Source organism: Carya illinoinensis, chromosome 11 (genome assembly GCF_018687715.1).
Source record: "Carya illinoinensis cultivar Pawnee chromosome 11, C.illinoinensisPawnee_v1, whole genome shotgun sequence".
Taxonomy (NCBI): Eukaryota; Viridiplantae; Streptophyta; class Magnoliopsida; order Fagales; family Juglandaceae; genus Carya; species Carya illinoinensis.
In genome coordinates this window covers 14,166,135-14,238,223 of record NC_056762.1, presented here as the reverse complement: position 1 = coordinate 14,238,223, position 72,089 = coordinate 14,166,135, and the positions used below count along the sequence as shown (strand labels likewise).

The 72,089-nt window shown below is 37.8% G+C and overlaps 4 protein-coding genes and 2 long non-coding RNA genes across 6 annotated transcripts; 3 read left to right on the top strand and 3 right to left on the bottom strand.

Annotated features, from left to right (window-relative positions):
• The first annotated feature begins 16,670 nt into the window (after positions 1 to 16,670).
• Positions 16,671 to 18,630, top strand: LOC122282102. Its single transcript, XR_006230387.1, has 2 exons — positions 16,671 to 17,595; positions 17,866 to 18,630. It is a non-coding gene; the product is annotated as an uncharacterized LOC122282102 (long non-coding RNA).
• Positions 18,631 to 28,533: 9,903 nt separating this feature from the next.
• LOC122282234 lies at positions 28,534 to 30,862 on the top strand. Its single transcript, XM_043094185.1, has 4 exons — positions 28,534 to 28,545; positions 29,081 to 29,173; positions 29,409 to 29,498; positions 30,674 to 30,862. Exons 1-4 carry the CDS (start codon positions 28,534 to 28,536, stop codon positions 30,860 to 30,862), a joined length of 384 nt encoding a protein of 127 aa, XP_042950119.1.
• A 5,102-nt stretch (positions 30,863 to 35,964) lies between these two features.
• LOC122282233 lies at positions 35,965 to 36,583 on the top strand. The gene is made up of 2 exons (XM_043094184.1): positions 35,965 to 36,290; positions 36,568 to 36,583. The coding sequence occupies exons 1-2, from the start codon at positions 35,965 to 35,967 to the stop codon at positions 36,581 to 36,583; spliced, it is 342 nt and encodes a 113-aa protein (XP_042950118.1).
• A 263-nt stretch (positions 36,584 to 36,846) lies between these two features.
• LOC122280754 lies at positions 36,847 to 39,537 on the bottom strand. The gene is made up of 2 exons (XR_006230020.1): positions 37,064 to 39,537; positions 36,847 to 36,972 (listed from the first exon to the last, which is right to left on the bottom strand). It is a non-coding gene; the product is annotated as an uncharacterized LOC122280754 (long non-coding RNA).
• A 6,725-nt stretch (positions 39,538 to 46,262) lies between these two features.
• Positions 46,263 to 46,805, bottom strand: LOC122282232. Its single transcript, XM_043094183.1, has one exon. The coding sequence runs from the start codon at positions 46,803 to 46,805 to the stop codon at positions 46,263 to 46,265; it is 543 nt and encodes a 180-aa protein (XP_042950117.1).
• Positions 46,806 to 47,760: 955 nt separating this feature from the next.
• Positions 47,761 to 48,213, bottom strand: LOC122282230. The gene has a single exon (XM_043094182.1). The coding sequence runs from the start codon at positions 48,211 to 48,213 to the stop codon at positions 47,761 to 47,763; it is 453 nt and encodes a 150-aa protein (XP_042950116.1).
• Positions 48,214 to 72,089: the final 23,876 nt, after the last annotated feature.

The following is a 72,089-nucleotide window of genomic DNA, read 5'->3' as shown; positions in this document are numbered from 1 at the left end:
CTATGCTGTCTACTACAAAACTGCACTCAAAACCCAGTCTGTTCCTCACTGTTTCGACCTTGGTTCTTCTACTCTTTGTTTCAGACAAAAATATCACCCTTGGGTCCTTCTCCTTCACCATGAGGCGAAGTTCTCGAACTGTGCGAGGGTTCCCAAGCCCTCGACAGTTCCATACTAAGAAGTTCATGGTGTTTGGCAGGGCTGCTTAGCAGCCTCTGCCTTTGGTTTTTGTTCTTGCTAAGAAGTAGTGGGTGGTTTAATATAACATGATCATCTACAAAAGCAAATGTCAGTTCAATGATTGCATATATAAAATTTATTTGTCTTGACGGACTGCAATTTTATAGCATATTGGTCTCCACCTACAACAAAAGTACTACCAATGGGCCAACGTAGAGGTGTAATTAAGAGAACTGAGTTGTATACATTCATTAAAACAAAGCGTTCTTTCATATGTCCGTTAGATTTTATGAGATCATGAAATAAGATATTTTCTATTAATATGAAAAAGAATATTTTCTTTTGTTAAGATTTAATTCCATCAATTTAGTTAGGAAAGGTATTGTTTGAAGTACCGAATACGAAATGTGATAACCAGTGCAGTAATTCAATTAAATCACTAGCCAACAAAGGGATAAATCTGCAAATATGAACGTGATTACTGCTTAAGTTTAGGATTCTTCATCTATCTCTAACATCTATATTTTCCAACCTACTTTATTTTTATCTCCTCTTCTAGTCGGAAGTATTCTATAATTATTCTTTAGAGGGGGAGGAGCATTTGCTTAGTTTGAAAGCATAGCATCAGGTGGGGTTGGATAGAGAAGCAACGATGTGGAAGCAAAAGTCCCATATTAGATGGTTGGAGGAGAGGGATGCAAATCCTTGGTTTTTTCATTCGAGTGTTATGAAAAAGAAGAGGCATACTATTTTATCTTCCTTAACTATGCAAGATGGAACTTCTTTTCAAACTCTGGAAGAAATTCATGATGGGGCAATTGTTTATTTTCAAAAACTTTTAGCTGCTGAGCCGGTGGCGAGGGATGCGGATTTTCTCTCTACTCTCCCAAATTTAGCTTCAGAGAGGGAGAATGAAGCTCTATGTCAACCTCCTTCTTTATTGGAGGTAAAAGTGGCACTTGATTCTATCTCTGAGGATAGTCATGCAGGTCTGCATGGGTTTACTGCTGAAGTTTTTCGTATGGCTTGGGATATTGTGCATATGGATGTTTGGCAGGTGGCAGTTGAATTTTTCAGAGGTGATAATTTGCCAACTTTCTATTGTGCTACAAATATGGCTCTTATCCCAAAGGTTGAGAATCCTGATAGCTTTTCTAAGTGTTGACCTATTACTTTATGTTGTGTGGTTTACAAGATATTCTCTAAGATTATGGTGCAAAGGATGACTCCGATCCTTGGGAAGTTGATTTCTCCAAATCAATAAGCTTTTTTAAGTAATCGCAACATTTTTGAAAATATATCTCTTGCTCAAGAGATGGTGTCTGGGCTTAATTTTCGAGTTCGAGGTGGTAATGTCATTTGCAAAATTGATATGGGGAAGGCATAGGATTGGGTTAATTGGAGTTTCTTACTTCAGGTGCTGAATAGGTTTGGTTTCTCAAATCAGTGGTGCGATCTTGTCCTTCATTGTATTTCCTCACCTTCCTTTTCGGTAATGTTAAATGGGATTCCAAAGGGTTTTTTTAAGGCTTCTCGTGGGCTACATCAAGACGATCCACTTTTGCCATATTTGTTCATTCTTTTTTAGGATATTCTGTCAAGGCTTTTGGTTTCCCAATTTCATTGCGGCAACATAAATTCTTTTTATTTAACTTCAACTTGCCCGAGTATTACTCATCTTTTGTACGTTGATGATTTGTTAATTTTTTTCAAGATGGGATAGGAGATTTATGAGAAGGTTGTTAGGGACTCTGAGGCTATATGAACCAATTTCGGGGCAGAAAATTAGTTCTCCGAAGTCAGTGATTCTTTGTTCAAATAAAATCGATTATTCTCAAAAGCTGAAGCTATTGCAAGCCACGGGTTTTAGTGAAGGGAAACTCCCTTGTTTGTATCTGGGTGTGCCATTGCATACAGGTAGACTTACTTCTTCAATGTTGAATCCAATTATTGATAAAAATAAGGAAGAAATTGTTGGGATGGAAACATAACCTTCTTTCCACAAGGAGGACGATTACTTTTATTGAGGCACGTGTTGAATAGTATTCTTTTACATGTTTTGTTTGTGCTTAGTGTTCCCTTGGGTGTTTTGAGAGAGATCCAACAGATTATGTCTGAATTTTTATAGGGTTCAATTGATGGAAGGAAGAAAATAGCTTGGATTTCATGGAGACGGGTTTGTCGTCCAGCGAAGGAAGGAGGTTTGGGCGTGCAGTTTTTGGAAGAAGTAAATGATTCTTTGCTTATGAAATTTGTCTGAAAAATTATTAATAGTGATTCTTTTTGGGCTTCTTTCTTTAAAAGTCGTTATTTGAGAAAGGTCAAATCTTTTTTAAACTGCTCTATCAACCAAGGGGTAAAATATTGGAGGAGTATTTTATCTCGAGTGCCTCTAATGTTTAAACATGGGGTTTGAAAAATTCAGAAATGTGAGGTAAGCTTTTGGTTTGAGCCGTGGCTGCCTTTGAGTGTCTTAGCGCAGTAGATGCCGATTATTGAATCTCCATTACTTCAGGTGCGTGCCTTGCTTTCACCTTTGGGTTAGAACATTTCACTTCTTAAGGAACTTGTGGGTGATGATATGTTTGAACAAATTGTTAATTCTGATATTAGATCTCGGCAAGGCCAAGATATTTTCATTTGGACTCGTAGTGCTGATGGTAAGTTCTCCACTAAAGGGGCGTGGAACTTGGTGAGGGTTCATTCCAATATGCAGTATTGGGCTAAGTGGACTTGGTGAACAAGTTTGCCAGAAAAATTTTCTTTTGTGGCTTGGAGGTTTTGGAATCGGGTTCCTCTATTGGATTTGGCAATGTAGAAGCTGGGAATTCATCTTGCATCTAAGTGCCATTGTTGTTCTGAAAATATTGATCATGTGGAGTCTTTTGATTGTATTTTCAGTAATGGATGGCTAGCTAGAAAAGTTTGACATTTTTTGTGATACCCTGTTTTTACGTGTATTTTCACTGAAAGAGTATTTTCATTTAATTAAAATATTAGTTTTTTTATTTTAGTTGTGATATTTGTTTGTAGAGCTTTCTTAATATTAATTATCGTTTTAAGTTTAAATTGTTGTGTAATTTATTTTAGTTTGTTTTTAGATTTAAAATTATGTTGTTGTTTTTACTAATTATTTATTATATTTTAGCTTGATGTAGTGTTTAAATTATTTTATTCGTTTTATAGCTTTTAAAGTCGTTTTCATCGGATCAGTTTCTAGACTCCAGAGGTGAGGATTGGATCTCATTTCTTTTCTCCATCTTTTCTTTTTCTCTTTTTCTTTTTCATCTTTTCTTTTTCTTTTTCTTCTCTTTTTCTTTCTTTTTTCTTTCTTTTTCCTTCTCAGTTTCTCCGTGCGCGCAACCCAGCCCCCCATTTCCGTCTGTTTCTTCCACCGCCCAGTTCTCCGCCGTGACCTGCACTGCCCCCACCGGTTGACTCCCCTCTGGCTGGCGCACCTCCCCACCGAATATCAGCCCCTCTCGTGCTGCCATTAGCCAACGAGAGCCCCACCATTCCGCATGGTTTTTCACCCTTTTCGCCGCCGTCATTCCACCTTCGGCCACCATCTCTTCACCACTTCATCACCTACCTCTTGCCTTCCTAAACCACCCATTTCCAACTCCGATCCATTGCCAGAGCAGCTCCCACGAGCTCATCTCCATTTTACTGTTTTTTCACTTCCACTGCCATTTCCACAACCACCCACGGCCAACTCTCACTTCCATTAGCTTTATAAACACCTCTAGGCCATTCCCTATCAATCCCAAGTCTTGGTTTGTCCACGTTCGAAAGTGGGTATTTTACAACCCACGACCACAGTGTATTTTACACTGTTACATTGTTTTTTCTCCGCTGTTTGCAGCTCCTTGATATTTCAAAAATTATTATATAGCACTGTAAGTATTTTCCAAACTTTCTTTTAGATTAAAATATATCTTTGCTTTAACGATAAATTGTGACTGGTTGGTTATTCCGGATTGAGTACGAGGAGTCAGGAGTCGGATGGATTTGAGGATGGAGTTGTTTGGATGTTGTTGATGTTGTGTTTTATTGGATAAATTGTGTCTTGAGGTGTGCATTGCATGGTGCATACATGTGCATGTGTTAAATTGAGAAAAACTGAGTTTTTGTGTAATTGCATGCATGTAAATGTGTTTGTAAAAAATGAAAAATGGGTTTTTAAGCGAGAAATGATTTTCAATATAAGTGAACAACTGGATTGACTTGTTTGAGTCAAAGGCATGTGTAGAGATGGTGGTGAGCAGGGACGGTGGTAGAGTCTCACCTGCGATTCTCGCCTATGGTGTACGCGGCGTAGGGATGTTGGTAAGCAGGGACGGTGGTAGAATCCGGCCTGTGATTCTTGCCTACGGTGTACTCATAGGGATGGTGGTGAGTAAGGATGGTGGTAGAGTCCCTTTTGCAATTCCCGCCTACAGTGCTCTGAAGTTTTGGTTTTTGGGCCATTATCTGGGATAATGGCGAGGTTATGTTTAAAGGAAATGTTTTGGACTAAAATGGGATTTTGGCGTGCGTGGAAAATGTAGACTTTTGGGATATATGCATATGGCATCATTTTCATGCATATTGTTGTGGCATGAATATATTTTCTATCTTGAGGTTTGCTTCGTTTATTACTTACCTGCAGTTCCATTTTAGAACCGTAGATTTTAATGCAGAGTTTGAGGAGGAGGAGGCTGAGCTCGAGGAGGCGGTTTCGCCAGAGTATTGACTTGGAGTCTTTATGTCAAAAAAATATCTTGACTAGTTTTTATGCCTTGTATTTTGGTTTTGAAACAGTATTTGAGACTTGTAATATTTTATTATGTGTAGTTTGAATGATTTAAACAAAAATTCTGGTACTTAGTTATAAGACTTTTATCATCTGCTGCGTGATTTTATTGTACACTTATTGCATGTACACACACTTGGCACTTGGCAATGGGATGTGTGACTCGTGTTGTCATCATCTCGATGCTTCGATTTCCACGTGTCCGTATGTGGGAATTGGGGGCGTCACAAGTGGTATCAGAGCGGTTTGGCTCTGGGTAAAACCACATGTCCCGTAAGTGCAGTACAAGAAAGTTTTTTTTTTAAGTTGTGATTTAAAATTTATTTTATTTAAAGTTGCTATTTGAATTTATTTGAGTTAGCTTGTTTGTATTTATTTATTTACTTGTGTTATTGCATGATATTTTATTTTCTTGTTATGTGGTTTTGGTTTTGGTTTTATATTTGTTTTATTCGATATTTAAATGGGGTCAAAGGTTGTGTGGTGATAGGAAGATGGTAAGACCAAGAAAGCCTACTCAAGAGTCTTAGGATGATTTGCCGAGAGACGATGCCATAGCTCAAGTGTTAAGACAAATGACAAAATTTCTGCAGCAAAATTTTAGGCTACAGCAAGGAGAGCCTAGTAGAGTGGTGCAAGCTGGATGCACCTATGAGCACTTTCTAGCGCATATAACCCCATCTTTCATGGGAGAAGAGGATCCACTTTGGGCTGAAAAGTGGATTAGAGATATAGAAAAGACATTTGAAGTATGTGATTGCACTAAGGCTCAACAAGTACTTTATGCCAGTTATTTATTGCAAGGTACTGCTTCTGAATGGTGGGAGACAAAAAGGGAAATATTAGTGTCAGAATTAGTGTCCTTTGCCGCTGTGTCCTGGCAGTGCTTCAAAAAGGAATTTAATAATTGTTTCTTTCCCGCTTCTGTGAGGCGACAAAAGGCAAGAGAATTTAGTAACTTGGTCCAAAGAAGTATGACCGTGGAACAGTATGCCCAGAGATTTATAGAACTTGGGCGATTTGCTACTCATCTCATCGCCATGGAAAAGATGCAAGCCGATCGTTTCCAAGAAGGTTTGCAACCAGATATACGCATAATGGTAGTTTGCCACCGGATTACAACTTTTCAGGAATTAGTTGATTTGGCCACTCTAGTAGAGCGTGAGATTAGTTTGAGTGTGGGCTCCCCTCTAGGTCAAAAGAGGCTGAACGTTGATGGTGAAGGAAGCAGTTCTAGATCACCACAAAAGTTTATGCAGAGGACAGGAATCCGATCGTTGGCAGCCCCCGGTATGCATATGGGAGGCTGAGTTCCAGTTTGTGGCAGAGGTAATAGAGCTCATGGAGGCGAGTGTCGTCTGGGTAGGAACCAATGTTTTGAATGCGGTCAGACGGGGCACTTTGCTCATGAGTGCCCTAGTCGAGTTCAAGGAAGCCATAGAGCTTGTCACGGTGGTAGAACTAATCAGAGGCAATTAGTTCAGGCTCGAATGTACGCAGTGACTCCTGGTACCGTTGGAGGCGAGGTTTCAGAGACTCAGGATGCAGGAGTCATGGCAGGTATGGGTCTAACCTAATCTTTCGTGATGAATGTCTTGGGTGGTTTGTTTTTGTTTTATCGAGGCTTGAAGGGAATGGCATGATCTGGGTGATCTCTTAGGGAAGTAGGATAATTAAGTTCTTTGGTTTTGGGGAGTTTATGAAATGGTCTATAACATAGTAGGTTGTAAGTTCAACAAATTTCAAGGGTTGTTTTTATGAAATTTCAGCAAAGTTTTAAGGTTTTGCAGATTTTAGGAAATGGTTGGTTATTATTTAAGATTTTAGATTTTGAAAGTTTCGGGAGTCGATTGTTTTATTATTAGATATAAGTTCATTGACCTAATAGATTATGGGGTAAGGAATTTTGCATAATTTAACGTTATAGGGTCGCAGATTTGAAGGACTGATTTTTAATGAGATTGAAGTTTTTAGTTTCGCAGGACTGGTGTGCTAGTATGAATTATTTTGGAGATTGATTAGGCTGTAACATTAAAATAGGGTTGAACATAGTGGGATGATGGATATAGGAATTTTCAAGGAGAATATTTATTTGAGGATTACAGGTAATGACCTAGTTTGTGTATTTTTAGGATTGATCCATACTAAGTTTGAGGAAATTAGATGGTGTTTAGAATTTAGGTGATGAGGTTTCGGGATTAGGTTGTCGAGTAGAAGTTTTTGTTTAGGCGCTCCTCGTGGTGGGTCAGGTTGGGTATGAGCCTTTAAAGTACTTATGCATGATGTTGCTTTAGAATGGACCCCTATCTGTCAAAATGCTTTTGATAAGCTGAAAATCATGCTTACCACTACCCTTATCATGCAGCCCCCTGTTTGGTCTATTCCCTTTGAGATAATGTGTGATTCTAGCAATGTAGCTATAGGAGCTGTACTTGGATAGCGTATAAATAACTTTCCACATGTCATTTCATATGCAAGTAGAGCTCTAAATGGAGCCCAAAAAAATTATTCTACCACAGAAAAAGAATTACTTGTTGTAGTTTTTGCATGAGACAAGTTTCAAACTTATATTCTTAGTTCTCCTGTGGTTTTTTTCACTAACCATGCAGCATTAAAGTACCTATTGTCGAAGAAGGATGCTAAGCCACAACTGATCCGATAGATCCTTCTTCTCAAAGAATTCGACCTTATAATCAAAGACAAAATGGGTGCTGAAAACGTAGTTGCCGACCACTTATGTCGGCTTACATTTGCTGAAAATGAGCACATTGTCCCTAGCCTTGACTCTTTTCATGATGAACAGTTAATGTTAGTTGAAGATTTGCCATGGTTTGCTGATATAGTTAATTTCTTGGTGACAGGACAAATCCCATCTCATTGGAGTGCTCAAGACTTACAAAAATTCATGCAAGAGATTTCAATGTTGGATGAGCTTAGATGAGATGCATATGTCAATTCCAAATCGCCCAAGGGGCACATGAAGATGTTACGTGACAAGCAAATCTAAAGAAAGAATTTTGAGCCCAATGAACAAGTTTTGCTCTACAATTCTCATCTCCATCTATTTTCAGGAAAATTAAGATCAAGGTGGAGTGGTCGTTATTAGTTAACATTGTGTTTGCACATGGAACTGTTGAGATTACTAATCCTCAAAATGGAAATACTTTCAAAGTAAATGGCCAACGACTTAAACATTTTTTTGTAAAACTTTCACCTAAGGATACTTCCATTCCTTTGCAAGATTTATTTTTGTTTTGCAGTGAGGACAATGCCCATTTTTAGTTGGGGGTAAGGAGAGTTTTCATCACTTAGTCTCTCAGGATATATAAGGGTGGGGTCTAATTAATTTTTTGCTGCCAAGTTATGGTTTTCACACTTCTCTACTTAAGATCAGATAGTTGCAGTCTTAGGCCACACTAACTCCCACTGGTATAGGTTTAAGTTCAACACAGGATCTTATGATAGTTTAGCAACTCAAACTTAGGCAATGTATTTCAAAGCTATTGATCGATGACCCTAATAGACACAAGCAGATACTTTTGTTGTTTGTTTGATGTCAATCAGTGGTTTTCATCTAAGCAACTAACAAGAACTACAATGAACCATATATTAATGGCCTAGGAAAAGTGAAAGAGATACTCCACCTTCAAAAAACAAAAACAAAACAAAAGAAAAAACAAAAACAAAAAAAGAGGAAAAACCCAAGTAAAAATACTTGAGAAAAGGGACAGGCCAGAGATCAAGGAATACAATTGGTGCAAGTACATTGGAAAAGGCTACCTATCACTGGGATTCCTTTTTTTAAAAAAAAAAAAAAAAAAAAAAAAAAAAAAAAAAAAAAAAGAGGTCTTTCAAAGTGTGATAGCATGAAAGCCACTAATATAATGGTTTTGAATTGGAGTAAAAACCTTTTGGTTTTTCTTAAAGCCACATTGACATCTGCATTCGACACCAGCCCAACAATGGTGGCAATGGACGAAACATCACCCGCAACAATGTCAACATCGGGAGAACTACGAAAAGATGTGCACTCATTTACAGGTCCCGAGTCCACTCTAAGATGGCCCGAGGCATCCTAGGACATAAAAGCCTCGACCAAGGATATAATTGTGGACAAGTTAGCATTTTTACCTACCGACTCAAATGATTTCTTAAATGTCCTAGCTAGGTATATCCTTCTTATATTTATTGCACATCCTTTGTTATGGATCCAAAGGCATCATTGGCTCTTTAACTCTATAAATCTCTTACATCTAAATATAAGTTCTAAATGATACATGTTATGTCTATACATGTGAACATAAACTTTGATATCTGTAAACACATATAACGCCATATTTGCAATCCTAATTATAATTTATTCGGTTTAACCACCCGGTTTTTTTTTTAATATCGGATCTATTTCCATTATTTTCTATTCCTGAATCACAACATGACATTAAATTAATGATTGAAACTAAACATACCTACAAGTTGATACAAATTTTCTGGTAGGAAATGTGTATTTTTAAACATAGCAATATATTCATTCAGATTTTAGTAAGTTAAAATGCCACCACCTAACATACTAAAATTTATGTGCATCTATTTTCTCTATGGAATATACAAACTCAGATTGAAGCTTTGGAGTTGAAGTCAAGGGAAGCTAAACAGAAAAGGTCAAAGGATGATGAGGTTTCCAAATGATAGCTAAACAGATGAGATAAAGTAGTCAAAGTTAGTTAGCATATGTGTCTATAAATAGAAATGATGTAAAGAAAGTAAATTCAATCAGTCTTCATTCACTTCAGATTAATGAGAAATTCACATGAGTTTCCTCTCAAACTTTTTCTTCCACGTTTCTAGTTCTCTATTATTGATTCTTCAAGTTATAGAATTTTACATGGTATCATCATCCATAAACATTCCACTGCCTTGTTGATTCTTTCTACAAAATTATTCTTTTTCTTTCTTCTGCTTCTATGGCAGAATCTTCTGATGATTCTTCTCCTCCTTTGGGGAATCCTTCTAATGATTGCTCAAGTCATTACTATCTGCATCTATCTAATAATCCTGGAGTTCTTCTTGTATCTAAGATTTTTTTTTTTTTGTGACAACTATGTGGCTTGGAGTCGATCCATCACAATTGCTCTCACAGTCAAGAACAAAGTTGTTTTCATCAATGGGAGTTTGCCTCAACCTAGCCCTGCTAATGTTCGACTTAAGACTACTTGGTTACGGGCAAACAATCTTAAACTTTCTTGGCTAATGAATTCCATTGCAAAGGAGATTCGAGGTAGTCTTCTTTATTTTCAACAATGCTACTGACATCTGGAATGAATTAAAGATTCATTACCTACGTAATGATGGTCTAAGAGTATTAGCCTTGGAAAAATCCTTAAGTTCTATTTCTTAGGGCTCAAATTCAATCACTAAGTATTTTAGTGTTTTTAAAGCACTATGGGATGAATATGTTAGTTATCGTCTCCTTCCCACTTGTAATTTTGGATTTATGGAAAAATGTACCTGTGTAGTGTTGAAGAACCTTGCTGATCAACAACAAGCTGACTATGTCATGAAATTCTTGATTGGTTTGCATGATTCTTTTCCAGCAATTCGAAGCCAACTATTGCTTCTTTCTCCATTACCATCAATGGGCAAGGTTTTCTCTTTATTGATACAAGAAGAAAGCCAACATTCCTTAACTAATGCAATACATATCCCTCATGATTCTCATGCTATGGCTACTGCACAACCATTCACACAAACTAATGCAGTACAAACTTCTTCAAATGCTGTTAAATTCAACAAAGTCAGAGGCAAATTAGATGCCATTTGTTCCCATTGTGGATTTTCTAGACATCTTGTAGATAAGTGTTTTCAACTTATAGGCTATCCACCAGGATGGAAAGGGCCTCGAGGAAAGAGAAGTAATTCTTCACGATTGCCTAATGCAAACAAACATTGCATCTTCTATGGAGCAAAACTTAAACAACCCAACTATGTTCTTTTCTCAAGAGCAAGTATAGAATTTGATTACTCTTGCTAATAGTCTATCCACTTCTCCCATCAATTCCAATCCTGGAGTTAATACTGCTTCTACATCAGGTAATAACCCCATTCTATGTTTAGCTAATGTCTCCTTAAATCATACTTCTCCTTGGATATTAGATATTGGAGCAATAGATCATATGATATGTTCTCCTCATTTGTTCACATCTATAAAACTCCCAACAAGACCTTCTTCAGTTTATTTACCAAATGGTCACTCAGTTCCTATCATTTTTACTGGTACTGTTAAAATCTCCACTGACTTAGTTTTACACAATGCTCTCTATGTTCCCTCTTTTCATGTCAATCTCATTTCTACTTCTAGATTGACTAAAGAAAATTATGTTGCTGTATTTTTCTTTCAATCTAAATGTGTATTGCAGGACCTCAGCAAATGGACGATGATTGGGCTTGCTAAAGTCAGAAATGGTCTAAACCACCTCATCAAATTTTTTGCTGCTACATAGAAGGAAATTCCTAATTCAAACAGCTCTTTTTTGGCTAACACATCTACCATTAGTCCTGACATATGGCATTTTCGGTTGGGACATTTATCTTCTACCAAACTAAAACTCATTAGTTCTATTGATTCTTCTGTAAAAATATCTCATAATCATGTTTGTGAGATTTGTCCCCTAGCTAGACAAAAGAAACTATCTTTTCCTGTATCACAAAACAATTCAAATAAAGTCTTTCAATTAGTACATTGTGATATTTGGGGTCTATTCCCCACTATCTCTCATTCTGACTATAAATTCTTTCTTACTATTGTGGATGATCATATACGATTTACTTTTCCTTTTCTTTTGAAAGCTAAATCAGAAACTCGAGCCTTACTTGCCAACTTCATTGCTTATGCTCAGACTCAGTTTAGTACTCAAATACAAACACTTAGAATAGACAATGGCCAAGAATTCAATATGCCTTTTATCAAGAAAATGGCGTAATACATCAGCTATCTTGTGTAGAAACTCTTGAGCAAAATGGGAGAGTTGAAAGAAAGATCAGCATTTGTTAAATGTTGCTAGAGCTCTCCTTTTTCAATCAAAATTTCCCTTAACATACTGGATTGAATGTGTATTGATAGCCACACATCTCATAAATCGAACCCCCTCATTTGTGCTAAATAATAAGACACCATATGATATCCTTTTTCACAAATCTCTTGCATATAACTATCTTAAAGCTTTTGGTTGTTTGTATTTTGCCAGCAAAATCAACACCAGTCGAGGTAAATTTCATCCAAGAGCCTCAAAATGCTTGTTTCTTGGTTATCTACCAAATATCAAAAGGATATAAAGTGCTTGATCTTCTTACTCTTAAAATTTTTGTTTTGCAGAAATGCCATATTTCATGAGAATGTCTTTCCTCCCATTCCAAACACTACTCAAATGCCCTTTGTCTTCCCTGATGTTCCTCCAATACATGACTTCACAGTACCTACTACTTCACAGAATCCATCTTCTGCAATTCTAGAACCTATTACTTCATAGAATCCATCTTCTACAATTCCAGAACCTATTACTTTACAAAATCCATCTTCTGAAATTCCAGCACCTGTTATTTCACAGACTAATCCTAAAATTGTAAGCCTTCAAAGATCTGAAAGAATAAGGAATCTTCCTTCATATCTGCAGCATTTTCATTGTGGTAATATGGCTCAATCTACTTCAACATCTCAAAAATCCTTCAGTTGCTGCATTGCTTCTTCTGGTAAGCCATACTCTCTTGCTCATTTCCTTTCGACACAAAAATTTTCTCCTAGACATGGAGCTTTTACTTCTGCCTTGTCATCTACTTTCGAACCTAAGACTTTCAAACAAGCCAATTCTTACCCAGCCATGTTAGATAAGATAAAAGCTCTTGAATTAAATAAAACATGGGAACTTGCAATATTACCTCCTAATAAGACTGCAATTGGATGTAAGTGGGTATATCGTGTTAAATTCAAGGCTGATGGCACAATTGATAGATACAAGGCTAGATTAGTAGCAAAAGGCTACACCCAACAAGAAGGCCTTGATTTTTTTGACACATTCTCACTTGTGGCTAAAATGACAACAGTGAGGACTTTGTTATCCATTGCTGCCATTAAGAATTGGCATTTACATCAACTTGATATAAACAATATTTTCCTCCATGGAGATTTAAATAAAGAGGTATCTATGCAACTACCATCGGGGTACTCCTCACCAACTGATTCGGGAGTTTGCAAACTCAAAAAGAGCCTATATGGTCTAAAGCAGGCCTCAAGACAGTGGTTTTCCAAGCTGTCATCATCTCTACTTCAGTTTGGTTTTATTCAAGGGAAGTCTGATTCCTCTCTATTCATCAAGCATAATTCAAACAATTTTATAACACTTTTGATTTATGTTGATGATGTGATTCTTGCCTCTAATAATCTTGATGACATACTCACTATCAAAAAGTTCTTACATGACTCTTTCACTATCAAAGACTTGGGAGAACTAAAGTATTTCTTGGGGATTGAAGAGCCTCGATCAACCAAAGGCATAACTTTGTGCCAATGAAAATATGCCTTAGATATCTTGCAAGTTATTGGTTTTTCAAGTTGTAAACCTGTGGCATTTCCTATGGAATCTACACTTAACTTGAGTGCAAATGACTCATCTCCTCCTTTGTCAGATCCTACACAATATAGAAGATTGGTGGGTCGGTTATTATACCTCACTATAACTAGACCTGACATATCCTACTCAGTGCAAACACTAAGTCAATTCATGGCTAATCCTAGCAGTAATTATCTCCATGCTGCTGAAAGGGTTCTCAGATATATCAAAGCAACACAAGGGCAAGGGATTTTTATGTTTGCTCATTCCCCTCTTCATCTAAAAGCCTACTCAGATAGTGATTGGGGTGGCTACATCGATACCAGAAAGAGTGTTACTATCTTCACAGTGTTCCTTGGTGACTCTCTTATCTCATGGAAATCAAAGAAACAACCAACAATTAACCTATCCTCAATTGAGTCTGAATACAGAGCTCTAGCCTCTATCACATGTGAACTACAATGGTTGGTCTACTTACTAGCTGATCTACTTACAAGCCGTTTTGCTTTAAACAGACAGCAAACCAGCCTCTGAAATTGCATCAAACCCTGTCCAACATGAAAAAACAAAGCACATTCAACTAGACTGCCATTTGGTCCGAGAAAAATTGCAGAAGGTTTAATCAAGATCATTTATATTCCATCTAAACATCAGCTAGCAGACATTCTAACTAAACCACTTGGTTCCCTCAATTTCCATCATTTTGATCCGCAAGATAGAAATGATAAATATACATTCATCTCTTGAGAGGGGGGGGGGGGGGGGGGGGGGCTGGAATATACAAACTTTGATTGAAGCTTTGGAGTTGAAGTCAAGGGAAGCTAAATAGAAAAAATCAAAGGATGATGAGGTTTCCAAATGACAACTAAATTAAGTTGAAATGCAGATGAGATAAATTAGTCAAAACTAGTTAGCATACATGTCTATAAATAGAAATGATGTAAAGAAAGTAAATTCAATTCAGTCTTCATTCACTTCAGATTAATGAGAAATTCACATTGAGTTTCCTCTCAAACTTTTTCTTCCATGTTTCTAGTCCTATGTTCTTGATTCTTCAAGTTACAGAATTTTACAATCTCCATGTTATGTAGCTCCGCTAAATTTAGTTCTCCAACAATCCATGTTAAATTCAACCAAACATAAAATAAACCATCTAACCGCAAATTTAATTTTCCAACACAAAGAACAGGCCAGCAACACTAACTAGAGCTAACAATTAGGTCCAATAAACTCCATGAGCCTAGAAGCCAAATTGAGAAACTTGAGCAATTAATAGAACAAAGTGAGAAAATCAGATAAATACAATCCTCAAAGTAGCACAAGTTTGAAAGCAAACCCTTAGAACTCGCTGCATAGATCAAACCAAGAAACTGGATCAATTACTGGAACAAAGTGACAAAATCAAATAAATACAAACATCGGAGGAGCACAAAACTAATTGCAAGCCATGCTAAGCTTCGAATCTACCAAAAGAGGCATAATATTTAGTTAAAAATTACTTCAAAGGCAATAAGTAGAGAGTATCATAAAAATAATGGAAAAGTGACAGACAGAACAATATGTCAAAGTAATCACTTACCAAAGCAGATAATAAAGCTACTTTAAAAACGAAGGAGAAAAGTTTCCCTAGATATACTTGTTTTCAAGAAGAAGTTGAGACAAATACCCATTACCTTCGTAAACTTTTTCAATACAATGGTGGGGTACAAAATGAGCAGAAACTTACACCCAATATGTAAATGTCAAAGTATTAACTAGTGTAAATGTCGTTAGTTAGCATTTTATTAGTCCATATTAGCAGCACAATCCAGTCTAGTCAGCACCATTACTCAAAAGAGAAATGTATTTTCCCTCTCTATTCTTTCACTTGGTGCTCGTATATAAACAGAGTTGATCTTTTGAATAACTAATCATTGAGAATCATTTGCTTCTCTTCATCTTCTTCTCGTGATAAAACTAGGTTTTATTAACGTGGCATAAGAGCCTGCTTAGTTCTTTCATGGCATCCACTTTCATTTCCATAAGATCAAACAGTGGAAAGGAAGATATTGATATCAGGAAAAAAAAAAAAAAAAAAAAAAAAAAAGAGCATAATTGAATTGTATGCTATAAAAACAACAAATCAAAAGTTTTATGTGAAAGAATATGAACCTGGACATATATACTTGCCACCGGTACGATATGCACATTCTTTGGCCAGCAAAAGCTAGAAAATATATATATATATATATATATATATAAATAAAAAGAGGAAAGAGAAAACAATTTTAGCAAACTCCTCGATTGCCTCTGATACGAAAATTTTAATTGATCTGCTGCCAGTTCTTATAAAACATTTAAGTGGTGGAAACGCTTATAAAATAATTGACATGTGCCCAGTTTTTCAAAGCAACTAAAAGGGTTACCAATCTTTATTATCGGGCAGTGCCCACCCCGGACCTGCATAAACAAAAGCATCAAACACCTAATTAATCTACAAATACAGTAACGCGATAAGTACCACATACGCATGAGCATGTTCACATGCACAAACACCCAGTTAAATGGAAAGAGAAATAAATAAAATTCGTTACCTTTAGTTATACCAGGTATGGCCTACCCTCCACATTTCGATTTATGGTGATTTCATCAAATGGGATTCCCAGCAATTCAAGTACAAGAGCATATTGAAGGAATCTGCTCGCAAGTGCCCATTTTGTGTCCTCCACTCTTAAAAATCTACAGATAAAGGCACATTTAAAGTTCATGAAATAACTGAACAAAACTTACCCCTATATTGTACAGATAGGAAAATCATACTTGAAGATATATGAAGCATGAAAATTATATATCTATCACATGTTTAATTGCTGAAAAAAGTAGGAAAAATGCAAAATTATTTCTTGAATAAGATTTGCCTAGTAACCAAACAAAGCTTTAGTTCATAATTATGAACAAAAATTCTGATTGGATACGGACGAAAATTGAGCAAAATACGAATTTCCAGGACAACTTGTTTGGTCGCTGAGAAAAAGCAGAACTTAGAACACCTATAAGCACTGAACACTAATAATTTCAAGGGTAGATCGCTGCTGACTGCTCAGTGGTGGCTCATGGAGGAGGGTTACGGTGGTTGCTTGCTTTCCAGGATTTTAGCCATTCCTACAGGAAGGAAGAAGGGGCTGAGTCACGACGGAAGGGATCCTACCTGGCTTGGTATACTGGAGCCACTACTTGTTGGTATTTTTTAAGGAAAAATGATAGATACAACCGCTTGGTGCAACCGGCGTGTCCACGTCACCCATTTTATATTTTCTCCTCCCTCCCTCTCCATTTCGTTCCCCCTCTCTCCCGCTCAAAATTTCATTTCTCCCTCCCTCCATCCCCATCTCAGTTGAACCACTCCCCCTCCCTTGAAGATGCCTAGTGCCCCATGCACGTCCGTCTCCTTCAGAAAACCAAACAGGTATGGCCCATGGCCCCCCTTTCTGAGCAAAGAAACCAACACTGCCGCAAACCTTTGGGCTTCAGTGAAGCATTCCACCTCGTAGCTGCCGTCACCACACGTGAATCCCTTCAAGCAAGGCGACTCCAACCATCTCGCAAGGCACTGCTTCACGTTGGAGACTCCATGAAAACAGCCCAGCAAACCTCCCCGTTGCCATTACTCCTCTGTTTTAAAGCGCCAAAACAGAGCAATTTTGTGCTTTCAGCCCAGATCCCTCTCACGCACGACCACCCACTTAAAACCGATGCCAACTACACCCAAGCCACCGAAAGCCTCTGTTTCCCGCACCAAAACACAGAGCACCCACTCTCTACCGTGAGCCACTGCAAACCCACCGTCACCAAGACATAGAACAAGATCATGGGACACTCCAACGTGTGGAATTCTCACCCTAAGAACTACGGCCCTGGCTCCCGCGCCTGGTACGGAATATCTCTTCTTCTCTTCCAACCTGTTTGGTCCCCGAGAAATTATCATTGATCGAAAGAAATCTAACTTGTTCCCATCCTTGACAGGCTTCTGATTTATTTACAGTGAGTTTTCTTCTGTTCGGTTTTGTTTTGTGCCGTTGGTTGTTATTCTGATACTTGCGGAAATAATCACGCTCTTAAGATCGCTTGAAAAAGATGATTCTTTTCTCTGGCAGAATATATATGTATTCTAGCATGATCAGAAAGATAACTTTTCTTCAAACTAATATGATGTTAAAAGACGTTTGCTACCAAGAAAAATGTTAATTTCAAAGGAATTAGTTTCCGTGGATTGGATTTTTAGGGCTCATGCCTTCTAGTTGGGTTGATCAGGAAGTACGGCCTCATGTGTTGTAGGCAATGGTTCCGCAGCAACGCCAAGGAAATTGGCTTCATTAAGGTATTATTCTTCTAATGAGTTTATTGTCCTACTCTGAACGTTGGTTTTGATTGTTTGATTTATCGTCTATTAGATTTTTCTCATGAGTATTCAGTGGCTTGGTCTGTTGAGAAGCTGACCCACGAGGTGGTCGGAAGTTTCTGTGCGAGGTGAAGATAGGCTGAGGGCCAAGAGAATTTGCTCTGTTTTTTCCTTCCCAAAACAGAGAACACGGTGGAACATGTCTTACGGCATTATGGTTGCTGCGGTTTGCCGTCGGTTGATCATCTATGGAGGAGAGGCTCACAGTGTGGAGGGTGTTGCTCGGTTTTGGTTTCTCACGTTGTGTTTCTTTCATTTTGAAGCATGGGATTGTATTTGGCAGAATAGTTGAAAGAAATGGCAGTAGGAATAGAAAATAGTGGCCAAAGGTTCTTGTGGGTGGTAAAAAATCCTCCACTAGAGGAGTATGAGCTTGCCAAGCTCTACTGCAGTCAGGTGGCTTTTGCCTGCACAGGGGTATAGAACTATGGCATCGTCCATGTTGAAACAAAGCAGCAGCGTGAAGAGAGAATGGAGGGAAGAGAGGGATTTGAAGTGAAGAAGTTAAAGAGAGAGATGTCTGTTACTTTTTGTTTTTCGGCTTTTTTTTATCTTTTATAATTCCGCGTAAGTTTCACGTACGGCCGGTTATCTCAGTTCCTCACGTCGGTTGTCCCCAGTAGAGCTGTTTTTTTAGAGTTCTAGTATACTTAAACCGCTATGGTAACATCACCACACTTTGCGCATGTTTTTTTTTTTTTTAAACCGTAAAACACATGCGTTTTAGTCAAAAATCATCCCCAATTCAGACCATTCAAATTTCAATTGAGAACCTCTCCCTCCAACTTCGCTCACCCCTCCCGCTCGGTTCCTGCCGTGGGTCTGCCGTGCCATCTACTGTCTACCGTCTCTTCCGCCATCTACTGTCTGCATTGCGGTGTTCTTGCAAGATCACCCATTCTGCTAGGCATTTCTCAGCAGAGTTTATATTTTTGAGGCTGTGCGAAAATATTTCGTTACTTTACTTCATAAGAAATGTCTAGGAATGATTGGATGCCACATGGATTTTGCTGTTTTAGTGGAAAATATTTCCTCGACCTGGGTTTTTCCAAACAACCAGATGCTAACTTTGTGCCTTCAGACTTGAGAGATATTAAGTCTGGATGAAGATCAGCTGGAGGAATTCTTTTCTCAAATTCCTTTATGTATTATGAATTTCTTATCTGCTAGAATTCACATGCCATGAATCTTTTATGATTTTTGGAGTATATATGAGTCATATTTGTGAAAAGTAGAGGCGAGAGCATTTGAACTCTATTCGAATATTTTCATTGATATGAATTACAGTGTATAGTCTTGCTTTTATAGACACAAGCTAAGGTGTATATACACTAGAGAAGAGAATAAAAGAAGCAGAGAATAAAAAACTTATTGCATAACAGAATGTACTAGCACTAGCTGTCACTAGCAGGAAATGATTCTCTTGAATCTTCCGTTGTTGTGGTGGAACTTTCCAGGGTATGAGATGAGCCATTATGCTTGTGAGGTGATTTTGTGCAGGTCAGGTTAATAATATTACTTGCTGTTGTTTCTGGATTAGTTCATTTAACAAACATTGTTTGAGTTTTTGTTGAATGGCTGCATTATTTTCTGTTTTGATGTTTGGTATAAGTCAAGTCTCTCACGAGCAGTGGGTATGATATTTTAAGTGGCTGCGATAAGAGAGAAGCAGAGCTTTCCTGCTTTTATAGCTAAAGGCCATCGAGATTGAATGAGAGAAGATTTTTTAAAATCATTACCAATGGTTATTACCAATGGCTCTAGGGCCCAATTTTATATTCATCGTTAATGATTACCAATGGTTATTACCAGTTCAGTTATAGGGCCCAATTTCATATTCATCAAGATTTTAGAATCATGATTATAAAATGTAAAGACATCTGCCCACGTTCATGCTTTTACCGCCCAATTAATCAGGAAACTTTTTTAATATGTTAACCACCTAAATGGCAGCCACTTAAAATATGCTACATAGTAGGTGTGGCCAGAGATGATAAAATATAAGATGAAAAATAGCAGTTTTCAGTTGTATCGGTATATCACATTTAAAAAAAAAAAAAAAAATCGTTCATGAGGGAAACTAATATGTCTTTTCCTAGGCCTGATAAATGTAGTTAAATGAGTAACAGGATTCTTTAATGAATGGCTCCCTTTAGAAGCTGATGTCAAAAAATTAGTTTCAAAATAGGGGAGTGTTGTGAAAACAATAACAATGAAGTAAAAGTAAACGTGAAAGAAACAAGCAATTACACACACGACACAAAGATTTATGTGGTTCGACAAATTACCTACGTTCACGGGAGCTACAAAGGATTTTTATTACTTGAGAAATCACAATACAATAGTGGGGCGATTACTATTCTCACTATGTACGGTCATATGTCACAAAATAACATGTATATAGTCAAACGGCGGAAAAATCTTAAAATTCATGTAATAGTGATGTTTGGTTGAGCGGCGTGTCGAGCGCGCATCGAGCGAACATTTTTCCGGCAATTGCTTGAGTTCACTATCGAGTGGAACTCTCTGACTTGTATCTGCTCAAGCGGCTAATGACTTCACTCGAGCAATGTGGACCAGAGCCCCACAGTACTTAACAACTCTCCTATTTGGAGATTGGTACACTTATTGTATCGCCTCTTCCTCAAATATGATATCCTCCACCTCTGCAATCCACTGCCCCTGTCTTCATATTAGAAGACCAACTGAAGTTGCGCACAACTTTAGTTTCTCAAGTGTAACACCCTTGTCAACATTTTAGCAGGGTTCTTGCCTCCACAAATTTTCTCAAGTGACAACTGTCTATCATCTAACAATGATCGTATAAAGTGATACCTGATCTGAATGTGCTTGGTCCTGAAACGAAATGTTGGATTCTTGGCAAGGAATATGGTACTCTAACTATCACTATAGAGAGTGCCTTTCTGATTCTTTTTGCCCAATTCCTCCAAGAATCCTTGTAGCCATATCATCTCATTTGCAGCTTCTGACACTGCAATATACTCAGCTTCTGTAGTAGACAAATAACTATTTTCTGCAGATTAGAACCCCATGACACTGCAGTACCACCTAGAGTGTAAACAAATCCTATGGTACAATTTCTGCTATCAGTATCTCCAGCTAAATCAGCATTAATATAGTCTGCACCTCTAAGCTCTCTCCTGAGAAACACAAGCATGATTATGAGGAGCCTTTTAGGTACCTTAGAATCCACTTTGCTGCTTCCCAATGTTATTTTCCTGTGTTACTCATGTATTTACTAACAACTCCCACTGCATGAGCAATATCTGGTTTAGTGCAAGTCATAGCATACATAAGTGAACCAATAGCTGAGGAATAAAGAACCTTATTCATATAATCTTGTTTCTCCTCTGACTTAGGTGACTGATCCTTGCTGAATCTGAAGTGACTACCCAAAGGTGTGCCAATTAGTTTGGCCTTGTCCATATTGAACCTACTGAGTACCTTTCTCACGTACTCAGCCTGCAAGAGTCTTAACATACCTCTGACTCTATCTCTGACAATTCTCATGCTAAGGATTTGCTTTGCAGCTCCTAAATCCTTCATTGCAAAGTGCTCTAACATCTACTTTTTCAAATTATTGATCTCATCAATATCAGCCCTTGCAATAAGCATGTCATCCACATACAACAATAGAATAATGTAAGAATTGTCAAAGTGCCTAACATAGCAACAGTGATTTGCCTGACAACTGATGTACCCTGCATTGCTCATAAAGCTGTCAAACTTCTTGTACTACTATCTAGGAGCTTACTTCAAGCCATACATGCTCTTCTTCAGTCTGTAAACCTTCTTTTCCCTTTACTACAAACACCCTCAAGCTGGTGCATGTAAATGTTTTCTTCAAAGTCTCCATGAAAAAAGGTTGTCTTCACATCTAACTGCTCAAGAAATAAATCTTCAGTAGCAACTATAGACAGTACCATCCTGATGATTGTGATCTTCACCATAGAAGAAAAAATCTCAGAGTAATCAATACCCTATTTCTGCTGAAAGCCTTTTACAACAAGTTTGACCTTGTACCACTTACTGCCATCATGCTTAGTTTTCACCCGGTACACTCACTTGTTGTGTAATGCCTTCTTTCCTTATAGAAGTTCTGTCAACCCCCATGTCTGATTCCCTAACAGGGAATCCATCTCATCCTACATGGCCAACTCCCACTTGCTAGAATTTTCATCTTGCAAGGTTTCTTTGTAACTCTGCAGTTCTCTACTATCTATCAACAGAATATAATTCAAGATAGGTGAGAAACGATGTGGAAAATGAATAGTCCTAACTAACCTACTAATTGCAGTTGTAGGAGTAGACGACTTTGAATCTGACTGCAGAATAATAGGAATAGATGCACCGGACCCACTCTCCCCGTCACTCATATCTCTGCAATGCATTGTGACCTCCGGTAGGTCATCCAATCTTAGGTACTCGGACTTTTGAGGATCTGCTTCAGTAGTTGTATTGGACTTGTCCTTGTACACAATATTCTCATTAAAAATCACATTCCTGCTTCTTATGATCTTCTGACCCTGATCATCCCAGAAACATTAGCCAAATGCCTCGTCTCCATAGCCAATGAAATAGCATTTCTTTGACTTATCCTCAAGTTTACTACAAGCATCAGAATTTACAAGAACATAAGAAAGACAACCAAAAGTTTTGAGGTGAGAAAATTTGACCTCTTTCCCGCTCCAAACCTCCCCAGGAAATCCCCAATCCAACGGAACTAATGGCCCTCTGTTTATCAAGTAGACGGAAATGCTGATTGCATCTGCCCAGAAAGTAGGTGGTAATCCAGCGTGCAGTCTGTTGAGGAATGTGGAGTCTGGTCCACACCGCTCGAGCGGAGGCATTGGCCGCTCGAGCGAAGTCAGGCAGAGTCGAACGCTCGATGTTGGCTCGACAGTGAGCTCGAGCAGGAGGAGTTCGCTCGAGCGGAGGCATTGGCCGCTCGAGCGAAATCAGGCAGAGTCGAACGCTCGACGTCAGCTCGACAGTGGGCTCGAGCGGGATGCGGAAGGGAAGTTCGCTCGACACGCCGCTCGAGCGAACATACGATTTAGGGATTCCGCCGTTTGAACTATAAATCTGATTTTTGCCTCTTAAGTCTGTAACAGAGCAGCTACAAAAACACTGTGGATGAACAGTGTTGTGACCCATCTTGTAGTGTGATTCCTCAATAATAAAAATCCTCTGCAGCTCCCGTGGACGTAGGCAATTTGCCGAACCACGTACATCTTGTGTCGTGTGTGATTGCGTGTGTGATCGTTTTCTCATTCGGTGTTATTTTTTTCAATTCATTGTCATCGTTTTTCACAACAATTGGTATCAAGAGCCAAGGTTCGGGTCTGAGGAGAAACGATGGCTGGAGATGAATTGAAGGTATCGGGGATCGAGAAGTTTGATGGCACGGATTTTGGATACTGGAGGATGCAGATAGAGGACTACCTCTATGGGAAGAAACTCCATCTTCCACTACTGGGGCAGTAACCGGAAAAGATGGATGATGCTAGTTGGAATCTGTTGGATCGACAGGTTCTGGGGGTTATTCGATTGACCCTGTCGAGATCCGTTGCACACAACGTCATCAAGGAGAAGACGACGGCGGATCTCATGGCGGCTTTGTCAGGTATGTATGAAAAGCCGTCAGCGAATAACAAGGTACATCTGATGAAAAAGTTATTCAATTTGAAAATGGCAGATAGTACGTCTGTTGCACAACATCTGAATGATTTTAATACTATCACAAATCAATTGTCGTCTGTTGAAATTGAATTTGATGATGAGATACGTGCACTGATACTATTGGCTTCATTGCCAAATAGTTGGGAAGCCATGAGAATGGCTGTTAGTAATTCTGCTGGTAAAAATAAACTGAAGTATGATGATATTCGTGATTTGATTTTGGCTGAGGAGGTGCGCAGGAAAGATTCAGGCGAGACCTCGGGTTTGAGTTCAGCCCTGAATGTTGAATCTCGAGGGAGATCACATGACAGGAATTCAAACAGAGGAAGATCAAAATCAAAGTATAGGGGCAAGAGCAAGTCGAGGCCTGGTCAGCAGGCAACTTGCTGGAATTGTGGCAAAGCTGGTCACATAAAGAAAAACTGCAAAAACCCCAAGAAGACGGAGAATGATAGTGCTAATGTGGTAACTGAAGAAGTACAGGATGCACTATTGCTTGCAGTTCATAGTCCAGTTGATGACTGGATACTGGATTCAGGGGCTTCCTTCCATACATCTTCCCACCGGGAACTAATGAGGAATTATGTTGCAGGTGATTTTGGGAAGGTATATTTGGCTGATGGTGAGGCTTTGAACGTAGTGGGGATGGGAGACATTGACATTGCACTCCCTGGCAAGAACAAATGGACCTTGCAAAAGGTCAGGCACATTCCTGAGTTGAAGAAGAACCTCATTTCTGTTGGGCAGCTTGATGAGTGTGGTCATTCAGTGGTGTTCTCAGATAGCACCTGGAAGGTCACAAAAGGGGCATTGGTACTAGCTCGGGGTAAGAAAACTGGTACACTTTATATGACTACTGGTTTAATTGACACTATTGCTACTACCGTTGCAGAGAGCACAGCAGATTTGTGGCATTGTAGGCTTGGCCATATGAGTCAGAAGGGTATGACGGAACTTCTGTCTAGAGGCAAGCTACCAGGACTGAAGACAGTTGATCTCGGTATGTGTGAGAGTTGTGTTATGGGGAAGCAAAAGAAGGTCAGCTTCTTGAAAAGTGGCAGGACGCCAAAGACAGGAAGACTTGATCTTGTGCACACAGATGTGTGGGGTCCTTCTCCAGTTGCATCTCTTGGAGGTTCTCGCTACTATGTTACGTTCATTGATGACCATAGTAGAAAGGTATGGATTTATTTTTTGAAACATAAATCTGAAGTATTTGATGTTTTCAAAACTTGGAAAGCCATGGTTGAGACAGAGACAGGCTTGAAACTGAAGTGTTTGAGGTCTGACAATGGTGGTGAGTATGTTGATGGCGGGTTCAAGGAGTACTGTGCAGCTCAGGGTATCAGAATGGAGAAGACCATTCCTGGGACACCACAGCAAAATGGAGTTGCTGAGCGTATGAACAGGACCATTAATGAGCGTGCTAGAAGCATGAGGCTGCACGCTGGACTACCACCCACTTTCTGGGCAGATGCAGTCAGCACTGCCGTTTATTTGATAAACAGAGGGCCATCAGTTCCACTGGATTGTGGATTGCCTGAGGAGGTTTGGAGCGGGAAAGAGGTTAAGTTTTCTCACCTTAAAACCTTTGGTTGTCTTTCTTATGTGCTTGTTGATTCTGATGCTCGCAGTAAGCTTGAGGCTAAGTCAAAGAAATGCTATTTCATTGGCTATGGAGACGAGGCATTTGGCTATCGTTTCTGGGATGATCAGGGTCGGAAAATCATAAGAAGCAGGAATGTGATTTTCAATGAGAAAATGATGTACAAGGATAAGTCGAGTACAGTTCCTGCAGTAGCTCCTCAGGAGTCCGAGTTTGTAGGATTGGATGACCTACCAGAGGTCACAGTGCAGTGTAGAGATGAGAGTGACGGGGAGAGTGGGTCCAGTACACCCATTCCTATTATTCCGCAGGCAGTTTCAGAACCGTCTACTCCTACAGTTGCAGTTCGCAGGTCAGTTAGGACTATACGTCCCCCACAGCGTTTCTCACCTACTTTGAATTACATTCTGTTGACAGATGGTGGAGAACCGCAGAGTTATGAAGAAACCTTGCAAGATGAGAATTCTAGCAAGTGGGAGCTGGCCATGAAAGACGAGATGGATTCCTTGCTAGGGAATCAGACATGGGAGTTGACAGAACTTCCATCAGGGAAGAAGGCATTACACAACAAGTGGGTGTACCGGGTGAAAACTGAGCATGATGGCAGTAAGAGGTACAAGGCTAGACTTGTTGTAAAAGGCTTTCAGCAAAAGCAGGGTATTGACTACTCTGAGATCTTTTCTCCTGTGGTAAAGATCACAACTATCAGGATGGTACTGGCTATGGTTGCCACTGAAGATCTATTTCTTGAGCAGTTAGATGTGAAGACAGCCTTTCTTCATGGAGACCTTGAAGAAGACATCTACATGCACCAGCCTGAGGGGTTTGTGGTACAGGGAAAGGAAGGTTCAGTTTGCAGACTGAAGAAGAGCTTGTATGGCCTGAAACAAGCTCCTAGACAGTGGTACAAGAAATTTGACAACTTTATGCACAGTGCAGGGTATATTAGATGTCAGGCAGATCACTGTTGCTATGTCAGGCATTTTGGCAATTCTTATATTATTTTGCTGTTGTATGTGGATGACATGCTTATTGCAGGGGCTAGTATTGATGAGATCAATAATCTGAAGAAGCAGATGTCAGAGCACTTTGCAATGAAGGATTTGGGAGCTGCAAAGCAAATCCTTGGCATGAGAATTGTCAGAGACAGAGTCAGAGGTACGTTGAGACTCTCACAGGCTGAGTATGTGAAAAAGGTACTCAGCAGGTTCAATATGGACAAGGCCAAACCAGTTGGCACACCCTTGGGAAGTCACTTCAGACTCAGCAAGAATCAGTCACCAGAGTCAGAGGAGGAACGAGATTACATGAGTAAGGTTCCTTATGCCTCAGCCATTGGTTCACTTATGTATGCTATGGTTTGTACAAGACCGGATATTGCCCATGCAGTGGGAGTTGTGAGTAGATACATGAGTAACCCAGGAAAGCAACATTGGGAAGCAGTGAAGTGGATTTTGAGGTACCTAAAGGGTTCCTCAGAAACCTGTTTATGTTTCTCTGGAGAGAGCTTGGAGGTGCAGGGCTATGTTGACGCTGATTTAGCTGGAGATATTGACAGTAGAAAGAGTACCACGGGCTTTGTTTATACACTTGGTGGTACTGCAGTGTCATGGGGTTCTAATTTACAGAAAACAGTTTCTTTGTCTACAACAGAAGCTGAGTATATTGCAGTGTCAGAGGCTGCAAAGGAGATGGTATGGCTACAAGGCTTCTTGGAAGAATTGGGTAAGAAGAATCAGAAAGGCACTCTCCACAGTGATAGTCAGAGTGCCATATTCCTTGCCAAGAATCCAGCATTCCATTCCAGGACCAAACACATTCAGATCAGGTATCACTTCATACGGTCATTGTTAGATGACGGACAGTTGTTACTTGAAAAGATATGTGGAAGCAAGAACCCTGCTGATATGTTGACAAAGGGTGTTACGCTTGAGAAACTGAAGTTGTGCGCAACTTCAGTTGGTCTTCTAGAATGAAGACAGGAGCAGTGAGTTGCAGAGGTGGAGGATATCATGTTTGAGGAAGACGGAGATACAGCGAGTGTACCAGTCTCCAAGTGGGAGAATTGTTGAGGAATGTGGAGTCTGGTCCACACCGCTCGAGCGGAGGCATTGGCCGCTCGAGCGAAGTCAGGCAGAGTCGAACGCTCGATGTTGGCTCGACAGTGAGCTCGAGCAGGAGGAGTTCGCTCGAGCGGAGGCATTGGCCGCTCGAGCGAAATCAGGCAGAGTCGAACGCTCGACGTCAGCTCGACAGTGGGCTCGAGCGGGATGCGGAAGGGAAGTTCGCTCGACGCGCGCTCGACACGCCGCTCGAGCGAACATACGATTTAGGGATTCCGCCGTTTGAACTATAAATCTGATTTTTGCCTCTTAAGTCTGTAACAGAGCAGCTACGAAAACACTGTGGATGAACAGTGTTGTGACCCATCTTGTAGTGTGATTCCTCAATAATAAAAATCCTCTGCAGCTCCCGTGGACGTAGGCAATTTGCCGAACCACGTACATCTTGTGTCGTGTGTGATTGCGTGTGTGATCGTTTTCTCATTCGGTGTTATATTTCAATTCATTGTCATCGTTTTTCACAACACAGTCTCATGCTTCTAGCATGCTCATTTATGGTTCTGCTCATACGTTCAACAACTCCATTTTGTTGTGGTGTCCCAGGAATGGTCTTCTCTATTTTGATACCCAGAGCTGCACATTACTGCCTGAACCCACCATCAATATACTCACCACCATTATCAGACCTCAAACATTTCAGTTTCAAGCCTGTCTCCAACCATTGTTTTCCCTCAGACCCGAACCTGGGCTCTTGATACCAATTGTTGTGAAAAACGATGACAATAAAGTAAAAGTATACGCTTAAGAGACGAGCAATTACACACACGACATAAATATTTATGGCCATATGTCACAAAATAACATACATATAGTCAAATGGTGGAAAAATCCTAAAATTCGTATAATAGCGATGTTTGCTTGAGCGGCGTGTCGAGCACACATCGAGCGAACCTTTTTCCTGCAATTGCTCGAGCTCATTGGCAAGCTATCTTCAAGCAAAACTCTCTGACTTGCCTCCACTCGAGCAGCTAATGACTCCACTCAAGTGATGTGGATCAGACTCCACAGTACTCAACAAGGAGAGGAAAAATCGGGAATAAATTGTGGTGGATGCAGATTGTGATTGTAGGGATGGAGATAAAAGGAAGATGGCAATGATGGTAAAAGATGATGAAAAATTTGGAAGTGTTTGGTTAGTGTGCTTTTTTTTTCTCAGTATGCTATCACTGCTCGAGTATGTGTTTTTGAAGAGACTGCTACATTGTGTAGAGTGGTTGTCTAGCTGATTCAGTACTATGATACCTTGCTCCCTATCATGCTTGTTGATGATTCCTCTTATCTGATGGTTTTAGTTCTCTTATGTATAAGATGCCATATCACTGTTATTTGGTCTAGTTTATCAACGTTCAGTTTATGCAATTGCATTTGCGTGTCTATTAGCTTATGCCTAGAATTTATAGCATGCATCAACACTCACTCATTCTGCCACTAAGTCGAAATAATTAAGGAATGTGTTTTTTTCTTGTAATGTCAATCTAAGAACTCAGTTGGAATAGCGTGATGGACAAAGAGGAAGATAAAAGGCCACCTAGGCCTTCACCAATTCCACCAACTTGAGTATGATACATTGCTCATTCATAAAAGGAAGGTGTCTCAATTTCAACTTGTTAATGTATTTTTATTTGTGTATTGTAGGGATATTATGGTCCAGGAAATGTTTACTACCCGCCATTTATGATGAATCCAAATGCATATCCGAATTCATATACATACGCATGGGGTAGCCAAGTATAGTCCTTTCTAATCTTTCCATTTTTTTCCTTAAGTTCATGGTTACCCATTCTAGCACTATGCCAGATTACAAGCCCTACCAATGCCACATTTTCCAATAACGTTCATCAACCCTTCATCGACAAATGCGGATGACTCGGGCCATGTTCAAAAAATGAACTAGGTTAGAAATTTTTCTAACCTTTTTCTTTTCTTATCTTGTTATCCGTTCTAATATTAGGTTTGATTACAGCCCCCACCAATGCCATCTTTTCCAACAATGTTCATCTATCATTCATTGAGTAATGAGGAGAAGTTGGGCCGCGTTCAACAAACAAGCCAGGTACTTCCTTTCTAACCTATTATTTTTGTTCTTGAATACATGCATTGTTACCTGTTTTAACACTGTGCCTGATATAAGCCCCCACCAATGCCACTTTTTCAAACAACATTCATCTATCCTCCGTCAACTTATACGGAGGACTTGATTTAAAGAATGTTCATCTATCCACCGTTTCCCTATGTTGATAGTACACCCAATGCTGCACCCTAACGGAATGGATTCCCAACTCGTGGCCATAGGCGAAATTAGATCCAAAAGATCGCTAACCCTAGCACACATGGCGTAACAGTGTGCAACGGCCAATTAAAGCAAAAAGAAAAGAACAGATGAATGTTAAGAAAGAATGCATTTATGTATGAATGGACAGAATGCATGAATGTACGTATGCATGAATGTATGTAAAAAGACGAATGCATGAAAAGATTCTTTAAGAAATGAAGGAAGCGATGCGTGGGAAACTGATTTAAAGTAGAAAGCATGTTTTTAAAGAAAAACCTCACCTCGCAACGTTTTAAAATGAAAAAGAATGTCTATGCATGCTATGTATGATATGTATGTATGGAATGATAACTGCATGACTGAAAACCTATGTTATTATATTTTAACTGTATGAAGTAATGCTTACGAGTCTTCGACTCATTTTTATTTTTGTGTGCCCTCCCAAGGACAAGATGCTCATGACAGGTTAGGATGGGCACAGCCCAAGGGAAAAAGCACAAAGGCCTATGCAAGATATTTTGTACGAGAAACTTTAATTATAAAATTTAATGTTTTTTACTGTAATATTTTAATTAAGAAAATGAATTTTATTTATAACATGGACTCTTTTGTATCCTAGCATGAAAGGAAAAGAAATTTTAAAGGAATCATAATTCCTATTGATTTTTATCAAATCATTTTGAAAAGGGCCCACCACAAGGGTGGGCATTACACGAACCATGTTCAAAAAACAAATTAGGTTAGAAATTTTTCTAACCTTTTTTTCTAATATCATGCCTGATTACAGCACCCACTAATACCACATCTTCCAACAATGTTCATCTACCCTCCGTCTATTAATGCGGAGGAGTTGGACCATATTCTACAACCGAGCTAGGTAATTGCATTCTAACCTTTTATTTTATTTTTTTTCCTTAAGTGCATTGTTACTCTTCTAACATCGTACTTGATCACAGCCCCCACCAATGCCACGCCCTCCATCAAGTACCAAAGAGGAGCTGAGAAGTTTTGAAAAGACTGCAAGTAATGCGGAGACTACACCATTTATATCTGAAAGTGAAACTAATGTTGGAGGTACATCACTTTTAAATGAAGAGAATGAAGAAACCGATGAGGTAAATGAAGAAAATTCTGATAATGACTGAGTTGGGGAGGAGCCCAAACCTGATATGGAGTTTGCCACTGATCATGAGCTTATGGCCTATTATAAGCAATATACCAAGCAACAAGGTTTTGGTATTATAACACAAAGGACGAAAAGAGAGGCAGATGGGAGGGTGAGTATTTGACGATTGGGTATGCGCAAGGTGTCAAGTACCAACCTAGCCATAGTAATATCTCGGGGCCATAACCAATTATTAAAATGGATTGTAAGGCAAGGATAAATGATCACTTGGTGAAGGGTACTTGGGAAGTGACCATTGTTGAGATTACTTATAATCATAGTACTTTTAGCCCACAAAAGTCTAGATTCTTTAGATCACACAAGTGTTTAGAAGAATATAGTCAGAGGATGCTTGATTTGAACGACAGAGCAGGTATTCAAATGAATAAGAATTTTGGGGCACTTGTTGAGGTGGGGGGGGGGGGTTCGAGAATCTTTATTTTCAAGAAAAAGATTGTCAGAATTTTATTGAAAAAGCCAGACAATTAAGGTTGGGTAAAGAAGGTGGCGAAGCACTTACTGAATACTTCAAGAGGATGAAGTTGCAGAATGATGGTTTTATTTATATGATTGATGTGGATGAGGAGTTGAGACTGAGAAATGTGTTTTGGGCTTAAGCATATAGTCTAGCAGCGTATGAGTATTTCAAAGATGTGATCACCGTTGATACGACATACCTAACATATATATATATATATATATATAGTATGCCGTTTGTTCCATTTGTAGGTGTAAATCATCATGGGCAATCTATACTGTTAGGCACTAGGTTGATTTCAAGCGAGGACACGAGTACTTTTGTGTGGTTGTTTCAAGCATAGTTGGAGTGCATAGATGGTCGGGCTCCAAAAGCGATCATAATAAACCAAGATCGAGCAATGAAGAGTGCTATTGCTCTGGTATTCCCAGACACTTGCCATAGATTTTGTCTATGGCATATAATGCAAAATTGCCTGAGAAATTGGAATCTCACATTGCACTCAATATAGGGTTGAAGATTTCCATTCAAAGTGCCCTATATGATTCATAGACATGCACAGGATTTGAGATGAAGTGGGGGCAACTTATTTAGAAGTATGACCTTGGTGATAATGCTTGGCTGCAAGGGTTGTACAGCGAGAGGTCATTCTGGGTACCGGTGTACCTTAAGGGAGTATTTTGTGCTAGCATGAGCACAACACAGGGGTCTGAAAGTATGAATGCTTTTTTCAATGGTTTTGTGCATTCTGGTATGACGTTGAAAGAAGTTGTCAATCAATTTGACAATGCACTCTGGAAGAATGTGGAGCTTGAGACGATAGCTGATTTCAAATCCTCCAACCAAACCATCCCATGTTTATCCGCATTCAGCATTGATAAGCAATTTCAAACAGTGTATACGAGTACGAAATTTAAAGAGTTCCAAAGAGAGGTGTGAGGAATGATTTTATGTAATTGCATACTTATTAGTACGGAGGGTTGCATTTCCACATATGATGTTTTGGATGAAATTACAACTGATGATGACCATGTTAAAAGCATCAAGTACACAGTTTACTTTAACGAGGAGGAGGTTCATGTGAAATGCACATGTGCATTGTTTGAGATGAGGGGGATCCTCTGTAGACATGCATTGAACGTTTGTCAGATGAATAAGATTCATGTGTTGCCGATAAGTACGTCTTGGATCGATAGAGGAAGGACTTAAAGAGGTTATATATAGTTGTAAAAAGTAGCTACAACGACTTGTAGTAAAATGCAGACTCACAGAGGTATGAGTTTGTGGTTAAACGATGTCTGAAATTAGCAACCCAACCCGTATTTGCCTAAGTGATGACCATGTTACTACATTCATGTGCCACTTGGATGAGTTTGAGAATAAATTTAAAGGATTAACACTTGAGTCTGGTTCAAGCAAGGTAAAAAAGACTATGGCCACGGACAAGGGTAAGAAAATATAAAGCCAGCACATTGTCTGAGGGAAATGAAGGCCACCAACAAAAAGGAAGGTTTCACTTGTGGAGAAGGTTAAAATAAAGCGAAAGAAGAAACAGGTAATAAATTTTATTGTGTATTAATTCTCAATTGCTTCCCACTGCATGCAAAGGTCGTTCTAACGGATGTGTATTTTTTTATTTGAAATTTATTTAGACTCATAGAAAAATATTTGATAATGCATCACAATCGGAAGCTTCAAAGAGTGCTTAGGTAATAAATTTTGTTGTGCATTAATTCTAAATTGCTTCTCAGTCCATGCATATTTCTTTCTAATGAATTTGTATTTCTTTATTTCCAATTTTTTTAGATACTCAGTGTAAGCAAGGATGATTTTGTTGTTATAACACAATGCAATGTTGTCCCACAACCAATGCCATTGGGCAATGAGGAGATGTGAGGTTGTGGTTGCAAACGAGAATTTTGATGTATTTTGGGCATTGTGATGTACGCCTCGTATTTTGAACATTGTAATGTATTTTGATGTATTTTGAGCATTGTGCTGTATTTTCTTGTTATGTATTTTGAGCTTTGTGATGTATGTTGGGTGTTGTATTGATACTGGTAGTATTTGTCTGAACTGGAAATGTGTCCTTATTTATGGGTGTAGCTCCTCATATATGAGCAGGATCTATTTGTTATATCGGGTAGTGATTTTAGCTTTTGTTACAGGCATATTGAGTGTGAAGGCAAGAATAATATAGAGGCTTGCCCCATGTTAATTAAATTTGCCTAAAAGGAACATTTTAGTCAAGTTCAAATCAGGTGAATTATTTGGTTAAACCAAAGAAGAATCTAAGTTAAGTTTGAATAAAGTATTGATGGTATTCAAAATCAATATCGGGCCATGTTCTAAACAACCATTAATATATTTATGGTCCACGCCAACCATTTACAAAAAGAAAAATACATTAATAAGTTATAATCTGAACCATCCATTTACAATTAACTTTTTATGTAATACATTTATGGTCCAAACCAACCAAAAAACTGATAACACCCAATACATACATAATAATATGCATGCACATCTATTCTCTATGACATGCTTTTCAATTTTCTCCTCTTGCATGTAAAGAACATTCTCCCTCTCAACTAGTTTATCTTTCTTTTTCTGGACTTTGACTCACTCAAAAATGAGTAGCACTAATGCTATCCCAAGTGCAGGAAGATGTCGTGTAATAATTAGGAATAAATTCCTAGATCGTCTCCTCAGGGAAAGTTACTTAAAATTAAACTTGTTGAAAAATGTGAAAAACTTCACAAAGAGAAAATAAGAGGATGATATGTGCAATGGATGGAAGAGGTTACTAGTCATGGACTAGATTCATATTTTTAGATTTTTGATTGTCGGATTGGAATGTAAATGACTAATAGATTAAATTCAGAGATTAATAAAACTAAATTAAGAATTAAACTAGATTAGAAAGTAATTGACAAAACATATATTGAAAATTGAAAAGCCTCAAAATCAATATTCTAGGGTTTATCTAAATCACAAATTCTCAAATTAAACCATAACAATTGTAATCACTATTAAAATGAAAGCTTAATGAAACAATAAAAATAAATAACATGAAATAAGTAAACAACAATTAAATTACCCAACTAAAACAAAAAAACAAAAGCTCTCTACCAAACCCTTTTTGCAATAAATTAACTAGTACACTTAATTAAAAACTTCTAAAACAATTCCTTTATTTCATGAAACAAACTAGCATACTTGATTAAAAAATTCTAAAACAATTCTCTTGTTGCATGAAACCAACTAGCATACTTGAAAGAAATTAAGGTATTACAATTAATGAGATAAAATTCTAAAACAATTCTTAATACTTAATAAAAATTCTTAAAACAACAAAGCATTGTAGGCAAAAACAAAAACTGCCGAATACCAATCTATATTAGGAAAGAAAAGTCAAAGAAAATGAAATGAAAATTCTGCTACTTAAACGGAAGAGAAAGAAAATAAACTCAAGGTTGCCCTACTACTATATACGGAAAGAAAAACTCAAACGGGAAAACAAGTGCAACTTCAAGAACTCAGTTGCTCAATTATAGCCGAATGAAAAACCAAAAAAAAACAATAACTCTCTCTAGCTTCTAAACGGAAAGAAGTAAGTAAAAAACTGCCCATGTGTTGCTGCCTTTAGCTAATTAAATACTCTGTCCAGCTTAAACGAAAGAAAGAAAGAAATAAAATCTGCTGCTGCTGCTTTCCGTCCAGCTGTCTTCCATGATCCCATGTGTTCTCCTGCTGCACGTCCAGCTACTCGGAAAAGAGAGAACAAATCTGCTGCTGCATGTGCATGGTTCTGTTCTGTCAAAGTTGAAGGCCAGCTGCTTTATTCTTCTGCCGATCTGCTGCACCTTTATGTGAATTTCTTTCTGCATGTGTGTTGCCCGAATGAGTGTTGTGCTTGTGTGAGCTGGTGTGAGTTGGTTGCTGTGTGTTGTCCGAAAGCTGCTATCTGCTGTAACGTGCTGCGTGTGTGAGTCTACTGCATGTGTGAACTGGTCTTCTCCTGCTGTAGCAGCTGCTGCACGTTTACTGCATGTGTGAACTGGTCCATTTCTTCTCCTGCAGCTCTGCGTCTGCATGTGTGCATGTGTGCATGTTGGTCTGCATGTGTCTGAATGCTTTCTGCTGCTTGGTGTGATCCGAATGGTGCTTGCACTTTTCTGCATGTGTGCATGTGTGAGTTCACTGCATGTCTGCATGTGTGCTGTCCATGTGATGTTCTTTCTTTTGCTGTAGTAGCTGCTGTCCGAGTGCTTTCTGTTCTGCATGTGCATCGTCCATTTCTTCTCCTGCTGCATGTGTGAGTTTGTCCAGCGTGTGTGAGTGTTTTTGCTGCATGAAGATTTTTCTGCAAGTGCTGTGAGTGTTCTGCTGGTGCTGTCCGAGTGTTTTATGTTCTGCATGTGCATCATCCATTTCTTCTCCTGCTGCATGTGTGAGTGTTTTTGCTGCATGAAGATTTTTCTGCAAGTGCTGTGAGTGTTCTGCTGGTGTTGTCCGAGTGTGTGCATGTGCATTGTGAGTCCACTGCATATGTGTATTGCCGAGTGAGTTTGTTTGCTGTCCATGTGATGTGTGCTGTCCGAATGAGTTTGTTTTGCATGTGTATTGTGCATTCATCTGCTGCTACTTTAAGCGACTTTGAAACTCGTCTTAACAACCTGTTAAGCTCTCATTCGAATAATCCTAACCTTACACCAGAGGAAATAGTAGAGGCTTCAAAATCAGTAGCTATTGCTGCAGCTGAGGCTGCAAGAGCTGCCTCTGAAGAGAAGGCTGCAAAAGCATCAAAGGCAATGGCTGCTGCCAAGAGCGCCTTAGATTTGGTTGCCTCATTTTCTGAAGAGGCAGCCTCTAAAGAAAAATATCTGAAAAAGAATAGGCTGAAGAAGCATCTTCCAGTTCGGCTTTTGTACAAAAAAAAAAAAAAAATACCAACCGATTGAGAACAACAAGACAGATGAAGAGTTGGCCCGTAAGTTGCATCGAGCTAGTAACAGCTCCCCCAGAATCTCGAAGAACGCTTCAAGTTCTGACTAGAAGGGTCATAAACACAAGAAGCCTAAAAGCTCAGTGAGTTCTGAGAAAATTAGGGTATCCAATGGGGGTACCTTGTTGGAAGGACACCTCCCATCTATGTCCGAATGCAAAAGAGATTAACAGACAAATATTGCACACAAATCTTGCAGGCACCAGCTGGTATGAACTCGTTGACAGCTTCAAATATTAACTAGCTCTTAGATTCTTTAATGCAGTAAACTAATGGAAACAAATCGAATAGAAGAGGTTGCACAGTAATCAATAGTTGGTAGAATTCAAGCAGAAATTCATGCTTTTAATCAATTAAAATCACAACTTTGATTTATTCACTTTAACCATTTTTCCATTTAAAACCAATAATAATGTCATGATGAATTTAAAATACATTGGTTTTAAATAGCTAAAATATGCAATATTTCAGCTTAATCAGACTTCATACTCGCACAACAATAAATCGTCCTCCCTTTTTCGAACTGCATTCTCTCTTGTGCAAATTTTCTCTCTACTCGTTGAAGTATATCTGCCCATATGAAGAATTGGTACTTTGCTTCTCCCTGCATTACAAATTATCAATTTGACACACATTAAATATGACACATTTAAAAGCAATACAAAAATATGACCCAAAAAAAGTCTATGTTTTACCATGTTGTACTTCGAGCAAGCATAAAATTTCCTTCCAGGATGTTTGCTAGTGTGAGAGGCCTTTAAGGGGGCTTTCCAGCCACACCAACAGGTTGGTGATTCCATTTGCAACGCATCAACTACACATGATGATGATTGACTCGATTCCATAGGTGATGTAAACGAGACAATGAAAATAGTTAATGCCAAAGTTTACCAAATTGTAATAAACACTGTACTCATACAGAATAATTGCGCCAGATCAAGAACCTGGTAGCTAGTCTTGATGCAAAGTACATGGATGGCATTTTTCTTTTGGATAAGAAAGATAGACTTTCAACGAAAAGTCATGTTTTTGTCATGGCACATACTGTTTGCACTGTGCAGTTATATAGTCAACAAGCAAGAAACAAATTTATAAAATGTACATGACCCCTTGTTGAAAAGACATGCAACAAGAAATGTATAATTGTGTAAATGCTAAAAGAAAAGAAACAAGTCTAATAAAGGATCATATGCCAAATAAGGGTGCCAATATAAATAAGTGGCTACACAACAACTTAGAAATTTATACATGCATTAATCAGAAATTTGATGCACGAAAACCAATTATAGATGCACTCAAAGAAATACCTAGGAAGTGATCTGATGTGCAACAAATACCCCTTATCTGTGGCACTAAAGTTTAATTAGCTCAAGAATGGGGCAATAAGGGTTACATAAACAAAAGTGGAATGGATGTCCAGGATATGAAAACCAGACAAGTATTGACTACAATCTAACAGAGCCATCTATAGATATAGATGGTGAAAGGGCATAGGCTGAATGGTCTTTGTATGCATTTGTCATGCCATAAACTTGCAGACCAAAAATCCTTAAAAGACAAAATAAATATATATATCATTATTCATATACATATTTTTTTTTTTGATAAGTAATATGATATTTCATTGATAAAAGGATAGGCATAGCCCAAGTACACTAGAGGTATACAAAAGCATACACCTTTTTAAGAATATTCATATACATATTTCTATGTCCCAGCTTTATAAATCACTTCATAAAAAGACCCCAATATATACAATTCAACTTTATATAAGATTATACAATAGAAGTTACATTCCTTGATATTTCTTGAAATCCTTACATAAGGCAAATGTTGTGGCTGGCAGAAAAAAATAATAATAATAAAATTGATCAACTTCATGGTTCTACTATCTAATTAAAAAAATAGCTCTATTCATGTTGGAAAGCGCTCATTCAAACACGACCTATAAGGCTAGCTTTAAGTACAAAAGAATTAAAAAATAGCCTAAACATTGTTAATAATCTGCCAAGACATAAATATCCTCAAAGTACGGTAATACACACAACGTCCCAGTATAATCTCAGTAAGAACAACTCAAAAATATACACAATGGAACAAAGGAGTGGCAGCAATTTATTAGACAATGAAGACCTTATATTTGCTAGCTAGACCTTCAAAGTAAATCAAAATTAAATTTTGATACTTATATTATATACATATATATTGTTTGTTTCCTAAGTAGTCATTGGATAAATTATATATATATATATTTAAAGGTATGTAAAGGTTGCTGATTAGTTTCATATATATGCACAAAATTATTATTTTTCTCAATAATTCACTACTGATCTGGAGCCAATTTTGCATGTTTAGAAACTGTATGTGGCATCTGATTGGACGAATAGGTATTTTCACAAGGAGTCGTCTTCATAATCAGCCTAGCATAAAGAGGTCGTCATTCCAAAACCAAGATTGTTCGCTTATGGTAGAGAAGGAGGGCTAATTGTATACTTGCTTCAAGCCAAAAAGAAAAGAAAAAGTTAGGTTGAATGAGACGGAAAGTACCTAGAAAAAAAGTATTACAGGACAATACACTTCTCTTCTACGGTTTCCAAACCAGAACACAGATCGTGATTGGCACAACCATGGACACACACAATGTCCATTTCACTCAGTAATTCCATCAAACAGTTGACGGGCAGAACCAAAAAACATAGTTACATTCAAGAAACGATTAAGAGAAAACAACTTCCATACATAAAATTAAACACAAACTCAATGTCTCTCTTCTACTCAGAAAACCCAACTTCAACACAGTCACTATACTGGGTAACCAAAAAGATTGAGGCTATGCAAAAACTTATCATGATGTAGGGTTTTGGAGATGAGCTAAACACGCACGCACGTATGTATGTCTTCAAGTCACAGATTTGGACGTAGTAGTTTCCTCCAATATGGAATTGAATTACAGATTGGGTTTAGAGAGAGAGAGGGCTACAAAACTGAGAGAGTGAGAGAGGGCTAAGGAAGTGAGAGAGGGCTCGAGGCTCAGACGAGAAAGGAAGACATACTCTGCGTGTAGGAGAAGAGAGGGAGATAGGGCTCGAGACTCAAACCGGAGGGGAAGACAAACTCAGAGGGAGAGAGGGCTCAAGCGGGAGGGGGAAAAGCGTTTATGCATTTTGCGTGTAGGAGAAGTGAGAGTGGGGCAGATTTGAAACCGTGACGTGGTGACCAGACCGGATTCGCCACGTCACAGAGTGTGGTGTTAAAATAGTGGAACGGCTTAGGACTAGAAATACTTATTTTTTAATAGATTATATAGTTTGACATTGAACTCTTCAAAATTTCAAATCTATTCAGGAAGGTTTACACGAAATCTATTTATTTTTCGTTAAGATTAATTCAGTTTTTTTTATGGCATCCATTATTTCCAAGTCAACAACCGACTAATCAAATAAAATATTCTTTTATTTGCTTTTAACGACTATGAGAAAGCTAGGCTAGCTATGGGAGAAGCCGTCTTTCCTTTCTCTCTTAAATCCTTTTCGGTTGTTTTCTATATTTTAGGAGGCACATGGGAGATCTGGTTTTAGAGGACCAAGTCACCAACGTTCAGATTTTTGGCTTTTAAAATTCTATAAATAGATGGTTGGGTAGTACGACGGAAGGGGAAGGAAAAACATTCATTTTTCATCTTTATACGTGTAGTGAAAATAAGATAGTTTCTTAAGATATTGAGAATTTGTAGAAAAAGAGAGATGTCATTTTTATAAGAGCTTTGAGTTCAATAACTTGTGCAAAGTTTATTCGAATTATACAAAAATCAGTTGGGCTATTGTATTTTAGAGAAGACAAGTCAATATGAAGTCTGCTACACCGGGTCAATTGAAACTTTACACACCATAGAGGGCTTGAATCTCTTTAAAGAGAGCTAGATTTCCTTACCTCAGTCCAAGCTAGTTTCGTTTGAATTTTTCATTTCATTGTAGTTTTTTATTTTATTTTTATAACAGTGTATTTCACTAACAATTTTAAGGAGATTCACTATGGAGCTTACAAATGAAAAATCCATGGAAAATGTTGGAGATCTCAACAAGCCCTTCTGCTTCAAGAGAGTCCATTTCAAGAGATGGAAGTGCAAGGTGCTATTCTATCTAGGCCTTCTCAACGTCTCCTATGTTCTCACTACGAAGAATCCAAACAAGATCACTACCGAGAACATGACCGAAGCGCAAGTCAAAGCTCATGAAGAAAAAATTGAGAAACATACAAAAGATGAGTATTACTGCCAATGTTACCTTTTAAATTGTCTTGCTGATCAATTTTATGATTTCTACAATACCACTTAATCCTCTTCAAAGAAAATTTGGAAAGCCTTACAAAATAAATATGATACGGAAGAAGCTGGAGCAAAGAAATATGTAGCAAGTCACTTCTTTCGATATCAAATGGTAGATGGAAAGTCCCTCGTAGAACAAGCACAAGATTTCCAAATGGTTGTAGCAGAAGTTTGATCCGAAGCCATCAAAATTGGAGACAATCTAATTGTTTGTGGCATCATTGACAAGCTACCATTTCATGAAGGGAGTTTCAAAAGTCGATGGACCACAAACAAAAGGAGACATCCTTGGAGACTTTATTTACACGGATTCGGGTAGAAGAGGAAGCTAGAGGCCAGGATGCGTTGATGGTTTAAAATGGAAATGAGACTTCCATGATGAAGGTACATTTAATTTTTGAAAATGGTGTCTTGTCCAAAAGTCAGATCTCAAAAGATAGTCAATTCACTACAAAAAAGATGGAATTGCAGAGTTGGTTATGCGCTGGCAACTGTTCAAAAAAATGCCACTACTTAATTTGCGGCATTTTTCTACTGGCATAACCGTTCGCCGTTAATGGAGGGTCACTATTTCCATATTCCGATGTTTGCACAAATGCCGGTATTTGTAAATCTTATTAGCGGCGTTTGTATACAATTTAGCTGCATTTTTCACAATACCTACATTAACAACATTTTTCAAAATGCCGCCACTTTATCATTGCCATCCCCTAGCATATACTAGCAGCATTACCATAAACACCGCTGCTACTACATTGCCGATGCATCATAGAAATTGGCAACATTTATTTAAATGTCACTACTAGTACGTTAGTGGCGGCACATTAAATTTGTTAATGACATTTATCTGACCGCCACCACTTTTTAAAATAGTGGTGTTACAATAAATGCCGCTACTAGTAATTTGCCAACATATCATATAAATTGGTGGCATTTATTTAAATGCCACTAATAGTACGTTGGCGGCGGTACATTTAATAATTTAATGGCGTTTATCTAAACACTGCCAATGACCTAATTTAACGGCGGTTATCTAAACTCTACCACTAGTACGTTGTCGACTCATCATATAATTTGACGGCATTTATTTAAATGCCACTAATAGTACTTTGGCTAATTTATTAACGGCGTTTATCTAAACGATTCCAATTTTTTAAAATAGCAGCATTAACATAAATGCCACCACATTACGTTGCCAGAGCATCATATAAATTAGCGACATTTATTTAAATGTCACTAATAGTACGTTGATGGTACATTGAATTTATTAACGGTGTTTATCTAAATGCCACAGTTTGTTTTTTCTGAAATGCGACTTATTGTAAATGCCGCCACTAATTCATTGCCAGAACATTTTTTAAATTAGCGACATTAATATAAACGCCGTTAGGAATACGTTACCGGCACATTGCATTAATTAACAATATTTAGAATGCACCAATAAATATGATATCTCACAATAAAAAAAATATAATATGTCAATTAATAATAAATATGATATAATGAGTCATTATTCATATAATAAAAAAAATTACAAATCAAAGCACATGAAAGTTCTTCATGGATAATTCTTCTTTACATTGTGTTTGTCGTTAGCTTTAGGACCATTTTTTTCATGGGTAGTTCTTCTTCACATTTATCCAATAGTTCTTTGAAATTATCATACAATCGTTGAGCCTAGAAAAGATAAAAAAAGTTACACTAAATTAATAGAGAGTAATATATGTTAAAGGAATAAAGCATAGCAGGTTATATGTATAAATAGATGGTACATTTTCTTAGAATGTAGTCAAGGTTATAACAAGTATCACTCTTAAAACCTGTAAACGCGTCATATAGCACAAGGTAGCAAGTATGAACCACATTGTGCAAACCTCTCATATGAGTGAACCATGCCTCATAAGTCTAAGAAAGCTTAGATCTCATTTGTAAATGGAATATTTATTTGAATCATATAGGCAATTCCAATTAATCAATCTTATCAGTCTTCCTGACCAAAAAACAAAAACAAATACCCATGAAATCGTGTTTAACCAAAAAAAAATCAAGCATTGCAAAATTAATCAACTACAAAATTAATTGTTTTAAGATGCTTTGCAAAATGTTTCTTTGGGTAATATTCAATATCATACGATCCTCAAGCTAGAGAGCTTCTCATCTAGTAGCTGAAAGCATAAAAGTCTAGATTCAAACATTAATGGGGAAGAATAAAGTGCTCTGCAGATGTATATATCCTACTGATCAAAATCCCAAAAAACAGAGCATGCCTGCATCAATGGCCTATGTCATGGAACACAATCCAAAAAAAGCATAAGGAAACAAAGAAATGTAAACCAAACCAAGCTTCCTCAATCCATTGGTTTTGTACCAAGGGCAGCTTCACCGACTAATTAGCATTAGTAATTTGAGCACCTTACTCCTTGCCACTATCTCCGTTGCATAACCCAAGAGCCTTATAAGCATATAAAGCTAATAATTTTACCAAGACAAAAACATCATTAAATTCAATCTTCGGCTCTAGAACGCCAAGATTTTGTTGGCAAACAGCCAAAGAATTTGCAAATATAGAATGCCAAGACAACTCATTATGTGCTATTCTATTTGAATTCATAACAGAGGAAAATTCCCACTTTAATTTTTAAATGCTTTTCCATTTTATTGTGATAAATTAATATAAAAATCCTATAGTCGGCCTACTTCATTTCCTTTTTCTACAGTTTTCTGTAGCCAAACAGATCCCACACGCCATGTTCCACTACCGTATCTAGCAAGACTAAAAAAATTCAACAAGCATATGTTTCACTGCCTAGAAAGCTAAAAAAAAAAAAAAACTAAAATAATAAGGCAACATAAAAGTTATCACCTTGTCAAAGCTCGAGCTTGAGATATGCTATAAACTCAATTCATGTATGTAACTTGAGTTACCCTTGTATGGAAGACAGGAGAATAAAGGGAAAGAAAAGGTCCAATAGTTTCTCTGCGACCAGATAGATCCCACAAGACTCATGATCCAAATCATCTGCAACATTATCCAAAAAAGACAAACAATTTCAATTAGAATCTGTTTGGCCGCTGAAAGAAATTGGAGAAAATGAAATGACAAGGGCAACATAAAAATTTCAACATAAATTGAAAATACGTTGGTTGAAAAGAAAATACTATTCTCAAGTGGTTTAGACGTTGCTTGAAAAACAGGGACCTCTAGCTTGATGTGGAACATTTGGTTGGTATGCATCGTGATATTTTTTTAAGGTAAAAAGAGTTTCCATGGATAAGATTAGACAAAGAGAAGAAATTACAGAATATTTGCAAAACAAAAAACTAAGAATACTCATTCGTGATGACAAATGTTATTTTACATTAATGCAAAAAAAAAAAAACAAAAACAAAAACAAAAACAAAAGAAGAAGAAGAAGAAGAAGAAGAAGAAAAGAAAAAAAAAGAAAACGATGTTCGTGACTCTGCCACTCACCCCATGACAATCAGCTTCCTTGTAGTCATCCTTAACATCTCATGCTTCCTCACGAGCTTCACAGACACGCAGGTGAATAAAGAGAAGATGGAATGAGGTATAAGGAGGTGTTGTAGCATATAAGAGGCGCCAAGATGGAATGAGGGAATAAATAGAAGCTGAGAGGGAAATTTAAATTTCCTGAAAATTTGAGGGTAGAGTAGAGGCGCCAACTTGTGTTTTCATTAGTTTTTGTTTAGTCTTCTTCTTTCCTTATTTTCCTTTTCGCCAAGTCTATTATTTCTAATTGCTTGACTTTTTTTCACCGCCTCTTTCTTTTTTATATTCTTTCCTTATTTTATGCTATTAGATATAGTGGGATATAGTGGGATCTCGTATTTTATTTTAATACAATAGAATTAAAATAATGAAAAGTTCAAAATTAATATTTTAATAGAATAGTGATAGATTTGTTGAGTCTATTATTTAGTGTTATGAAAAGTGGCTAGCTAAAATTTGTAAAAGTGAATTTTCTAGTCAAAGTTTGACCAAAATTTGTTTTTTCTTTTTGAAATACTGATCTCATTAATCATGAAACAAATGAACATAACTCTCTATGGTCTAAAGTGACATAGAGGTGCTTGGTTACATCATTTCTTTGTGTACAATAGACAAAATACAAGTTGGGCAGTTTTCAATTTCATAAACATCCTTTGCCAGCTTCATAGCTACATTTGCAAGTTGGTGAGCTGCCGTGTTTGCCTCTCTATCGATGTGAGTTGCTATCCAGTTGACACTAGAGTTCAGTACCCTTCTTGCATCTTCAATAAGGCATCCCCCCTAGCTCCAGTCCAGCGCTTTGCTTTGCAGCACATCCACCACATGTTTAGCATCACCCTCTAAACAAATCTGTTGTAGTCCTAACTCTTTGCAAAACACGGCTGCAGTTAATAATCCATATGCTTCAGCATCGAAAGGAGTCCCTCTTAAAGGCCTCTGAGGTCACACAGTACCAATAACCTGGCCTTGGTAGTCTCTAACTATCACTCATATCCCAATTCTCCCCTCCTTTGCTTTAACAGCTGCATCCCAATTGAGTTTGAAGTTATTCTAACTTGGTTTAGACCACTTATGCACTGCTGCACCAACTTGTGTCTTTACTCCCTTAGATGCTCTAGTGGTTTCTTTCAAAGTATATAACTCTTTAGTGTAATTGCAGTCTCCTGTAATTTAGCATCATCTAGGCTCTATACTAGAGTGGACCAAATATCAAAGAATAGGTCACTATGGTAGGTCATTTTTTGGACCTTTCTGCAGCTTTGGTTCCACATATCCTGAGCAGCAACACAACTCCATAAGGCATGACTCGATGTTTCAGGGGCTTGTGTGCAGATGAAACAGGTACTTTCCTCTACAATTTTCCTTCTCTTCAGATTTGCTAGGGCCTCGCTGCATGCTCTCCATATGAACTGTTTGACATTTGGAGTGGTCCTTTGCTTCCATATAGTCTTCCATACATGCTTGATTTGTGCTCTTCTAGATGATTCCCCTTGAAGATCATCTTCCATTTGTCTGTGAAGATGGTAACCACTTCTAACTGAATACTGACCATTTGTGGTGAATTGCCATACCATCCTATCTTCCCTTCCTTCAATGTTGAGGGGTATTGTTTTGATAGCTTTATATTCTTGTGGGGATAGTAGCTCCTAGATGAGAGGATGCTTCCAGGTTTTGAGGTCATTATCAATTAGATCACTTAACTGTTCACATTCACAATCAATTGGTTGAATGGAGACTACTTTTTTTTTTTTTTATGGAAAAGAAGGTATCCACCAGTCCTTCCATATATTAATTTTGTGCGCATTGCCCACCCTCCACATGAGTTCTTTTAGTACTTCCAAGCCTGCACACATTCCTCTCCATGCAAAGGAAGGTCTTGACCCCAACTTAGCATCTAACAGCCAAGACTTTGAGAAGTATTTTGTTTTAGAACCATAGCAGCTATAGAGGATGGATTCTGTAAAATCCTCCACCCTTGTTTAGCTAGCAAAGCAAGGTTGAAACTTTTGAAATCTCTGAAACCAAGACCGCCTACTTCTTTGCTGTAGTTGAGTTGTTTTCACCTAACCCATTGTATCTTAGAGGTATCCTCGTTGTAGCCCCACCAAAACTTCTTGATAAGTTGGTTCAGCTTGTTAGTGATCGAGGTTGGCACCAGAAAAGTCCCCATTGCATAAGTGGGAATGGCTTGTAGCACTTCTTTTAAGAAGACTTCTTTACCTGTGTTTGAAAGAAATTTATTCTTCCAGTTTGCCATCCTCGCCCAAGTTTTATCAATGAGTGCATGAAAAGTTGCCACTTTCTGCCTCCCTACTATAGCAGGTAATCCCAAGTATTTCTCAAAGTTGCTGGTAGCTTTAACTCCTACTTGTTGCAAAATCTGTGTCTTATCCACTGTCTTAGTGTTTTTACTGAATAAGACTGTGGATTTTTCTTTGTTCAAGACCTGACCCAATGCCTTTTCATAAACTTCAAGAATTTTGGGGACACATGAGAGCTCCTTAGTTGTTGCTTGACAGAATAGTACATTGTCATCTGTAAAAAAAAGGATGGTTAACTGTGATGGGGCCTCTTTCAATAGGTGCTGGTGTAATCTGTCCATCTTGTTCAGCTCTATTCAGGAGTGAGGTAAGGGCTTTTGCACACATGATGAATATGTAAGGGGACACAGGGTCTCCTTGTCTAAGTCCCCTTGATGGCATGAATTTCCTCTGTGGTTCCCCCCATTAACCAAAATCGAGTAGGATACTGAGTTAAGGCAAGATTGAATGAGTCTAATCCATCTTAATGGAAAATCCATCTTTATCATTACAGCTTCTACAGAACTCCGCTCTATCTTATGATATGCCTTACTCATATCAAGTTTTAGTGCCATACAACCTCTCTTTCCTTTCATTCTTGAATTCATGGAGTGTAGGACTTCATAAGCTACTAAAATATTGTCTAAAATGAGCCTACCAGGGACAAATGCACTTTGATTCAAGGAGATAAGGTTGTGGAGAATACCTTTCATTTTGTTAGCAAGAGTTTTAGACACAATTTTGTATGATACATTACAAAGACTAATTGGTCTAAACTCAACTACTTTCTTGGGGTTTTTCACTTTGGGGATAAGGGAGATATACGTGTCATTAACATCTTGGAGGGATCTATTATGATTGAGGACTTGGAGGGCATAAGAACACACCTCCTCACCCATCACCTCCCAATGTTTTTGATAAAAGTGTGCTGGAAAACCATCAGGTCCAGGTGACCCTAAAGGATTCATCTGAAAGATTGCATCTCTTACTTCCTCTCGGGTGAAGGATTTTGAGAGCCAATATTTCATATCAATGGTAAGTTTTGATTCCATGGCATACAAGCAGTCATCAAAACCAATGGGGCAGGAGGTAGTAAAGAGAGGAAAAATAACCTGTGAATACTTCACCTATTCCTGCCTGATTAGCAACTCCTCTCCCTTGTTGATCATCTATGCTTCTGATTGCATTGGTTCTTCTTCTTTGGGAGGCCTGCTGATGGAAGAAGTGTGTCTTTCTGTCCCCAAATTTCTGCCAGTGCTACTTTGCCCTTTGGCCCCACTTTAAATCATCTGTTGCTAGAGAGGTTTCCACACTCTTTTGGAGCTGTTGCATTTCTGTTACATGGGAGCCAGTTCCAGTGTTCTGAAGATGGCTTATTCTCTTTAGTGTCTCTGCAGTGGAGTTGTGGTTTTCCTGCTGTATTCTTTTCCTTCTTTGCTGAAGAGCCTTTTGACATGTTTCTAGTTTTTGTCTCACTGTGTATCCTGATGCACCTTCTGAATTGATGCTCTTCCAGCCATTTGCCACTATCCTATGACAGTCCTCATGTAAATCCCAAGCAGCTTCATATCTAAAGCCTGGTTTCCACCTTTTCCTACATTGGTTAGTGATCTGTTTGTTAATGTAGAGGGGGGAGTGGTCAGATTTTACTGCTGCTAGAGCAGTACATGTTGCATCTCTGAAAAATTCTTTCCACTCCTTGTTAGCCATAGCTCTGTCTATCCGTTCCTTAGTAAACTCCCTAGCCCTTCTATTGTTGGACCAAGTAAATTATTGTCCCAGGTGGTGCACATCATTAAGTCCACATCTCTCAATAACTTGTCTAAAAGCTTCATCTTGTTGTAAGGTCTGCTAGCTACCCCTTGCTTTTCTATTTGATGTAAAACTTCATTGAAGTCTCCTGCACACAACCAAGCCATAGGTGATAATGGCTTTAGCATCTCAAGTAATTGCCAACTACTTTTCCTTTTGGCTATCTCGGGGTGGCCATAAAATCCAGTAAATTGCTAAGTTCTGTCACAGAGCTCTTCCTTGATCACTGCACTAATGTGCCATCTGGTATAGTTAATCACTTTGACTTGCCATGCTTCTTTTCATAAAAGGGCAATGCCTCCACTCATACCCACACTTTCAATTACAAAACATCCATCCATTCTCAAACACCTTCTGACTTCCTCCATTCTTTGTTTACTACACTTAGTTTCCACAAGGAAAACTAAAAAAGGGCTCTTTTCCTTAGCAAGTTTCCTAAGGATCCTAACTGACCGAGGGTTCCCAGGCCCTCGGCAGTTCTAGGTTAAGAGGCTCATTGTTGGTGGCAAGGCTGGAAGCCAGCCTTTGCCATTGTGTTTTGGTTCTCATTGGGATCCTCCTTTCTCTTTTGACGTTTTGGTTTAATATCATTCACTGCAATATTCCTCTTTAGGCTACTCCTGGTTCGACATTTAAGAGGGTAGTTTGATATATCTTCAAAAGCCACACTCCCACCATCTTCATCTTGAGCAACCCCTCCTCGAGCAAGTCTTTTCCATTTCCTTACTTTTGTTTCCTCAGTCCAATTTACTGGTTCCTTGTCTGTTTTTTTTTTTTCAGTCAGTTTACCTTCGACTAGTCCTCCAAAAGTAACCAGTTCCTTGTTGGTTCCAGCTGAATTGTTTACTCCTCCATTCTGAGCACCAGTTGACCTTTAGTTGTGATAGGGTCCAGTTCCATATTTGAAAGAGATGATGTGTTTTGTACCTCATGTTTAGTTTCCAGTATGGCCACCTCGTGTATGTACACTGTTTCCTGCTTATTAAGAGGTTGACTATCCAGCTGTCTTATATTGGGAGGCCCAAAGGTATGACCTGTTTTATCTTCATTGATGACCAAAATTTGTTGAGGCCACTACTATTGCCCTTAGAACATCCTCATTGGCTTAACCAAATGAGGATGATGGCCAAAATTTGAATTATTTGTGTAAAAAAGACTATCATCAGATTGGACAAGTCTAAAACATTTTACATTTTTGCTATAGTCATTAGTTAAAGATGGAAGACCACTTTCATTTACCAAAAATTAAAATATTACTTTCTCACTCCTACACTTTCATTTCACCAATTAAAATATTAAAATATTTTACACTTTCATTTCAAAGGATTAAATAACCTTTGAAAATATCCTTTTTTAATATTAATTTAATTATAATATAATTATTAATAATATTAAATTGGTAGAATTATAAAATGTGATAAAAATCATTTTTTTAAATATTAATTTAATAATATTTTTTTATTATATATAGAATGAATGGCTAATCCAATGTGGGGATTGAATTTAGATGGAATCGGTAAATGCAAAGAAATGTTGAAATTGGCTAAATTTGAAGATAAATTTGACCAAGCCAATGATCAAGATGCTCTTACACATACTTTAGGGTCTTACAATTTATATTCATTACAATTCTTGGCATCTACATAACTTAATGGTTGGGTGGAACTCTTTCCATGAGATTGTTTCACATATCATTGAGCATGATGCCCTACTATAGTTCTTTAATGATGAATGAAGTTGTTTGCTTTCTTATAAAATAAAAATAAAAATTACTATATAAATCACTATAGTATTAGTTATACTAATAAAATATCACTTATGATACTATTAATTATAGTGATATAGTAATAATAATACTATTAATTATATAAACATACTATCAAAACAAACTTTTCAACACCGAACAATATGGCCAATCAAATTGTGGCCGCCTAGCCAGAGTACAAGGCTAACGTCGCTTGTAGATCGAATGATCAAGAAATTGCTTAAGATCATCGACAGTAAATATGTAGAACTTGACCACTATACTTTAAACAAACTCTTAACTCAAACTTTTAGATAATAAAATGTAGGTAGATTAATGCAGAAACAACCCTTGAAATAACACACACATATATATATATATATACAACTTGACCACTAAACCTTAAAATAACACAGGGTTTATTTGTCCAAATCTAAATTAAGCCAGCTTTTTATGAGGAAATAAACCTTTAAAATTAGGCCCACTAAGCTCTACTTATAGAAAATAAAGAAGATTTTTAAATTTTTCCTAAGTACAAATTTATTAAAATGTAAACTAAGTTTTGAATTTGAAGTGCCTCTAGGCCTAGCAAAGTGGCATTGTAGGTTGGTAGCATTTAAAAATGTCTAAAATTTATCAATTATATGCAAGTAAATTAGTAGTTTTCCGACGTTTATCAATTATCAAAATTTTAAACTTTAGTCTAATTTTAAATATCTTTGAATCTTTATCAGTTTTAGGCTTTATTGCTGTGATCTTTTTTTTTTTTTTTTTTTTTTTTTTTTTTTTTTGTTTTTGTTTTTGCAAATTTAAAGAAAAAGAGAATTCGAAGAAAACTCCAACCATGCATGTCTCAAACTTCATCTAAAACTCACCCAATAGAACTCTTCCAATTGGATTACAAATCTAGAACCCTTCCAATTAAAAAATTTTAGACGAATTATCCTTCTATATATATATATATATCCCCACGTAACCCCATGTATATATGACGTTTTATCTGCCCCATTAAAATACCTAGTGTTGCCAAAAATTAATAGCTCTACACAATCATCGTGCATTTCGTTCCCAAGCATCAACGCCTCCACAGATTAACGCCCCTCCACATCGCCCCTGATCACATCTCCTCCTCCACACAGCAACGTCCCCACACGGCAAACGTTCTAACCACCACCATTATTCCCATAAGTCTCAACCATCACCACCACGTTCCTCCACTGAGAAGATCAAACATCCTCTATTTTGCACCCTCAAAACAGAGTAGGTGTTTGCATGGTATTGTGATCATCACTTGTGTTACTGCAAGGGGAATAAGTGAATAGCCAAGGGATGGGCCTTAGTCCAAAAAGCAGTCAAGGAAGTGCTACCATATTTCTATTGCTTTGTACAATCATTGTAGCAGTCAAGGTAATTTCTCCTATTTTTCTATGCGGTCTACATGATTTATTGGTCAAGTCAAAGTAAAAATATATGTGAACATTGTCATTATTGATTATCTATAGCATGCCAACATTAGGCATCAAGTTTTTCATATCACCGTGATCATAATACTGCATTAAAATTTATATTTCCTCAGTTGGTTGCCGACCCTGCATTGGAAGAAAAAAAAAGGATGATTTATTTATTAGAACATTGTCCAGAAAATTTGCTTTATACAAGAGAAAATTGAATCAAATATATTGTTTTTCATATCACCATGATCATTATCTGTAGAGTGAGAATTACCTTCAACCTATAGGCCACCACTATGTCACAATGGTCCATTTACGATTCTCTGTCTGATTAGAGTATGTAGATTTTATACTACCTGTTGAACCACCATGTAGATTTTATAAAAGCCAATGCTTCATGCATTCTCAGTAGTTTTACGAAATAATCCACTGGATGAACACTTAAAATTCCATCTTTCTACATTTTTAATTGCTTTTTGTATTTGTCATAAACCACTTGGTTTACATGTGCAGGTTGTTGCGATTAAACAACACTTTCTGATCGATTCTTTTACTTTACATTTGTGCAGCTGATTTGTTGTACAACACTTGGTATTATTTCTTTTAATGGAAAATTTGTTTCTGGACGATCTTGGAAACTTTCATTGCTTTCTTAATTGTGTCAGTATGGTCGATTTAATATGATCTGTATCTACGCGGCTTGACATTGGGTCGACCTATAAATTGGGTCCGAAGTACCACCTTTTCCCTTTTCTCAACCACGATCAATCTAAATTCAAAGCTGGATTTTTATGTACTTGTTTTACCTTTTATTTCTAGTTTGATCTTGAACAGGGGTTGGACTAATCAAGACAAACATCCTCTATTTTGCACCCTCAAAACAGAGCACTCCATAGTAGTGCAAACTAACTTCCTCTCCAACTTTCCCCATCAAACACTCCCGTACGTAAGACTCTAACTTCTACAATTAACTTTCAGTTATGGTTTTTCATGTAGAATTTCTGGGTTTTCTTTTCTTTTCGTTTTCCTTCTTCATGGGCTGTTATGATATTTTTGCATATATATATATATATATATATATATATATTTATATTTATATATTATTCAATAGATAACTATGATTTCAAATATTAGAAATGTTTAATGCTTAATATTTCTACCCCTTTTTTTGTTGGTTTTTTTCTTCTTCTTTTTCTACCAAAATTATGTAATGTGGGATGTTAGGGAGGTGTAATGGAAAGAGGAGAGGTTTATTTTGATGTAATGGGAGAAACTACATTTATCAGCCTATTGCCAAAAGCTGGGTGCATATATGTTATAAAACATGGCATTTTAGTTTCTTCAAGGTTTCAATTCCTATAGAATCTCCAAGGTTTCAGTTCCACAAAAACTTTTACAAAATTAAATTTATAAATTGAAGTAGTTTAGTGTGCTAAATATATTTACAGTTTAATAAATCATATTAAACAACATTAGTATTTGAATTTACTTTTATAAATTTTTTTTTTATGGATTTAGTATTTCTCGTTACCATATATTCCACCTTCAACTTTTTTTTATTGTTGTTGAAGAGTTGATGACTAAAGGCAGATAGATTAGTCAGATAATACCCAACCCCCATTGCAAATGCCCAAATGTTCCAAACATGATGTACGAACAAGGTTGTCAATTTTGAAATGTTGGTTAGTTTCACACTAACATGATAATATTGTTTGTGGTGTTTTCAAAATATATAATGTTTCATACAAGAATTTACGTACATGCATGCAGCTTATCTCAGAAAATTTGTGATAGTGGTTTTCGATGACCCCAATGTAGCAGCTAGCCACACGTAACTTAGACCTTTGACTTGAGATGAAACCTGTTGAAAACTTGGAATATATTACTCCATCATTGTCCTTTTTAGACTGAACAAAATTATGGTTCTTTTTTACTCACCGGGGGGGCGGGGGGGTTTATTTTGTTGGGGTTTTTTTTTTTTTTCTTCTTTTTCTACCAAAATTATGTAGTGCTTGTGGGAAGTTAGGGAGGTGTAATGGAAAGAGGAGAGGTTTAATTTGTTAAACTTAACTGGGTCCAAGAAGCATATGCATGAGACAAAAAAATAATGGTTGACTTGGTAGTTTGCCTTATTAGAAGAAATAAAATAGATTTATGATATCTTGATTGTCAATTTTGAGTAGGCACATAAATCCAACAATATTTATGCAAATTTATGCTTCTGGTTATATGCAAATTTATGATCTTGCATTCTCATTCAATTATGTTTTCATATTTAAAATATAGTTAAGCTATAGACAAAAGTTGGATGAAAAAACCTCGACATACAAAAGAGTATGTCGATGGTGTCAATGAATTTTTGAAGTTTTCTTACAAGAATTGTGGTACAGATTTGTCGATTTGTTGCCCATGTAGAAAATGTGGATTACGTAAGATGTTCATGCCCAACATGGTATGATCATTTGATTGGCTATGAAATTTCTCAATGAAGGCTCTAGTGGGATGACAACAATGTTACATGATGTTTTCCCTATGTTTGATCTTAAAATAGTTAAGGGTAGGCCTGAAATAGGTGTGGATGCTAGAGAAGCTGGAGTGCAAAATGAAAATCAACAAGGTCCTAGCGAAAGACTTAATAAATTTTACAATATGTTAAAAGATGCTAATGAGCCATTATATGAATGGTGCACAAAACATACTAAGTTTAGTGCTATCGTACGTCTCTGGAATATGAAGTGTTTGGGTGGATTGAGTAATAGCATATTCACATAATTACTTGAATTTGTGAATGAGTTGCTCCCACCAGGAGCATCATTGCCTAAAAATACGTACAAGGCGAAGAAGTACATTAATGAATTAGGTCTTGGATACGAGAAGATCTTAGTATGTCCCAATGGTTGTATGTTATTTTAGAAGGACAATGAGAATCTGGAAACATGCGTCGTATGCAGAGTGTCAAAGTGGAAGCAAAATGAGTCTATGGATGATAGGTCTAGAAAAGGTAAAAGAATCCAACAAAAATATTACGATGGTTTTCGTTAAAAAAAAGGTTGCAAAGGCTTTTTATATCATCGAAGACTTCTTTACAAATGAAATGGCATGCTATAGGCCGCACAAATGATGGGGTACTAAGGCATCCAGCAGATGGCATGGCTTGGAAGATGTTTGATTCACAACATGATGATTTTGCCTCTGACCCCCATAATGTTAGGCTTGGTTTATCTGCAGATAGCTTTAATCCTTTTGGTAACATGAGCATTTCCTATAGTACCTGGCCGGTTATGTTGGTACCTTACAATTTACCTCATTTGATGTGCATGAAACGATCAAGTTTCATGCTATCGTTGATTATACCGGGACCATCATCACCTTCAATGAATATAGATGTATACTTAAAACCTCTAATATCAGAATTCAAGAAATTATGGGAGGTTGGAGCACCAACCTATGATGTTTGCTCCAGAGAGATCTTTACAATGCACATGGCTTTAATGTGAACGATAATTAGTTTTCCTACATATGGGTGATTTGTTTGGATGGAGTACGAAAAGTCGTTTAGCATGTCCTTGTTGTATGGGTAATACACGATCTAGATGGCTGAAACATAGAAAAAAATTTCCCAATATGGGGCATAGACGATTCTTGCCAAGTGATCATAGGTGTAGAATGATGGCAAAAACATTTGATGGAACAATTAGATGATTTAAATTGCAATAATAGAATAGATCCTAAAAGAAAAAGAGTTGTGGGGTTGACTAATTTTAAGGAACACTTATGAAAGAAATGTAGTATTTTCTTTAGTTTGCCTTACTGAAAAGATAAATTTATTACATCATAATCTTGATGTGATGCACATTGAAAAAAATATGGTGGATAATATTGTTGGTACACTGTTAAATATTGATACAAAATCAAAAGATGGCATAAAGGCACGCCTTGACTTATAAGAGATGGGTTTGAGACCACAACTTCATCTAGTCATAACAGCTGCAAACAAGACATATTTGCCTCTAGCTATTTTCACAATGAGTAACAAAGAGAAAGAAGACTTGTTGAAGTTTATACAAAATGTAAAAGTACCAGACAATTATTCTTTAAATGTTTCACATTGTGTCAAGCTTCAACACCGTACTATAGTGGGCATGAAGAGTTATGATTGTCATATACTGATGCAACAGCTCCTGCCAATTGCATTACGTGGGTCATTATCTAAGAAGATAATAGAACAATTAATCGAGCTATCTGGATTCTTCAGGGGAATTTGTTCCAAAACATTGCGGCTTGAAGATTTGGACCGATTGGAATCTAGAATATCTTACATATTGTGCCAATTAGAAATGATATTTCTGCCATCATTTTTCACGATAATGGTGCACTTGACTATATATTTAGTTGCAGAATGTAAAAGCACATAAATCTATTAAAGTAAGAACATATTTTTTTTAAAAATGGTAAAAGTCATCGAATGATTTATGTGGTAGGTACCTACACCGACTTAAGTTTCATGTGCGTAACAAAGCTGCACCAGAAGGTTCCACTGCTGAAGGATATTTGCTGGAGGAATTATTGACATTTTGTTCCCGTTATTTAGAATCTGCTCGAATGGTTTTCAACAAACCATTTAGAATCTGCTCGAAGGGAAAGTTGTTGATGTTCGCCTCGATTTTACGTCGTGGACCCAAGCACATCGCTATATTTTCTTCAACTCTAACGATTTCACTCAATTCCACATGTGAGTTGCAATGCTTAATACGTATGAATTCAATTGCATTTCAGTTATATTTGTGTAATTATAACAGACATTTGTGATGTCGTGAACATATATAGGATGCACTTAGAAATAATGAGAAATATAGTTGATGGGAATCATTTATCAAATGATGAATTACAGAAGAGGCACGAAGACCAATTTTGTAATTGGTTCCAAGACTATGTACGGATTTATTATGCCTCTGTAGCTAGTCTTCATTATTTTAATCAATGCTAATAATCCAACCTTTCAGGTAATTAAAATGGATGACAATGGAAGAAATGAATTGGGCCATAAAGTCATAATGCATTCTAAAGGTCCCATGCAAGTTGCCAAAGAATTTAAGCGAATTGTCATCAATGGCAAAAAATATCGCACTAGGAATCACGAAATTGGGAAGAAAACTTAGAATTGTGGTGTTAGTGTGTTTACTGATCAACATGGCCCTGCTTGGTATGACCAATTAACACGCATAATTGAGGTTATGTATTATGATGGGTCTCGATATGTGTTATTCAAATGTGATTGGGCAAACATTGCTCCGGGTAGAGGTTTCAAGGAGGACGAGTTTGGCTTTACTCTTATAAACTTTTCTCATTTAGTACACACTGATAGTCAGATAACTGATGATCCGTTTGTTTTATCTTCCCAAGTATGTCGAGTACTTTATGTGGCAGATGAAAGATGCCCAAATTGGGTTGTTGTCGTTAAGACAAAACTAAGAGACGTGTATGACACTGGTGAAGAGGAAGTGACTGACGACGATGAGAATGAATATTTAGTCAACGAATATTGTATTAACACTTCTAACGATGAAGCTATTGAACCTGGTGTGATATTCGCTCCTTCTTTCTTCTTCTTTATGAGCTTCAATCTACGTGTCGAACTTCGGTCTATGTGTTGACCCTCGTTATACGTGCCGAGCTTCGATCTGCGTGTTGAGCCTTATCCTAAGAGTTGTACCTCAATGGCGTATTCCAAAAGTTATCCAGCGAATTTCAAAGTAAAATAGACATTTTAAAACTTACAGATATTTTAAATATTATGGAAATATCTATAGGAGATATTTCAAGTGTTATTAGATAAGCTTGTTTTTAAAGTTACACAATTATAATATTTTTAGAGCTCATTATAATATTTTAATGAGCTCTAAAAATATTATAATTGTGGATAATTACTTATATTAAATATTTGAGTTGTTTTAAAATATTAAGAGGTTTAACTCTGCGTTGAAAACTCTTATTTAATTTAAATAATTTTATTCCCTTTGAGTAATTAACGATATTTTATCATTTTAAATAATGATGAAGAAATATTATTTTATAAACTTTAGTCTATAAAATAATATTATATCTTAATTCCTCTCAGTGTTTTATCTAAGTGTTTTATTTTAAATAAAACATTTACGTGTTTTCAAATCAGTGTTTAAACTCATCGTTAGATCGTTTTGAGGATCTTGAAGCGAAGGATTGTGATTAAATACCCAGGCCCCTACCCTTTTCCCTTCACTTTTTCCTTTCCCCTTCTCTCTCTCCCATGCACGTCTAGCCGAAGTACACGGTTTCTCTCCACCGTGTTGCACTTCCTTTTCATGGCCTAGCCACCACCGGCCACCATTGGTCTCACCGCCGGTCACCGGTCACTCCCCACATGCCAGCCACCACTCCCTCCAGTCGGCCAGCTCACGTGTTGCCTCTCTCTCCTTCCATGGCTCCACTAGCCAAAATGGGTAATAACCCTTCTCCACCTCCATGCCGCCGTACACGGCAGCTATGGTCTCACCTCCAGTCAGTAAATGACCACCACCCTCTGGTCATCATTTCCTCCCACTAGCGAGCCCCTACGTGCCCTCCTCCTCTCACCATGGCACCACCCTCAAAATGGGTTTTACACCTATTTCCTCCACCTAGAGCCACCATACACGGCCAAAACGGCCACCAAACACCACCAATGGATTCACCACGTCATGGGCTTCCTCCCCATATCCTTCTTTTCCTCTAACTCTCTCTCTTTCTTCGATGGGTCTCTATAGCCTTAGGTCCGGTTGCACAATCGTACGTCGCCGTACACGACTACCCACGATATTTCACCACCACCACTTTGTTCCTCTTATCACCACGACCTTCCCCAACAAATTTTATGGATAACGGAGCTGTACACAGCTCTCACTCTCCCTCACTCTCCAAGGTCGTATTTCACTTCAAGTGGTCGATCCGCCGCCGTGAGCCACTGTATGGCCACCACCTCGCCACCACAACTCCACCACATCTTCCTCTACCTTTTCCTAGCTTCCCATGAAGTTTTATGGCCTTCCTCCACCTCAAGCAAACTCCCACAATTTCAGATTCATTGTTCACAACATGATGCCGCCGTGCTCCTCTACCTTTGACCACGAGGCCATCATGAGCCTTTCCAAGGCCACACCTAGCTATCCTTAAGCCCAAACTGCCACTTTATGTGGTGGACAGTGTTGCGCCTAAACTTTGACTTAAACTAATGAACCAAAAATTTAGTACAGTTTTACCTGCAAGTATATAGGAGTTGTAGTACCTCACAGGGTCGAATCCACAGGGATTGAACTATGTGATAAATAAAATAAACTCAAATAATGAAAAGAAATTACTTAAAAAATGTGCGAATTGAATATAAAATAAAATTACTGAGATGAAGATTTGTAAAATAACTGAATAAAACTAAAATGATAAAATGAATTGATATGAATAAAGACTAAGGTTTCAAGTAGCTGTCTAATAATTTATAATATTGTTTCCGATCGATTTACTTCAATTTAACTAGAATAATGATTTCGTTTAATTGGAAGATTTAGCATTTAAGATCAAGAAAAATAATTGCTAACGATTGAGCATGAACGATTGATGATTAAAACATTCACAAAACTATTTGAATATCATAGGGATTCTTCAAGCATTCACTGTATTCAGAAATCACAAGGAATCAAGATAAATATATAGATAATCAAAATATCCAATAATAAAATCCTTCAATCAATCGAGCTCACAAAATAAATTTTACGTTGATCCGAAAATAATATTTAAATCATTAAACTTCACCTTTAACCTTAGTATGAAAATTTAGCCAACCATATTCATTACAAATGCTATAAAAGTCACATAAATATCCTCCATTAAATAACTAAAATAAAACATAAACTTTAATGCTATAAAAGTTATTCGTTTGAGGAGAATCCCTATTCTGTACTTGTGTTGGATATCCTAATGGGACACCCTACCCCCCTTGTTCAAACAAAGGGTTCTCCCTAAGGCTTGGGAATTCATTCAGTATAGGTGTGACGCCCCCAAATCCCCACGCACGGACACGGGGAAATCGAGACGTCCGGATGATGACATCACGAGTCACCACCCTATCGACGTGTGCCAAGTGTGTGTATAAGTAACGAATGTGCATGAGAAACACGCAGCGGATAGCAAAGTCAATAACTAAATACCAGAATTTTTCTTAGTTTAATACAAAACTGTTTAAAACATACGTAATAAAATATTACAAAACACAAATATAGTTTTAAACTAACAACAAAGTTTCAACTTTAACTCGGAACCCCGGCGGAGCCGCATCCTCGGGCTCAGCCTCCTCTTCATCCTCGAACCCTGCACCAAAATCTATGGAACTAAAAATGGTGCCGCAGGTAAGTAAAATCCAAACACCACCAGATAAAAATATATAAAACTCAAACAATATGCATGAAAGGATGCCAATGCACAAAACCCATAAAATCATATTTTTTTCACGCACGCCAAAAAATCTCATTTGGCCTAAAAACATAACCTTTCCAAATATCAAGCCAAAAGTCCCATTTGGCCCATATCCAACTCAATTCATTAACCAATTAATCCGTATGCACCATGACCTCCCCTAGGGGTCATCCGCACACCCTGGCTCCAATGCCACACCGCAGGTAACGACCACGCATGTGACACCTAAACGAGCGATGCCCAGTTTTGCGCCCCGCGCATTCGTAGTCAAGCATCTTCTAGCCCTCGCCAGCGAAGGGCCACAGAGTCGGTGTGTAGAGCGATGCCTGGTTCCGCGCCCAGCGTGTTCGTAGCCAAGCATTCCCTAACCCCCTCTCCCGTCATCGTCCAGCGACAACTTAGGGGACGTCACTCAGTTTATTACGCTCCAGAGTGACTAGAGGAGCTCCACCGAGATAATACCCCATCCCGGCTTGGGGTCGTGATACACACGCACCCGAAAATCCACTTACGCCAATAAAACAGGATTTTCTCAAATTAAATAAAATGCACGTGCATGCACCATGTAAATGCTATTTCAATGCACAAAACAATCAACCATCCATAAATCAATAAAACAAGCAACTCCATCCTCCATCCATCCGACCCCCGAACTCCTCGGACTCAGTCCAGAATCAGCCAACTAACAGATAATAATTTATTGAATGAGCAAAATATATTTAAATCTAAAAGTAGAGTTTGGAAAATACTTACAGCACTATATGGTATTTTTCGAAAAGCAACGTAACAGTGTAATTTACACTGTGGTCGTGGGTAATAAATTACCCATTTTTGAACGGGGACAAACCAAGGTTCGGGATTGATCGGAAATGGTCTAGGGATGTTTATGAAGTTAAAGGAAACGAGTTTTGGCCGTGGGTGGTGGTGGAAATGGCAGTCGAAGGCCAAAAAGGGCTGAACGGAGTTGAGCTCGTGGGAGCTGCTTTGGGAACGGATCGAGGCCGGAAATGGGTGGTTTAGGTTGGCAAGAGATAGAGCAAGAAGCTGTGAAGAGATGGTGGCTGGAGGTGGTGCGACAGTGCTGAAATCGGTGAAAAACCGTATGGCTTGGAGGAGCTCGTGGTGGCTAATGGTGGCTCGGATGGAGGTGAAACTTGGTGGAGATGTTCACCGGTGAGAGGAGAAGAAAACTGGGTGGGTGGTGTAGGCCACGTCACCGGCGAGCGGCGGTTCTGGGTTGCGAAAGCAACCGGCAACAAGGGAGAAAAACAAACAGGTGCCGTGACTTCCAGGGGCTCGTGGCGGCTAACGGCTGGTCCGATGGCTCTGAAAATTGGTGGGAATGATCTCTGGTAGGAGAGGAAGAGAATGGTGGGGGTGGTGTACAACACAGCCGCCGGACGGCGGCGCACCGGGCGGCTAAAGTGGCAGCGGCGGTAAGGAAAAGAGTGTTGTTGCTGCGCACGGGGAGAGGGGGAAAAAGGGAAGAAAAAGAAGAAGAAAAAGAAAGAAAAGAAAGAAAAGAAGAAAAAGAAAAGGAAAAAGGAAAAAAGAAAAAGAAAAGAAAAGAAATGAGGTCCAATCCTCACCTCTGGAGTCCAACAACTGATCCAACGAAAATAAGTTTAAAAGTAATAAAACTAAGAAAATATTTTAAACACAATGTAAAGCTAAAATATAATAATTAACTAGTAAAAATAAACTATTTAATTTTAAATCCAAAGACAAGCTAAAATAAATTAAACAGCAATTTAAATTCAACACCAATTAAAATCTAATTAAAATTCGATAATTTAAAATAAAGGAACTATTATATTAATTAAATTAAAATATTCTTTCAGTGAAAATACACATAAAAACGGGGTGTCATAAGAGGAGACTTACCCACCATCTTATATTCATATTCTTCGGCTCTAGCTTCAGGGTATGCTTCAACAGATGAATCTGTGAACTTGGATGCTTTATCCAATCAAGTTCTTCCTGATGAGTCTCATTCTGTCTATGCCCTTTCTTCTGACTTAGAAATGGAATGAGCTGGTTCACTCCGGAACCCCTTTCTCTTACGGAAAAACAAGAGTTGGAACCTGAGAGAACTCAGTGCAGAGAATGTCAGTTCGATGGTGATGTATGGAATGCTCAGGCATTGATTGAGAAGGAAAGTACACTCTCTATTCAAAAATTCTGGTCTTCTTCAATCAGCTTCTCAAACCAATCAGGGAACTTCCAAAGACCAAACGATTCAATCCCAAACTATTTCTGATTGAACCTTTCGAGTTTTTAGAGAAAAACCACGCTGAATTTTTGTGAGATTTTGAAACTTATTGTTTCAAAGCGGCAAAAACTCTTGCGAAATTGCCCTGGCGAAACCTCGAGATACTTTTCACTTGTCTTTTGCGAGTCTGAGACCTTACTTCTGCGACTACTCGACTTTTGCAAGTCCTTATCTCGACAAAATATCCTGAAAGTCTCCTCTATCTCAGAGTCTATTCTAAAAAAAAAGAATCCACCAATAGCCCTATAATGGATTGAGTTACATAGTGCCACCCAGGTTTGGAACCCACTTTTTAGAAGTTCATGTGCACGCATGCATGTGTATCACCTCATTGGTCGGAGGTCCAAGGGGTCCATAGAAAAAAAAGATTTATTTTTATTTTTATATTTAGATTTTTATTTTTTCTTAGAAGAGAGAAAGAGTAGAAACAAAGGGTACGCTCTCTAGAAGATTTGCTCAGGGCTGTTCACTTTCACTTGGTCGCCTGGTATCTTGAAACCTCTTTGCTTGAGGGGACATGCAAAAATAGGGGTTTCGGCCAGTTTTACCTACTATTGGATTTGAACCAATGACTCTCGCCCTATGAAAGCGATACTCTAACCGCTGAGTCAAGTAGGTCAAGCTGAGTCAAGTGAAGAAGAGGGAGAATGGGCACAACCCCACCAGCAGCCCATGTTTTCGACCTGAAAGGAATTGAAAATGAAAGAAGAATCTATGTTCACTATCTATGGAGTGGAGTGACTATCCTTAATCTCCTCTTCCCTATTCCCCCCCCCCCCCCCCCCACGCTTTGCCTATTTTTTCCTTTCTCGTCAGCAGGAGAATCCATTTCTTTTCTTGTATTGTTTATTCTGATTGATCTGTAGTTCAAGGGCACTCTTCCTAATCTGAGTTTGAGATGGAATAAGACCCGCCGGGAATACTAAAGTAACTATAGGCAAGTAAAAATATAAAGAAAATGAAGCCCGAAAGACTCCCTCAAACCGGAACCAATTCCGTCCTTTCCGTGAAACCAAGAAGCTCAAATTTCTCTGCTTCTTTGCTCTCAAAATAGAACCCAAAGTCCAGCCCCTCTTCCCTCTTTCTTAATTCTGTTTTCACCTCCAAGACCAGCATGTCCAAACCTTTCACTGCCTCTTCAAACTGAACTGCAAAAAAAGAAAATAAATCCTCCAAAGGTCTGGACGAAGAACAATGCCCCACGTCCCTCTCTACTCAAACCGACCGACACCTTACTTTCTCTCCCACCAAGAAAATTAATCCCAATCCCAGCTGACTCTCCTTTCTTTAATCAATCAAGAACAGACACCTCTCAACTCCCCCTCTATATAGACTTTCATCCACACCTCAAAACTCCAAAAAAATTTGGACGAAGCCCCCACGTCTTCTCTGAACTCCCATTGACTTCTCTCTTCAATTCCAACCTCACGTCAATACTCTCCCCCAATCAAACCGACCGACACACTTGCAAGAAAAATAAAGCAGCATCGACTTCTCTCCAATCCCAACTCAAAACGTCCCTCACTTCCTTTCTCTACCGACACCTCAATCCAAAAACGTTCCCCTCACGTACTAGAATAGAGTGAGTCATATAAAATTAAATAGCTCCCTTAAATAGAGTAAGCCAACATGAAAATATCATCCAATCAAGTCCGCTTTAGCTGCACCAACCGACATCAAATATTTAATTCTCATGTAGAAGTCAAGCCAAAACAATCAACAAGCTCTCACCTTAAGTCCAATTCCAAGATGCCAGATGAAAAAGATATCATCCAATCCCTTCCCCTACGTCTTTATGTCTCTTGCCTTTTTTTGCATAATCCACCTAACAGCCTCCCTTTCCGTCTTTACGTCTCACTCCCATCTAGACCAGCCTCTGCTTTTCATAAAACAAATCCAGTGCTTTCCTCCTTTTTCTCCCATCATTCCCGCTATGTTCTTTTTTTCTTTTTCAACGTACGTGCCTCCACTTAGTTTCAGCCCCCTTCTTAGACTTTGACATTGCATGTTTCTTTGTATTTCCTCTCAATTAGCATGTGCTTTTGGTCAAATGTTTCGACCGGATTCCATGTGAATTTTATTTAAGTTGAAAATAAGGAGAGGAAAATAACACTCAAAAATAAATTAAAAGAAAAATAGATTATCAAAAATAGATTATATATGTGAGGAAATATTATCCAATTAAGTCATAGTTATAAAATTAAGCATAAACATAATATCAATCAATTAAAAATCACAACTCGTATTTATTCTTATTAACTGTTTTTTCATCTAAAACCAATAATAATGTCACAAAATATTTAAAATATATTAGTTTTAAATATATAAAATATGCAATATTTCAACTCAATCATACTCCTAAACTAGCTTTTTGCTAATCCTTGAACAAAATAGTGAAAATTAATTGAGATGAACATTGCGTAAAGCTCGAAATTCAAACAAAAGCAATCAAACATAATTCTGAATTCTCACAAAAAATCGATTCGTGACTACTTAACACCAGGAGTTGTATCCACAAGGAAAGTCTCAACAATTGTTCACATAAAATTGGGGCAAATGTCTTAGAACTCGGATATGTGTGTGTGGGGCTAAACTTTTGTTTGTTCCTCACTAATAAGCATGATTTATCATAGGATTTTTGAACATTAAGATTAATCATTATTGATTCTAACTACCTCAAAGCCTAAGGGACTAGCAGTTTTTACGCCAACTCTGTTTAACGAGGAACACTACAAGTGTAAGCATGTGCAAAATGTTCTTCCAAAACTTGCCCTTCATTCTATATAAATAATACTAATTCTCATTTCTGTAAATATCGCATCCCGGTGTTTCGATTCACTCTTCAACAAAGTATGATGCATCATAAGTTATGCTCTATGCTCAGGGTTGAAAAATCTTCACAAAATAATTCCGCTCAAGTACTCTATCAAGGTGCTCAAATTTTACAAAAATGTCAGGAGTGTGATAATCATTTATGTTTCCATGCACCTCACAAATTTATTTTTTATTTTTATTTTTGTTTTTTTTAATTTTTGTTACTAACACATTTTCAACAGATGTGACATTGTCCTCAATATTCAGCAATTGAATGTTCGATGATGTATTCTATACATGCATGAATTGAAACAAGATAAATACTGCAGAACATATATTGAGACGAAAATGATTAAACAGAGAGGAAAGAAGTCACCTGAGATATTCGAGTGCTCATAAGGAGTAGATTTCTGTCAAAGTTAGAAGACACAAAACAAACAAACAAATATGATATATACAAAGAAGAATCAGAAATTAATTCTGATAAGCAGGATCCTCCAGAGTAGTGGACTCAACCTCTAAAGTAAAATCATCCAAAAATGGTTTCAACCTTTGTCCATTAACTTTAAAAATATTACTATTATCTGGATTTTCTATCTCAATGCCCTCAAAAGGATAAACAATTTTTACAACAAAGAGGCCGATATATAGGGATCGAAGCTTGCCAGGAAACAAATGAAGCCTTGAATTATACAAAAAAAACTTTTTGGAAAAGCTCAAAAGATTTTCTAAAAATATTTTTATCATGAAAAGTTTTCATTCTCTCCTTGGAAATACGAGAGTTTTCGTAAGCTTCATTCCTGATTTCTTCTAACTCATTAAGTTGAAACTTACGAAAAGAGCAAGATTTATCCATATCAAAATTAAATTGCTTGATTGCCCAACAAGTTTTGTGTTCCAATTCCACAGGCAAGTGACATGCCTTTCCAAAAATGAGTTTTAACAGCAGTACAGTATGCCCAAAGTGCGTCGGTTAGTCGTAAAGACCAATCTTTGCAACTTGGGTTAACCGTCTTTTCTAAAAAATTTTTGATCTCCCGATTAGACACCTCAACTTGGCCACTTGTTTGTGGATGATAAGGGATAGCAACCTTATGAGTAATACCATATTTTCGCATTAAAGTGATTGAGTTGAATTATTGCATTTTTAATGCTTTTGGAACCAATATATATTAATTATTTCATTACTTTATCATTGGTTTTATATGGAAAAATGAATAAATCAAAGTTGTGATTTTAATTGATTAAAAGCATGAATTTCTGCTCTAATTTTATCAACTGTTGATTAATATAGTTTATGGTGCATATCGCTCTAGCAGCGGCTTTTGGCCACTCGAGCGAAGTCAGGTAGATTCAAACTATCGACTTCCACTCGACAGTGGGCTCGAGCGAGTTGAGGGAAAAGAGATCGCTTGAGCGGAGGCATTTGGCCGCTCGAGCGAATTCAGGCAGAGTCGAACGCTCGATGTTCGCTCGACAGGCCACTCGAGCGAACTTAGGCAGAGTCGAACGCTCGATGTTCTCTCAACAAGCCACTGGAGCGAACTTAGGCAGAATTGAACGCTCGATGTTCGCTCGACACTCCGCTCGAGCGAATATCATATTTTACATATCAGGGTTTATTCCACCGTCAGAGTATATAAATGATTTTTTACATCTTGTGCCGACTTTTGGCTAGGGAGAACTCGGTTTTGGGTAGAGAAACACTTAGAATTCATTATTTCCATTGATTTTCATTTAGATTCAGAGAGGAGGATTCATACAATCAATCATTCACGCAGCCACACAATTTCCACTGGATCATTCGCTCACACTGCAGCAGATTGAAGAACTCCTTGAAGGGTCCAATTGCCACTGTAGCTCATCTTCCTCCACCACTTCGAATCTTCATCTCCATTCAATTGGCTTGATCTTTTCAATTCCCTACTTGCTATTTCATTTCAGTTTTGAGTTTCTGAATTATTTTGGAGATTTTTGATTTAGACGTTTGAGTAATTTATTTGTTATTCATTTAATTCATGTTGTTTATTTTCATCATTCTGTTAAGCTTTCATTTTAATAGTGATTACAATTACGGTGGTTTAATTTGATAATTTGTGATTTGAATATAATGATGAACCCTATAACATTGATTTTGGGGCTTTTCAATTTTCAGTGCATGTCTTGTCAATTACTTCCTAATTTAGTTTAATTCTTAATTTAGTTTTATTAATTTCTGAGTTTAATCTATTAGTCATTTACATTCCGATCTGACAATCAAAATCTAAAAGCATGAATCTAGTCCATGACTAGTACCCTTTTCCATCCATTGCACATACCATCATTTTATTTTCTCTTTGTGAAATTTTTCACTATTTTCAACGGGTTTGATTTTTAACCAATTTTTCCTGAGGAGGCGATCTAGGAATTTATTCCTAATTATTACACGACATCCTCCTGCACTTGGGATAGCTTTAGTGCTACTCATTTTTGAGTGAGTCAAGTTTTTGGCGCCGTTGTCGGGGAAAGTATTTTAGCTTAAATTTAAACTCGTTATTTTTGTTATGCTCTTCAACTGATGTTTCATGCCATGGGTGAGGGACAGTTCAAATAGGTTGCATAGAGTCACATTGAGTGTTGAGAGTAGTATACACAGTTTGGAGATAGACAGCTCTTCTATCTTTTCTTTTAGTGAGTCAGGTGAGGAAATTGAAATTGAACCAGAAAACCTGCACCTGCACCATGCACTCTTAAGGATTATTTGCAACCCACTCGCACCACTACACCTTCATGCATTATTTTACCTGAAAATGCATCTAATTTCTCTATTAAGCATGGCATGATGTCAGTGATACCTCAGTTCTACGGGATGGATTCTGAGAGTCCTTACCAGCACTTGACAGATTTTGAGTTGGCTTGCATTACTTTTATCACTAGGGCTATTACTGATGAATTCATTAGCCTTTGTTTATTTCCTTTCTCTTTAAAGGATAAAGCGAAGATTTGGTTTAATTCTTTAAGGCCTAATTCTATTTCTAGTTGGTCTGATATGCAGCGTGAATTCTTACAAAAATTTTTTCATTTTCAGAGAACTCAGTTTTTGCAAGAGCAAATCAGCCAATTCAATCAGAGACCTGATGAGACCTTTCAGGCCAGTTGGGAAAAATTTAAGGATTTGATGAACATCTGTCCACATCATGGTTTTGAATCTTGGAGGTTGGTGAGCTATTTTTACACTGGCCTCACTCCAGAATGCAAGCAGTTTGTTCAGACAATGTGCAATGGGGAGTTCTTCAGCAAGGAACCTGATGAAGCACTATCATTTTTTGACTACCTTGCTGAGAGCGCACAACAGTGGAACACTCGTACTAATTGAGTTCTATTAGCAGCATAGCCACTGAGGGCTATTTCTGGAGGAGGCAGATATGAGCTTAAAGAAGACACTGATGTTCAAGCCCGAATAGCTGCATTGACTAGAAGACTAGAGGTCATGGAAATGGAAAAAGTGAAGGCTGTGAAAGTAGTAGAGGCATGTTCTATATGTGCTGATTCAAACCATAAGACCCAAGACTGCCCGATTATGACAGTATTTCAAGAAGGTGAGTCTGAGCAGATGCAATCAGCTAACTGAGTTAATAGAGCATAGAATCAGCCTTTCTCCAACACATATAATCCGGGGTGGAGGAATCACCCAAATTTCTCATGGAGAAATGATCAGCCTGGTTGGTTCCCACCACCTCAGCAGTAGCCATTTAATCAGGGTGCTCCTCAGCACCAGTATCCGCCATATTAGAATCCTCAGAGCTATCCTTATGTAGCTCCTCCTGGATTTCAGCTTCATGTAGCTGCATAGAGTTCTTAGCCTTCATCATCTGCAAAGAAGACTCTAGATGACAGTATGGCTCAGATGGCCAATACACTTCAGCAATTCATGCAGATTCAGGCCACCACAAATAATCAGAACACTCAGGCCATAAATGAGTTGCGAGGCACTATTAATAAGATGAGCACAACCTTGAGCATCCTAGAGAAAGGGAAATTTCCAGCATAGCCTCAGCCTAATCCTCAAGTATACAGGCAGCAACAACAACAAGTGCATAATGTCTAAGGGGATGTTATTGAGACAGCGAAGGCAGTTCTTACTTTGAGAAGTGGGAAGGAAGTTTTCCAACCAGAGATGCCTATAGACACACGGGTAGTTGGTCCTACACCTGAAGATGTAACAGAGAATGATGAAGTCGAGAAAGAATCAGAAGTAATGAGACCAGAGCTGAAGAAGCCTGTGAGTGTAGATGTTGAGACTAGTAAGGGATACCAACCTGTGGTTCCCTATCCTCAGAGATTGGCAGCTGCCCAAAAGAGCAAGTATCACACGGAGATCCAAGAGATTTTCAAGCAAGTGAAGATCAATATTCCACTCTTGGATGCCATACAACAAGTGCCTTCATATGCAAAATTTTTGAAGGACTTGTGCACAATGAAGAGGAAGCAAAATGTGAAGAAGAAAGCTTTCCTAACGGAGCAAGTTAGTGCATTAATATTGAGCGAGACTCCTCAAAAGTTTGGAGATCCCGGTTCTCCCAACATTTTCATTATGATTGGTGAATCACGTATTGGGAGAGCTTTACTTGATTTGGAGAGTAGTGTGAACTTGCTACCGTTCTTAGTATATGAGCAGTTGGGATTGGGGGAGCTGAAAAAGACCTCCATCATGCTACAGTTGGCTGACATATCAGTTAAAGTACCGAGGGGTATTGTAGAGGACATGTTGGTCCAGGTGGACAAATTCTACTACCCAGTGGATTTTGTGGTTCTTGACATGCAGCAACCGGTCTCCACTATTTATCAAGCTCCTGTCATCCTAGGAAGACCATTTCTAGCTACATCAAATGCATTGATCAATTGCAGAAGTGGAGTTTTGAAGCTTACCTTTGGGAACATGGCACTTGAGTTGAATGTTTTTAACAGTTGCAAGATGCCAGCACATTTTGATGACACAAGTGATTTGAATGCTGTGGAGAGTTTGACACCAACAGATTTTATTTGCTCAAATTCTCCCTTCTCTGATGATGATTATATTTTTCAGACACCTAAATTTTTACTTGATAAGAAAATTGATCATATCAATGAAGATGACTTTGATTTTTTTTATTGTTTTGTAGATTCTTCGTTACCACTTCAAGTACAATTTGCGGGAGCAAGATGGAAACCCCAGTTTGAAGTTCTACCACCACCAAACATGCTTAAATCTTCAGAGGAAGAAGTTCTCCAGTTGGAACTGAAACCACTTCCTCAAGATTTAAAGTATGTGTTCCTTGGTCCTGAAGAAGGCACTTTTCCGGTGGTGATTTCCTCAAAACTAAATCAGAAGGATGAAGTCCAGTTGATTGAAGTATTAAGGAAGCATCAAGGTGCAATTGGTTGGACAATAGCTGACATCAAAGGCATTGATGCCGCTGTATGTACCCACAGAATCCATCTTGAAGACGATGCTAGACCAGTTCGTGATGCTCAACGTAGGCTCAATCCTACCATGAAGGAAGTTGTGAAAGAGGAAGTGCTTAAGGTACTCGCAGTGGGTATCATTTATCCCATCTTAGACAGTAAGTGGGTAAGTCCAACTCAAGTGGTACCAAAAAAATCTGGTTTGACTGTCATAAAAAATGATAAAAATGAGTTGATTCCAACTAGAATGATTATTGGCTGGAGAATGTGCATTGACTATAGAAAACTTAATTCAGCCAGTAGGAAGGATCATTTTCCTTTACTATTCTTGGATCAAATTTTGGAAAGAGTAGCTGGTAATGCATATTATTGTTTCTTGGATGGCTATTCTGGTTATTATCAAATTGCTGTAGTGCCTGAGGATCAAGAGAAAACCACTTTCACCTGTCCTTTTGGCACTTTTGCTTTTACTAGAATGCCTTTTGGTTTGTGTAATGCTCCAGCTACTTTTCAGAGATGCATGATGAGTATTTTTTCTGATATGATTGATGACATTTATGAAATATTCATAGATGATTTCTCTGTTTTTGAAAAATCCTTTGAGAGTTGTTTGCATAATTTGGCACGTATTCTCCAGAGATGTGAGGAAAAAAATCTTTTACTTAATTGGGAGAAATGCCAATTTATGGTTACTCAGGGCATTGTATTAGGGCATATTGTTTCTTCTGAGGGTATAAAGGTTGACAGGGCAAAGATTGAATTAATATCTAAACTTCCTATTCCTAGGATAGTTAGGGATATTTGTTCTTTTCTTGGTCATGCTGGCTTTTATAGGCAGTTTATTCAAGGGTTTAGTTCTATTGCAAAACCTTTGTGCACTCTTTTACAAAATGATATTGAATTTGTTTGGACTAATGAGTGCCAAAAATCTTTTGATACCCTTAAGAAATCGCTTACCACTGCACCTATTGTGCAACCTCTGCAGTGGGACCTGCCCTTTGAGATTATGACAGATGCTAGTGACTATGCCTTAGGAGCTATTTTGGGGCAGCGGGTGGATAATAGGCCATTTGTGATTTATTATGCTAGTAGAACCTTGAATGATGCCTAGAAAAATTATACCACTACTGAAAAAGAATTGCTTGCAGTGGTTTTTGCACTTGATAAATTTCGGACTTATATTCTTGATTCTCCTGTTACTATTTTCACTAACCACTCTGCTCTTAAGTATTTGTTGGCTAAGAAAGATGCAAATCCACGCTTGATTCGCTGGATTCTATTACTTCAAAAGTTCAACATCAACATTACGGACAAGAAAGGAGTTGAAAATGTGGTAGCTGACCACCTCTCTAGATTGTCATCATCTTCTTCTTCAAATGTCAGCCTTCCTCTTGATGATAGTTTCCCGGATGAGCAGCTGTTTGTGGTTGATAGAGCTCCCTAGTATGCTGACATAGTAAATTATCTGGTGACTGAGCGAATGCCTTCTGAATGGTCTACCCAAGATAAGCGTCGGTTTCTCTCTGAGGAACGATACTTTTATTTTGATGATCCATATCTTTTTAAGTATTGTTCGGACCAATTGATT

What these genes read in the sequence shown, in the direction of transcription:
- LOC122282234 (XM_043094185.1), top strand. An exon ending in CATACGCATGGGGTAGCCAA is followed by an intron (nt 29,174 to 29,408) that starts GTATAGTCCTTT and finishes GTTTGATTACAG; the next exon opens with CCCCCACCAATGCCATCTTT. An exon ending in GCGTTCAACAAACAAGCCAG is followed by an intron (nt 29,499 to 30,673) that starts GTACTTCCTTTC and finishes ACTTGATCACAG; the next exon opens with CCCCCACCAATGCCACGCCC.
- LOC122282232 (XM_043094183.1), bottom strand. Translation starts at nt 46,805, where the DNA reads ATGGACAGATTACACCAGCACCTATTGAAAGAGGCCCCATCACAGTTA.
- LOC122282233 (XM_043094184.1), top strand. Translation starts at nt 35,965, where the DNA reads ATGAGTTTGTTTTGCATGTGTATTGTGCATTCATCTGCTGCTACTTTA.
- LOC122282230 (XM_043094182.1), bottom strand. Translation starts at nt 48,213, where the DNA reads ATGGCTAACAAGGAGTGGAAAGAATTTTTCAGAGATGCAACATGTACT.